Source organism: Andrographis paniculata, unplaced genomic scaffold, assembly GCF_009805555.1.
Source record: "Andrographis paniculata isolate CXL003 unplaced genomic scaffold, ASM980555v1 Contig86END, whole genome shotgun sequence".
Lineage (NCBI taxonomy): Eukaryota > Viridiplantae > Streptophyta > Magnoliopsida > Lamiales > Acanthaceae > Andrographis > Andrographis paniculata.
Window position 1 is genome coordinate 1880751 of NW_026137624.1, and position 72089 is coordinate 1952839.

A 72089-nucleotide genomic window follows, 5' to 3' on the forward strand; every position below is an offset into this window, starting at 1 on the left:
CCTTTCCCCTTACTTAATATTCTCCCTTCAGGGTATGGAGCTGAACGTCGCCCACCGTCTGCAACCAGCAGATGAGTCGATCGTTGGCCCGATGACTCGTCATGGTATCCCTATGGCGTTTCGGATTATGGCCCCTTCTGAGGCGATGACCGCTTTCAACCAGGTAAACTTCAACCCTGTATTTATCTTGACTAGTTCACTTGGTTCCTCCACACTTTAACACCTTTGTTTCAGGTTGCCCAGGAGATGAACGTTCTGGCCCGAGTGAATCTTCCGACTTCCGCTCGATCTATCGTAGCATGCTGTGCCGACCTGTCTTTTGCCGACCTGAGTCCAACCGACCTGGAGGCTCTGATTCAAGTTGCGATAGACTTGTTGGTGCAACCCTCACTGGAGTCGGAAGCTCCTTCCGTCCTCGATCGAATGATGGCAAGACTCACAGAACTTCAAGCCGAACTGCCTCTGATCCGACCTCCATCATCCGAGGCCACGTCATCTCAACCGACTACTGAGCCAGCTAGCCTCGAAGCATCTCTGAAGAAGGTCAATGAAGACCTTGATCTTGCCAAGGCTACGTTGGATGAACTCCAACAAGCGCGACAAACTCTGGCAGCTGAGATCTCCAAAAAGGCGGAAGAGCTCAGACGCCTTCAACAACAATTGGAGTCCCTAGACGACAGCATCCAGGAAGGAGGCCGTCTGGTGGAGTAACATCGCCAGAAACAAACAAACCTCTACGATCAACTCCAATCGAGCATATGATTGAGACTCATTAGAGGGCACCAGGAGGCCTACCAGCATCGTCGGGCAACCCGGTTGGAATTAAAGTGGGCCGACCTCTGAGCTGCCCTTTGGGCCCTTCTTTCTCTCTAACTTAGTTGTAACATGTATAACTTCCAGACTTAGTCTATATATATATATCCTAATTTTAAGAACATAGATCCATATTTGTTGCACCACAAAATTAAACATGACCTTCTAATTTAAATCAAGCCTCAAAGGAACATTACCACAATGAACCCACAATCCCTCAAACATATGGCTTCTCCTCGAATTCGTGTTCTTACCACCAATTGGGAAGGCTCCTTGCAACCATTCATTGTAGGCAAACACCCCATAGGTCATCATGCTGAGGACCTGATACAGGTGCTAAAACAACTTGATTTTAAATTCAAGTTCTCTGGTAGGGGGAGAAAAATCGTAGATCGCACGATTCGCCTGATGGAACGTGTGTCTACCAGCTACGAGCCCCTCACTGACATTCTCACCTGTATATCTGACCTGGATCATCATATGGATATGATAAACCATCATGTTATGGCCATTCTTCCTGACCTTAGCTGAAACAACATCTTCTGCCAGCAAAGATCAACACTTTCCAGGCTGCGTGTGCTTGCTGAACGAGAATGTCATCCTTTACAAAATATGAAAGTTCGCACCAAACAAGACCTTCAAGAAATGCAAGATCAATGTGATCGTTATCATCCGGATTTAGAAGATCTTCTGGATGAAGAACCTGAGATAGTTTCTACGAATTGGGATGAAGTTTCTGAACCAGAGGATGACCATGTTTGTGTCACCCTTTCAGATGATGAATAAAAACCCCTCCCTGTGGGTTCGAAGCCTTAAAGGGTTCTTATGTCTCTTGTAATAAGAATCAATGACCATGTTCTGAAAAGGCAGGAAAATATCTTTTCAGATACTTAGCATTAATATTCTCATGTACCAATTTTCCTTCCTGATTCACAATAATAAAAGCTCCATTTTCAGTTACTCTGTGAATGATAAAAGGACCTTCCCAATTAGGAGACCACTTCCCCAACAGGTCCACTTTCTTATATGTAGGCAAAATCGTTTTCAACACCAAATCTCCTTCTGTAAAAATTTTAAGAGATACCATTTTTCCATAATATTTAGCTCTTATCTCATTTTGTTTGACCACTCGGTCCAGAGCATTCAATCGATCAGTATCTACTTCCTCCAATTGTCGCCACATCCCTTGTACATAAGCTTCATCATTATTCATCGTTGTATGAATTACTCTAGATGAAGATACAACAAATTCGGCAGGAAGTACAACATCTTGCCCAAACGTTAATTGATAGGGGGAAAATCTAGTAGAAATGTTCCTACTATTTCGGTGGGCCCATAATGCCTGAGACAGCAAGGTATGCCATTTTCTTCGATTTCCCTCCACCATTTTCCGGATGATGCCGATGACGATTTTATTTGCCACTTCAGCCAATCCATTAGCCTGTGGGTAATAAAGCAATGAATAATGCAGTCTGATGTTGAATTCGGCCAAAAACTCGATAAATTTTTCCGCGGTAAACATCAAACCTCAATCAGTCGTAAGAGTATGAGGGATTCCAAACCGATAAATAATGTGATTAAGCACAAACTTGATCATTTCTTTTTGTGTCGAATTCTTCAGAGGGACTGCCTCTACCCATTTGATGAAATAGTCAGTTGCTACCAAGATGAATGAAAGTTGCTTCGATGAAGCCGGATGAATTTTTCCTATTACATCCTTGAATGGTCATGGTTTAATCATCGCCTGGAGTTCCATTGTTGGTAGATGATTTAACGGACCATGCCTCTGGCACTCTTGGCACCCTCTAGAAAATTTGATACAATCATCAAATATTTTTGGCCAAAAGAACCCCAATCGATGAATGGCCCATCGCATGTTCAATCCTGCTAGGTGCACTGCACAGATTCCACCATGAACTTCTTCCATCACTTTGATGGATTCTTCTGGTCCCAAACACCTTAATAATACTCATTCGAAGGTTCTCTTATATAGAACCCCTTCGATAAGTTGAAAACGTAATGCTTTCAATCGAATACCCACAGGAGTCGCAGAATTTGGCGATTCCAGATAAGCCATAATTTTTGTTCTCCAATCGATATTCGTATCAATGTTACCAAAAATTATTTGTTGACATGCGTTTTGAGCCAAATTATCAGCTTGTCGATTCTCTGCTCTCGGTACATGCTCAATAACCACCTCCGCAATTCTATATAACAGACGATATACCAAATCTCTATATTGGCGTAAATGAGGATAATTACAAGCGTACCGTCTTAACACCTGATTGATGACCAAATGAGAATCTCCGCAAATCATGACCGCTTGTGCCCCTTTAGCCACAAGTGCCTCCAAACCCAAAATCAATGCTTCATATTCTGCAGAGTCATGAGTCATCTTCTCCATTTGGAGTTGCAGACTGATCTTCCAAGCTCCAGGTCCTTCTAATACAGCTCCTGCTCCTGACCTCCCTTTTGCACGAGAACCATCAAAAAATATTTCCCAGGGACTAGTACCTATATATGGTACCATTTTGCTTTCCGTTGGTTCGTTGTTAGTAAATTCAGCTAATAAATCAGCCACTACCTGCCCTTTTACTGCCTTGATAGGTTGATGTCGCAACGCAAAGGGAGCCAGTCTGATTGCCCATTTCATTAACCTTCCCTGCATGGTTTGTCTGTGCATAATTAATCTGATCAGATCCACTTTGGAAATCATCTCGGTTTCTCTTGGCAGAATATAGTGCTCCAACTGAGTACATGCAAAGACTAAAGAATAACACATTTTTTCGGGCATGGTATAGTTCAGCTCCGGGCCTGCCAAAGTTTTGCTTAAGTAGTAAATAGCCCTTTCCTTACCGTCTTTCCATTCTTGTGCTAGCAGGCTGCTCACCACATTGAAACTGTTTGCCACATACAGTCTAAGAGGTTGGTCTCCTCTTGGGGGAACCAACACGGGTGGTTTTGTTAATGCCTGTTTAATTTCTTCTAATGACTCTTGCTGCTCCAAACCCCAAGAAAAATCGGTTGCTTTATTCTTTAGTAACTTTGTGATGGGTTTTAACTTCGCTGCGGCATTTGATATGAACCTCCTTAGGTAATTTACTTTACCTAACAAACTTTGAACCTCTTTGACCATCCGAGGGGGCCGCATCGTCAAAACAGCTTTGGTTTTGTTTGTATCAACCTCTATTCCCTTTTCATGCACTAAAAAACCCAGGAAATTTCCTGTCGAAACTCCGAAGGCACATTTCGTTGGATACATTTTCAGGTTGTACTGTTTCATCCGTAGGAAAGCATTTTTCAAGTCGACCAGATGTGTATCAAAGTCAGTGGACTTAATGATCACATCATCAATATATACCTCCATGGACTGCCCAATCAAATCGTGAAAGATAGTATTCATTGCCCGTTGATAGGTTGCTCCAGCATTCTTTAAACCAAATGCATAACCATCCATTCGTAGATCCCCAAGGCTCCTGGACACCTGAACCCAGTTTTTGGTATATCTTCTTCTGCCAGTGAAATCTGGTTATACCCCGCATAACCGTCCATTAGGCTTAAAATTCGGTGCCCTGCTACTGAATCAATCAACATATCAGCTATGGGCATTACATACTCATAGTTAGGAGTAGCTAAATTGAGATATCTGAAGTCAATGCAGATCCGAATCTTTCCATTTTTCTTGGTTACCGGGAAAATGTAGGCTAACCATTCTGCATATCGACAGGGTCGAATGAATCCTACTTTCAACAATTTCTCAATTTCTTCTTTGATCTGTGGAAGCAGTTCTGGACTAACCCTTCTTGGTGGTTGTTTATACGGCTTGAACCCCTTCTTAATAGGCAACCTATGTTCTATTAAATCCCATGCCAATCCAGACATTTCAGAATAATCCCATGCCAAACACTCCATATGGTCCCGTATCACCGTTACCATTTGCTCCTGCTGGTTTTTAGATAATAAACCACTAACCCTGACCATCTTGGGTACCTGTTCGGTTCCTAAATTGTATTCAATGAGTAGATCCTGAGTTGACAAAGAAGGTTCTGTTTTCTCCAGCAGGTCAGGCCAGCGAAAGCCTTCTTCATCAACATTATTGTTGGAACCTTCCTCGCCATTTAGTCTAACCATTAATTGGTTTAAATAGAACTGCTTAATCAACAAATCGCATTCACTTATCTCTCCATAATTAAAGGTTTAATAAATTTCACATTTTTGGCTAACAACAGAACCACAATAAAGAAACTGTTTCTAATGAAACATATACCCTTGCGCAGTGAGCCTATAGCTCTTCCAGAGATACTCATCTACCACAACTGTTTGTGAGATCGGAGGCACATACTCAGAATAAAGTACGGACTCTTCCACAACTTCTGTAGAACCGAACGGATTAGTGCTGGCGTCCATTCTGAATAGTTGATCTCCTTCCCAGAACATGATCTGTTGATGGAGAGAAGAGGGCACGCATTTGGAAGTGTGAATCCAATCTCGCCGTAACAGGACCGAGTAAGTGGTGTTGGCATCTACCACAAAGAACACCGTTGAAATTACCTTTGGTCCTACTTCGATAGGGGCTACCATCATCCCTTCTAGTTTCGTCGGTTGCCCCGTGAAGCTTGTCATCTCGATATCTACTGGAGACAGATCACCAATTCCTTTTCCCAATTTCTTCAATGTCTTGAGAGGCATAACGTTGAAGACAACTCCATTGTCAATGAAAACCTTGTTAATCGGCTTACCACATATGTGAGCGTTAACATATAATGGTTTCAAGTGTGGGATTGCTCCTTCTGGTATAGGTGGAAAAACCATAGGTGGGGGACTGCTGTGTGTATATCCGAGACTATCAGCCATTGCCGCCCATTCTGGTTCCTCTTCCTTCAGCCTTGCCTAGATAGGCTCATCTTCTTCCTCGAACCACCGCATACAAGTCATCCTGATTTTGAACCCGATTTCGTCGGTCTTCAATATCTCGCTACGTAAAGCCTTTGTCTTCTTTGGAGCAAACGACCCAAAGATTATCTCAGGCGCCTCTCCTTCGGCTGCTTCTATCTCGGGATCAATGTTGATCCGTCTGCAGAATTGACATCGGAAACACCTAGCCTTCTTGATAGGCCTTTCGATCTCCCAACTCTCATGTAGTTGGTCGCTCGAGTTTTTCTTTTTGGGTGACATTTCCTCATTCTCCTTCCCTTTGTCTGCTCGCCTCCCGTGTCGTGCTGCATACCTGTATTTAGCGTTACGGATTTGCGTATGATTCATACCTGGAAATCGAGGATCTATATCTACGGGTAAAGGCTTTCTATTCTGACTCCATTTGTCATGGACTGGTTGTGGCTTGCGCGTTGGTCAATCTCGTACCGTCACTTTGTCATTTAATTCCACTTTGTAGGATCCATCCTTCTTGTCCCATTTCTCTGCCACCCTAGTTTCGCAGATCTTCAACTTGTCCTCCTGATCAAGCTCTCGCTCATTTGGCTCACGCTCCTTCCGCTTGGCGTCTCTTTCATCATCTCTTTGTGTGTCTTGTGAAGAATGCACAGAGATTACTGCGGTAGTTACTTTCGGGAAGGGTTGTTGTTCTACTACCATCGTCACGTATTTGAACCTTCCAGCTTTGATAGCCCTCTGAATTTCCTTTTGGAAGTGCGTACACTGGTTAGTGTAATGCGTAAAGGATTTATGCCATTTGCAGTACGGCCTTCCCTTTATTTCTTCCTTTGTCGCCAACCGCTGTCCCTTAGGAATGCGAATTTGACCATCCTCTAGCAGAATATCGAAGATCTCGTCTGCTTTAGATGCATCAAACGTTGGTTGCTCCCGCTCTTCCGCCCCTGGGCGGGGTTTCAGTTTGGAACATACATACGGCTTGCCATTCACAATCTCTGCCGCCATTTCTTCAACACATTTCCCTTGTTCATCATCAGGTGTATACATCTCTGTATCAACACTGGCCATCTGCTGGACCTTGTTCCGCCGGAAGTTGTGGTCTTTCTCTCTAAAGAGAGACTCCAGTCTCCCTGCTTTGGATGCTAAACTAGCCAAATCTCTGACATCATGGGCTGTCAAAGTCTCTCGCAGCCGCGTATGCATATTTCTGACCACCAAATTGGTCATTTCGCTCTCCTCAATGACTGTTGGGCAACGCCCTTTTATTAGTCGTATCCGCTCAATGAACTCGTAGGTGGTTTCCTCCGGCATCTGCCTAATCTCCAGAAGGTCGGTAAGTGAGACAGTCGGAAGAGGATTAAAGAACCTTGCATGAAAAGCCGCTTCTAAACCTTCGCAAGTTTGCAACTGTCCTGGTGGAAGATTGGCAAACCAGGAGAAAGCTTTTCTTGTGAGAGACAATCCGAACAACTGTAATTTGTGAAAAGGATTATTGCCCACTTCCCCTAGTTGAGCCGTGAAACGTCCCACATGCTCAATGGTCGAAGCTCCATCTTCTCCCGAGAATGGGTGAAAATCAGGTGGCCTATAATTCGTCGGGAGGGGATGCTCATTGATGATTCTCTCTGGAAATGGTCTCTGATACGCAGGCCTGTTCACCATTTGAGGATTCATTCCGAAATGCACCCGCAGAACTTGAGCAATGTCTTTCGGGTCCACTCTGGGTGGAATAGGGTCAAAGACATGAATGGGATTGTGAGCCTGCACACCTATTCTTTCTTCTCTGGGGAAAGTTGGCTCGGTTCTGATACCCAGTGGAACATTGTTTGGGTATGTTAGAGGGGTCTTTCCTCTGTCGACCCTAGTAACGGCACTTGGCATGGTGTTGTCTACATATGACGGCCCCGCGAAAGTGGCTTGTAATCTGGATGGTGACATCCCTGAGGGCGATGGAGTGGGTTGAATAGTAACCCTTGATAAAGCTTGATCCAGCATGTTCTGCATAAGATTTTGTTGCTCTCGCAACATATTTTGCATAGCCAAAGTCTGTTGATGGTTCAAATGTTGAAAATAAGACACCCAGGCGGCCGGTGCTTGTGGTGCTTCACATGCATTCAGCATGGTGGGTGGTGAATTGTTTCCCCCACCGGTGTTGAAGAGACTTGGGGCTGTGAGCCTGCCATATGGATCCTTCCGATGATTCGGCCGGACCTCAGTCGTATGAAATTATCTCTTGACGTAGGATTAGTAATCTTGCATTTCTCCCACCGTGGTCGCCAAATTGTTGATGCAGATTGTCAACAATAAAAAGTAAAATCCAAAAATAGAAATTATCTTCGAATTTGATTAAAATAAATGCCTGAGATTAAGAATCCCTAGACACCGTACCATACATAAGAAAATTGAAAAGAAATCCTACATACTGTAAAAGTAAAAAGGATGATCCCTAAAAGAAATTCACTGAATTCGATGTTGATTGAAGATGCCCTTTGAGGTCGTGAAAAGACCTATTTAAAAAACCCATGTCAACCGCTCCAATGTCATTATCAGGTCGTGCCTTCATATCCGATTGCCAGTTGTAACTTCTTCCAACCGCCTCAGAACTGCTTTTCACCCGATCTGCACGTCCACTGCTTCATCTCCCTTTGCCCGTCTTCCATTTGCCCGACCTCCGCGTCGGCCGCCTTTTCTTTGCCCGACTTTTCTTTGTCCGACCTCCATGCCAACCGACCTAAATACCTATTGTCTCCCTTTCCTTCGTCCAACCTCTCCTTGTCCGATCTCTGTATCCACCGATCACTTAGTCACAGGTTCTCCCAAGAAAGCCCATTTCTTAACAACGCCTTGACCGTTGGGCCTATACCCAAACCCATAATCTAATCTATAAGCCCATTCTCAAAAAACCCTACTCATTGGTTTTCCATACTCAACAATCTGAAAGTGTACAGTTATATGATTAATCCGGTCTCCGGAATGCATCATTGGGATGAGTCATCGTTAGGGCCAGTTGATCCTTTGATCATTAAGAAAAAATGTGGTGGCCGAAGAGATCGCGGAGGCCTGATGCGAATGATGTGAAAGACAAAAGTAAAACATCACGGTGAGGACTCACACAAGCCTGTGCAATATGCCTTCAGTATGGCCACAACAAGCGGATCTGCAAGAACCCTTCACATCCGAATTCACGATTCCAGCAGGTGCTCTCTATAATGAATTACTTTGATTATATAAAACATTGCTTAGGTAGTTGCATACATTCTGAATTTTGATGCAGCTGTTGTGCGAATGAAATGTGCAACACATTTTCCTTTTTTTATGCATTGAATCCGGAAACTTATGGTTTCTAGTTTCTTTTGTGCAGAAATCAATGGCATATTCAAGTGTAGCTGAAGAATCTCAGAGCTCCCAGATCCATCTAGACACACCATCGGCCAATCAGGTATGTCTCCAATAAATATCACTTAATTTCTCCCAAATATTTTTATTTTTATTTTTCAATTTCGCTTGGTTTTTGCCCGGAAAAGAGACCTACATCAACTCGGAGATCAAATGATACAACTTCCCCTCAGGTGTGTTACACTTAAAGTTCATCGATTTTTAAGTTTTTTCCCATACAAAACTAAAAATGCTACCTTGAAATTATGTGTTGATTTCAAAATGTATATTGCTCTGATTTGGGATAGTTTGTGACATGGATTAGGATCATCTCCATGAATCAAACTCGAAGACAAGTATCTAATATGTATTCGGGAACTTACAAATGTTGAATCGAAAATTGAAATATAAATAGGATAAGTTGAATTCCAAAAGTAATCACTCCTCTCGAGCAAGCATTTTCGAGAATCCACGGACTGTCCGAGGCCGCCGATGCATCTTCCGTCTCTTACGCAATTGCATCCGAAGCTCAACAATCGAATTGCCCTCTCGGTGGATGGAATCACTCCAACCCTAAGGAGTCTCTCCAAAGATAGGTAAACCCTCTCTCAAATGTTCTCATCTAAGTTGTGTGTCCATCAAGAAAATAAACAAGGCTACATATACTAAATGACAAATTAATCTAAGCCACACATCTTAAGTGGCAAGCTAATCTAAACCACACATTTTGATTAAGATCAAAGGATCACAACCTCTAAGCAAACAAGTAGCTTCGACCGGGTTCGGGTTGCAATCGGTTTGTCTAAGTTCGGGTTCGGGTGATCCGGAGCCGTGTCATCCTTTCCCCTTTTGGCTGCCTTGTCCTTAAGGCTAGTAGCATTTTCGGCTGCCTTGTCCTCGAGGCTAGTAGCATCTTCAGCGTGATAAAAAAATGCTCAAATCGGCAACGTTTAAAGTCGCATTCACGCCCAAGTCTTCCGAATGTGCAATCCGGTATGCGTTATCGTTTATGCACTCCAACACACGAAATGGACCAGCTCCATGAGGAGAAAGTTTCTCACGCCGCAAGCTCCGGAAAGCGTTCTCTACGCAAATGTACCCATACCCAATCTCCGGGTCGAAATATCATGTGTTTTCTTCCGCGATTGGCATAGCGTGGGTATGTCGCGGCCACCTTATCAATGTTCTCCCATACTTTGGCATGTAATTCCTTGATTGATGTAGCTTGATGCCTGCCACTAAAATTCAAATGCTCGCTACTAGGTAATGGCAACATATCGGTAGGAGTTAGGGGATTAAAACCATAAACAGCCTCAAACGGGGACAATTTAGTAGTAGTAATAACATGCCTATTATAAGCAAATTCAACATGTGGTAGGCATTCATCCCATGTTCGACCACTATCATGTACCATGGCATGTAGAAGATTACCTAAGGTACGATTGACCGCCTCCGTTTGGCCATCAGTCTGGGGGTGACACGTGGTAGAGAAAAGTAAGCACGCCCCAATTTTATGCCAAAGAATTTTCCAAAAATAAGATACGAACTTTACATCCCTGTCAGATACAATAGTTTTTGGGACCCCATGCAATTTCACAACCTCTCGAAAGAAAAACTTTGCCACATGACTAGCATCTGTCATTTTCGCACAAAGTATAAAGTGAGCCATTTTGGAAAATCTATCAACCAAAACAGAAATTGAGTCTTTAGCACGCGGTGTCCGAGATAAACCAAGAACAAAATCCATAGAAATATCTAACCAAGGGCCTTCCGGAGTGGGAAGAGGAGTATACATACCATGAGGCTTCAAAGTACTATTCGCTACTCTATATGCAAGACACTTATCAACAAAAGAATCAACATGTTTACGCATATGAGGCCAGTAAAAGTGAATGCTAAGAACATCAAATGTAGCATGTCTACCAAAATGTCCAAGCATATGACTACCATGACTCTCCTCAATCAAAACATCTCTAATGCTACATCTAGGAATGCACAATTTATCACCATGAAACAAATAGCCATCATGCTTATAATAATCATCAAAACCATGCTTCTCACACTTCCTAAATATATCACCAAAATCTACATCATGCTCATACAACTCACGAATATGTGCAAATCCAACCAAATGTGTACGAGTATGATTAAGTAAAACATACCTCCGAGAGAGTGCATCAACAACTACATTCTCTTTCCCTTGTTTATACTTAATCACATATGGAAATTGCTCAATAAAGCTTACCCACCGAGCATGATGTTGATTGAGTTGCTGCTGCCCACGCAAATGCTTAAGGGTTTCATGATCCGTGTGAATTACAAACTCCTTTGGCAGCAAGTAATGTTGCCAAACTCTCAGGGCTTGCACAACCGCATATAATTCCTTGTCGTATATCGAGTAATTAAGGGCTGCTCCATTGAATTTCTCACTATAATAAGAAATCACTCGCCTTCCTTGTAATCGTACTTCACCGATACCAACTCCACTAGCATCACATTGGACTTCAAAAGCTCGTTCAAAATCGGGTAGTGCCAAAACTGGAGCATGTGTCAAACTATCCCAAAGCTTCTCAAAGGATGCTTCATGACTTGCCTCCCACTTAAATGGAACATTCTTCTTTAAAAGGGAGGTCAATGGGGCTGCTATCACACTAAAGTGTGGTACGAATCGCCTAAAGAATCCACACATTCCACGGAACCTCCGAACATCGGCTACACTTGTACATTTTCTCCATTCCCGAATTGCAGCAACCTTAGATTCATCAACCTTAAGACCATCTGCACCTACAACAAAGCCAAGGAAAATAATTTCATTAGTGCAGAATATGCATTTCTTTAACGTACCATACAATTTAGCATTTCTTAATGCATGAAAAACTTGCCTAACATGTCCTAGATGGTCCTCCAAACAAGTACTATAGACAAGTATGTCATCAAAGTATACCACCACAAACTTGCTAATAAATTCTCTCAACACATGGTTCATCAACCGCATGAAAGTGTTGGGCGCATTTGTCAACCCGAATGGCATGACTAGCCACTTGTAGAACCCAAACTCAGTTTTAAAAGTTGTTTTCCACTCATCTCTGGGTTGCATACGAATTTGATGGTACTCACTCTTTAAGTCAATTTTTGTAAACAACCGTGCTCCATGCAACTCGTCAAGCATATCATCCAATCGAGGGATTGAATGTCGGTATTTCACAGTAATTGCATTGATGGCCCTGCAATCAACACATATACGCCATGAGTTATCCTTTTTAGGGACAAGTAAAACAGGTACAACACAAGGAGATAAAGATTCTCGAACCCATCCCTTATCAAGAAGCTCTTGGACTGGTCTCCGAATTTCCTCACTTTCTTTTGGATTACACCTATAAGCTAGCCTATTGGGGATTGATGAACCTGGTGCAAAATCAACACGATGCTCGATGCCTCGCAATGGTGGTAATCCAGGTGGTATATCATCCAGAAAAACATCCTCAAACTCTTTAAGCAAGTCTACAAAAGGAGGAGACGAATGAGAAAAAGAATTATCATCAATAACAAGTACTTCTTTGAGTAATAAAATATAAAAGTAGCTTCCCTCATCTTGGTTACTGTTTTGGCGAACTTCTTTGTTGAACTCTTTAAGACTAAGCAACAGCTTGCTATCGTCTCCCTCGGAAGGTTTCGCCGAAACGGTAACAACAGCCCCTTTTGATTTTACCACATCTCGCATAGTCCTATGTAAATGTTCAGCATCATGAAGGACGGTCTCGAGTGGAAGGGCGGAAATGCTCAGCTTCTTGCGACCTTTAGTGAATGATATTTGATTCTTATATCCATCGTACAAAACACGTCTATCAAATTGCCATGGTCGTCCCAAAAGGAGGTGGCATGCAGTCATGGGAAACACATCACAAAGGACATCATCGCTGAAACCACAAATCGAAAAGGTAACAATCGCTCGTCTATCGACACGGACAGCTCCTTCATCGCTCATCCAATGTAGGTTATATGGTTTCGGGTGTGGGGTGGTATTCAAACTCAGCTTCTCGACCACATAGGAACTAATAACATTGGTACAACTACCCGAATCCACTATCATTGATATAGTATGTCCCGCTACCTTGCATGACAATGGAATAGATTTTCTCGTTGTCCCGCATCCTTATCTTCGCGCGGTAAAGAGGTCAAGGCACGCATGACTACTAAACTTAGTGGATCTTCATCGCACACTTCTTCAACATCATCATCACTTCCAGCCTCTGCTTCAGCCTCTACTACCTCATCGCCCTCACCATCATCGACATATCCCCATTCGCCATTCTCCAAAATCATAACGGTTCGTTTATTGGGGCATTGACCTGCATAGTGCCCTTGTCCATGAAACTTATAGCACGTTAAAATCTTTTCTTTTTGCTGTCCAAAATCCTTTCCTTTGAACTTCGCAGCCTCATCCTTCTTATCAATTATTTTATATTTGCGTTTATCTATAGTTTTATCGAAGGGCTTAGCGAAAACAATTCCCTTAGATCCGGTAGAAGATACAACCGGAGCTACAGAACTGGTTGGGAACTTCCTTTGAGATGAGAATCCAGTTGAGGTTGGTCTCTTGTGCTGCTCCCTCGCGTTTGATAGCCAAATCCACAGCTTTCCGAAAAGAACGAAAACGGTGCAGCTCAACCGTATCAGCTATCTCACGCCTCAAACCCTTAATGAACCGAGCTTCTTTCAATGACTCGCTCTCATCAATATCCAGTCGCATCATCAAAATCTCCAATTTCTTAAAATATTCCTCCACCAATTTCGATCCTTGCACCAAGGACTGCAACTTGATATTCATAATTCATTCATAACTTTGTGGGCACAAAACGCCTCCTCATGATTTCCTTCAACCGGGGCCAAGTATCAATTTGATTTCATTGATGCTGTTCTCTATAACGTCTCTCCTTCTCCCACCAAGTCAATGCATAATCCTTGAATTCACAAATCACCATTCGGAATTTCTTGCCATCCGAGTAATTATGGCAGTCAAATGCCATATCGCACTTCGTCGTCCAATCCAAAAATTCCTCTGCCCCTCTTAATCCTCCAAAGGTGGGAAGGGTAATCCTAATGGTAGAAAGATCGTCATCCACTTCACCACGTCGATGATAAGTTCGGTCTCGTTCATAGAATGAGTGCTCTGAGTTACGACTATTGTGTGCGTCTGACCTTATTGAAGGACTCACATCACGATGACAAGAAGCCTCAACTGCATCATATCTACCCCGAATATCAGCTACTTCAGAAGGAACCTCAGCCCGTGCCGTCTCTAAAGATGTCAACCTGTGATTGAGGTCCTCTATTTTCTTATTCACGGCGTACTCTACATGATCCCAAGTTGCCCTTTGTTGCATGGATTAAGTTTTTTACATTTTGGCCTCCAATTGTTGCATACTCAATTCCAACAGCTCCTTCAATTGTTCAAAAGTTGACATCCTACAAACAAAGACAAACTATATATATGTATATCGAAAGGTAAGTGCTCTCACTCTCTCTCACAACTCTCAGAAAGGAAAATCAGAAGCAACCACAATCAAAATAGAAGAAGCGTTTTGCAAATACCTCAAACAGTACGTCGGAATTCCTTCAAATGCAATACTCAAGGAAAAGTAATGTCGACCAAAAACAAGACGCATCAACTAGGAAACAAACTAGAGGATTCAACGCCAAACTATAATCGCATAATGTAAAGAAAGTTTGACACAAGTTCTTATTCCACAATTAAGCAACAAGCTAGAATCGAAATCCCTAGCACATCATTTGATCATGACAATCTCTCCTAACTCAAAAGAACCCCCACAGAAGGAAGGAGAGAACTACTTCCTCAAAACTGGTTTAGTGACTCTCAAGTATGATTATCCAAATGATCGATAATGCACTATAACAAGAAGAGAAAGTGTGCTGTTCAATTTGTTTGTTTGTTTTTTGTTTTTTTTTTTTTTTTTGCTCTAGCCTTTTACTTAATGTTTAGAGTGCACCTTTTTCTAATTTATATTACCATCTTGGCTCTTTTATTGCACTTTCGCCACACTCCTCAAAAACAGGACGTAGTCCACTATAATCAAATCCAATCGCTATTTTAGAGAGCTATTCAAAACCAAATCTCACGATTCCAAAAATTAAAATCAACTTTAAGGATTTATATAACAGGAAAAAAAAAGAATCACTCAATAATTCTCAGCCAATTGAGAGCAGTAAATCAAAAAATTTGACAGCTCAAAACAGAAAACAGAATGTTGGACCCAAGATTTTCAGACTGACCAAAAACTGTCTTCCAGGTGTTTTTTTGAAGATTTTGAGATCACAGCACGGGCAAGCTGTGCTCACTTTATAGAGGACTCGATGCCGATTCCGAAACCTCCTCACAATAGTAAATCAGAGTTCGTATGCAAAAGTTACGGTCAAAATACTATTTACCGACAAAACTCACAAAAACACACTTCTAAGCCCTCAATTCACTCAATTCCATGATCATTTGATGTGTTTAGGCTCAAAACCAACCATATTACTCAATCAAGGTCTAAGAACACTTACAAAACTACGAACAAAGCTTGTTAGTGCCGGCCAAAAATCACTACTACTTGTGTTTCTTGAGAGACAAATTCAACAACACAACTCATGTTTGACAACTAACAATGGATTGGAACTAGTTATCATTTCCACTAGAGAGGGAATTTTTGCAACAACAAAATGGCTATTTCTAAAAACTATGAACTATCTCCAAATAACATGAACTAAACCAATGTTCTAACACAAATTTGATCAAACATGACATAGAGACATATATCAAACATGTTGTGAACAAGATTGCTACGAAATCTTATGATCAAATCAACAACCGCTCTGATACCAATTTATGACATGGATTAGGATCATCTCCATGAATCAAACTCGAAAACAAGTATCTAATATGTATTCGGGAACTTACAAATGCTGAATCGAAAATCAAAATAGAAATAAGATAAGTTGAATTCCAAAAGCAATCAGTCCTCTCGAGCAAGCACTTTCGAGAATCCACGGACTGTCCGAGGCCGCCGATGCATCTTCCGTCTCTCACGCAATTGCATCCGAAGCTCAACAATCGAATTGCCCTCTCGGCGGATGGAATCACTCCAACCCTAAGGAGTCTCTCCAAAGATAGGTAAACCCTCTCTCAAATGTTCTCATCTAAGTTGTGTGTCCATCAAGAAAATAAACAAGGCTATATGTACTAAATGAAAAATTAATCTAAGCCACACATCTTAAGTGGCAAGCTAATCTAAACCACACATTTTGATTAAGATCAAAGGATCACAACCTCCAAGCAAACAAGTAGCTTCGTCCGGGTTCGGGTTGCAATCGGTCCGTCTAAGTTCGGGTTCGGGTGATCCGGAGCTGCTTCATTTTGCTATAATTCTTAGTGTGTTAGAATATTACCTGTATTTCTTAATATTCATTTATAGACACAGCGTAGCATAACTCGAAGAAAGGGAAATGTGCCCATTGAGCAAAAAAATAGTTAATCAAAGGTACTCCACTTGTTTACATTATAATTATATGTCAAGTGAAATGGTTCTAAAATTATAAACTGTGAAAAACAACAACATGACCAGACTTCGAGTGTAAATGATCTTGAAAGCGAAATAAATATACAATCGTAGGATAAGACCAATACTACATCAGTTCCAGCCACTGCCCAGGTATTTTGTTATTTTTATTCAATAGTAGCGAACCAAAATATATCAATAAATAAAGGAAACCTGATGATCACATCTTCTCTAGCATGCTCATTTCAAACCACCACGGAAGCGAAAAAATATGCAATCACAAAATAAAGGTAAAACTTTTGAACAATGGAAGAGCTGCTTGATATGAATTGGTGGGACCTCATCGACTGTAAGAGCATCCTCATTCACTACTCAACTCCGTAATGTAAGATTCTCATACAAACCGAGAACCACGACACGTTGGTCAAACCAAAAGGGCAACACAGGTTCGGCGCAAAGTAGTTGAAAGGCTTCTCTTCTGTAACTATGCAGTATTTTGGTCCACTTTTCATGTTGTCTATGATGTTTACGGAACCATTGTCTACTTTTTGGGTATGCTTGTGCTGCCTTTTATGGGTTATTATGCCATCCTTTTTGTCTAATGTTGGATTCAACCAATGAATTTCTTATGATCATCTTACTTTTCAACTTTTTAGAATTTATTATATGTTACTTGCTAATTTTTTGGATTTTGATTTTATTAGAGGGATGAATGTCATTGTTGCTGCAAGTATTGCTTTCATTATTGTCATTCTTGTTTGTTGTTAATGCACAAGCATAAACATCAGCACCTAGCAGGCATACAAACAATTTGTTGCGGTTGGGTATTATATTACTATGATAAGACTAATACATCCTAACAATTAAAGAAATAAACCTTGGTAACCAAATTTAAGTAGACATGGATTAAAAATTACTTATCAATCATCTAGGCAAGCAAATGATTGGCAATGCAATTTGGCTCACTGGCCGACAGAAACATAGTCAACAAAACAAATTTATTGCAAATGACTAGACTAGGAAAATACATAATTTCATTTCCAACATAGCCAAAATGTTCATAAAATCAACCAACTAAGGTCATGGACAACTCCGATAACACTACAATAACAAACAACATACAACTTCTAATACAACATATAACATACGACTACATGCCTTTCATTACTTCAAACAACTAATATGAAATAAAACGTACGGTCATATGTCCTAGGATAATGTAAAAACTTGATCATATCATCCGCATAACGGTTCAACTTACTTAATCAATACAACACATCCGATGATTACAATAACAACCAGGATAGACATCCATTTCTTTTTCAAAGCAACGCAACTTTGTATTTGTTTCTTTACATAGTTTGATCAACCGCGCAATGTATTCAGCTTTAGGTACTTCCAAGTCGGGGATATTCAGCCCCAAAACCACTTCATCTTCATCAAACTCATCGACTTTGTGTGATCTTCCCGAATTCCTTAATGGTGGATTCAAAGGTTCCAACCAACAAAAAAAAAACACATCGTCCAAGTTTACAGTTACAAAACAATTTACCTTCAGTGTATTTCATGGACCTAACGACTTTTATAGAAGCATACCGAAAAAACAGATTCTTATATCTCAAATCCAACTTCCCATTGGTGCTTCTATACTTCACCTTCGATGAACTATTAGACATAGCTACTTTAATTGAAGTCTGCGACAGTTTTGAAAATCATTTAGCAAATCACAAGTAGGTCATTTACTATTTTTATCTAAGGCAACTACATTATTGCTTCGATAAAATTTTCTTAAAATGCAAATTAGAAAATTATCTTTAGCTTACATACCTTCATTTTTATATAATATTTTAATTGCAAATAAAAATTTATTCATAAAAGAAATTACTACAACATGTTTCCAAAATCCACAAAACCTTACATTTTCATAATCAAATACAAATCAATCAACACAAGAAGCAATTGGAACTCTAATACCGAATTGACTCATTTCAAGCAAATATAACATGAAAATCACACAAAATTCACCAATATTTGCATTCCCGCATAAAAATTATCAAATCGATTTTCTCAATTCGACGCGATCACAAACAAAAACGTAGATTCAACTAGTACTCGAAATTTGGATTTAAGAACGAAAATTTTCCCTTTACTTTGTATTGTCCACCGTCGCTGATTTTGGAGGAGTCGCCCGTCGTCGCTGTGGACAGTCGAGGTGAAGCGCAACCCTAATCTCGATCTCAACCTTAGATATTTTAAGAGTACAAGGCGAGGGCATATTAGTCATTTCATAAAGCACACTCCTAACTTTATCAACTTTATGCGTCATTTCTAATCGCTGTGTTAGTTAACAAAAATTGGGTGTTTTGCGCTAAATTATAAAAAACACAGATATGTTTAGTACTATTTTGAAAACATAGGGGGTTTCGCGCTTTTAAAGAAAACACGGGGGTGGATAATGACTTTACCCTATATTTTTTCAAAATATTTGATAATAATTTGCTAATAATTTTAGTTTTAAATTATTATTTATATTAAAAAATATAATAATATTAATAAATATTATCATACTCCATCCGCATTTAAGAGTCACATTTACCTTTTGTGTCATTATACTTAATATTAAAAATATCCTTATATTTGTATAATTTTTTGTATAAATGTTCTGTTAGTTTTATAAGACACTACTGAAAGTATTTTTGAAATTTTTTCTTAATTTGTACTATATTTTGATATAATAATTAATATGTATAGATCAACACGCACAAAGTAAATGAGACCCTTAGAGTCGGACATAAGTAGTATTATTTATCACTTATAGAACAACAACAACAACAATAATATAATAACAATGATGATGATGATGATGATGATGATGATGATGATGATGATGATGATAATAATAATAATAATAATAATAATAATAATAATAATAACACCAATAATAATAATTTTAAGAATCGTCAAAATCTCTTTTTATAAGGAGAGATTTTATACTATACAAATTTTACATAATTATCTATTAAAATCCACAAAATTTATACACATTTAAAGTTTATAGATTGTTGAATACCTTTTTGAAAGATTTTTAAAAGTTTGAAATGAATACCTCGATATTTTAAAAGATTTTTAAAAGTTTAAACTGAATACAGGGCGGCTATTAGCAGGAGCACAGTGAGCGATCGCGCAGGGCCCAATTTTAAGAAATAGCCTATATTTTTAAAATATTAATATATTATTATTAGATATAGTAAATTTTAAAATTAACTTATAAATTTTAAATTATATTTTTCTTCTCCATAATTATCTAACTTAATTATAATTCTAAAATTATTTTTTAAACCCTAATCCCACATTCAATGGTCACCATCACAATCTCACGGTCTCTTCTCACTTTTTCCCTTCCAACCAGCCAACATTCACAATCCCCTCATTCTTCTTCTTTTCTCCCTTGGTTCAGCGACATAGACAAACTGACAGACAATCTTCATATCTCTTCTTCTTCTTTTCTCCCTCGGTTGAGCGACATAGACGTACAGACAATCCCCTCCCTCTTTTACTTCTTTTCTCCCTTGATTTAGCGACATAGATAGACAGACAATCTCCCTCCATCTTTTTCTTTTCTCATTCGGTTCAACGACATAGACAGACAGACAGGCGACACACCGTGCCTTTTTTTTTTGTACGAATTAATTTAATAATTTTAATTCTCTCATCTATTAATTCTAATGTAGTAATTTTATTATTTTTTCAATTCAATTTTCTTGATAAATTGTTGGATTATGATTTTTGGATTGCATGAAAGGCGACACATTCGGCTGCCTGCGCCCAGCTGCACTCTGTCCAACGCCGATGCAGAGGATTTCAATCCAGGTTTTATTGCTCCTTATTTTTTACAATTTACAAATAATAGAATAAATTATGCCTTCAAAAAAAGTAAGAGTCGGGATATGAAAAACACAAAAAGAAAAAAGGAATTGATGAACTAATTCAATCTTAGAGTGGAGCAATTAATAAATTTATTATAAGAGAACCACAGTTGAATGTCGAAAATAATTTGAATATTGAAAATAATTTGAATATTGAAAATAACGAAAATTTTATTGATGATTATGTTGGTGATGATTTTGAGGTTGAAAATGTTGATATTGCTGATAATGTTAATAATAATGAAATTGAAAATATTGACATTGATGATTGTATTGTTGATTTTGATAATGATTCTGATGTTATATTTAATATTTTTTATCCAAGAAATTGAGATTCTTTAAATTCTGAAATGACTAATATGTTAGCAATAAAATTGTCGATAATATTATTTTAAAAATTCATTTAATTACATGCTTATAGGGCCTACATATTGATTTTGCTCAGGGCCCTCAAAAGGTCTGAGACGGCCCAGACTGAATACACGAAGATATTAAAAATCCAACAAAATTCTGAAAAGTCATGATTGAATACGCCTCCTTAACGTAGATAACAAGATATTAAAGTAGTAGATGAATGTGATCCTAAAACACCACAAGCAAGACCTAAGAAAATAACCCATATACTTCTGAAAGATCATAAAGCTTTTAAGTATCAATGGTTGCTAGCAAAGAAAGAACATTTTGCACTAATTAGTGGCAAAAATTCTCAGTATTATACGAGAAATGCAAGTTTCCTGAAACTGTGTATATCAATTGCATTTCACTTATGAAGGAATTGAATCATAGTGCAATTTAATTCTCAAAATTCAAATGCACACACGTAATTACATAAATTCATGTTATAATTTAAATATATTTGTTACCTCAATTTCAAAACGGTAAACGCAGTGGCCGCGCTAAAGCTAGGTCTAAGCTCACCAAATCAAATCAATTCAGATACTTAGAAGTGCAGAATTTTTTCAAAGACCTTTTTCTTCCTCAACCCATAATGTTTATGGGGCAACCATTGGCCACTACTCGGGGTAGTAAGCCGTTAATCCAACACTATAGCCAAACATTGAACAACCGGATGAACCAACTCCTGCAGCTTTGTCCGTCATCACTCGTGTCACTGCCCTGAGCCGCCTGGTCTTGGTTCCGTCTCTGTTTTCTGCTGCTAGAAAACCACAACGCACTGCTACCGCCACGACTATTTCGTAAAAGAGAACTCAAATCAACTAATGACTAAACTTTTACAATATATTAATTACTATTCAAATCAAAATGCCTTACCTAAGGCTCTGGCAATTAGGAACTGGACAACAAAAAAAATTTCAAAAAAAAAAAAAAAACAATTATTTCAATTTTAAAATAAAAGCTATTCGTTGAACACCATCGAAATGATGCCATAATATTTATTACAAAATGATCACCTTAGAGCGCGTACAACGGATTTTTACAATTTCTCCATCGAGTGAGTTACGTGTCATGGCTACTAATGACGTGGCATGTCCGGTATGCAATACTGGATGGACGGAGGTGAGAGAAAACCCACAGTAGTCTTTTTCGATACATTGCACAAGTTTATTTTTCGATAAAATAAAATAAAAATTTATTTCAGTCCTACCTTTCTTCTCACCAAAAATTCGCTCGCAGGTTCCTAGGGTTCCAACTCATCACCATCGGAGACGGCGCCCCAGGTTCCACGCAAGTGATTCCTCTATTTTATTGTGATATTTCCATTTTCTGGACATAATCCTCACTTCAAATACTTAAAAAATTAGTTCATCACTATGGCCAACCATTTCTTGTTCTTCCTTTGGTGTCTGTTCGTAATAACAATTTCATGGAAAGATTCCAGGGAATATATTTGCACACGTACCTTAGTTTGAAATAATTTCGGTTTTTTCATAAAATAGATTCTTCATGAGTTAGAACACCACATTCATTCGAGATTGGGAAGTTTCGGAGCTTGATTGTTTATGTTTTTATTGTTAATTAATAGATTTCAGTGTATATAGGTGCACATATAATTTAACTAATCTCTTCTTCTTCTTAGAGTAGTTTCGCTTCAGCACGGGTACTATGCAAGCTGTGAGAATAACGTTGCCCACATTTCTGCTTGAACATATTCTTACCTTTTTCCTTCGACTGTGTTAGTTATTACCAATACCTGTTAATAGAAAATTTCTGTGAAATTCGATATTCTACAAATTATTTTGTTTGGATACATCAGGTGGATAAACATCTACTACAAAAATGAGACCCCGGTGTGTGTGTGGAAGGGAAGCTTCTTTAAATCGTTCGAAGAGTGAAAAAAAACCCGGGCAGATGGTACTACCATTGTCATCCGTGTGGCAATTGGCTATGATGGGAGGATGTTGACAAAGAACATCCGGACTGTGAGTTTGATCACAAGAGGGAAACGTCCTTTTATTTTGGGGAGTCTAGTGCCACATCGAGGTATGGTGGGAGGCCTAGTGATTGTTGTTTCTACCCGTCCGGGCCGGAGAAATGGCAGATAACAACTCTCAGGAGGCATGAATACCTTTTGATCGCGAATATTGTAATTTCTGTAGTGATCCTTGTTTGTGTGTTCTTATTTTGACTGCAACGTCTATCTACTCTAATGGTGTGGCATTGGTTTGTTGGCACAACCATTAAGCCAATGTTGTTTGTATTGTACGGAAGGTGTTTGCGACTATTTAGTGACTATCGATGTACACTCATAATGTTTTCTATGAACGTATTTTCTGGTTTAATGTCTAACGTTGTTACCACTATTGTAGTTATCTTCAAACTTGTAGTGTAAATGGTTGCTCGGAGTAGCTCCCAATTATTATTTTTGTCCAAGGGGTGAGCGAAGGGATAAAACAAAGAGCAAACAAGAGGATCGTTACGAACATGCAGATGGTAAGATTGGATTTTACAGTTACGCGCTCGGCTCAAAGCGTCGTTAGATAGTGATTTTGTTTTTGTGTACTATAATTTGGTTGACGTGGTTCTTATAGATGGTAGGAAAGCATGCTTACGACGATGATCAAACAAGAAACACATTATCCCTGCTGTCAATGTTTTAAAAGATGTTTTCACCCCCACTCAGCATCCATTGGTAATTAATTAGATCCTCTTGTAGCTTCGCATTTGTGCTTGTGTTACGGAGTCTGCCCATTCGTACTCGGCATAGCATGCAGACTTCTTCCACAGACTGTGAACTGTACACAGCGCTTTGGTCCTCGTCGTTTAGCTGGCACCCACTTCGGCAGGTTTTGTCCACGCTCGTCTTCTACCACCATATTATGCAGGATGATACACGTTGTCATAACCAGAAGAAGATCTTTCGGTTGTTCTAGTCTCGCCGGCATGCGCAGTACTCTCCACTTTTGCTGGAGTACGTCGAATGCCCTCTCAATGTCCTTTTGACAGGCCTCTTGTAGTATTGTAAATGCCCGATCTTTTGCTGTAACAGGATTCCTAATGGCTTGCATGAAGATAGCATGTTTGGGATAAATCCCGTATGTCGAGTAGTAGGGAATGTTGTATACTGAACCATTAACCTCGTAGTCAACCAGCGGTGCTGTCCCGTTCATGTATTTGTCAAACAATGGCGAGTGTCCAAAACAGTGATGTCGTTGTTGGTTCCGGGCAGCAGCCTCCAAAATTAACGTAGGGTAGCCGTAACGTCCATTATATTGACCTCGTCAGGCAATCGGGCATGCATCCCACCTCCAATGCATACAATCAAGTGAGCTTATCATCCCGGGAAACCCCCAAGCTTTATTTTCAGACAGAAGGCGGGATATATCATCAGGCGTTGGATCACATAAATATTGTTCTTTGTAAACTCGAACGATTGTTTCACAAAACTCCATTGTTGCCCGTCGAAGCTACCTCCAATCTTTATGACTTCGTCTACACTATCAAAACAACACCCATACCCAAGCACCCGTATAGCGGCCATCACTTTTTGGAGCGGGGAATGTCGCAGGTAGTTCGTACAATCGGCCTTATGCGTGAAATATCGATTGTTACTACACACATCTGATAATATCCAAGTGAAAAGCTCACGCCGCATCCGAAACCTCGGTCGAAAAAATGATGCAAGAAAATGAGAAGTCTCAGATAGATAGTCCGCCCACAACTCTTCATGCCTCCCCTCTCGATCACAGTAAATATAGGTCCTTCGTGTTTGTGCAGTAGCATCGATCACATTTGTAAGCAAAGGTAATGCGGCATGAAAACGTTCGAGTTGTTCTCGCTTGAGTAGCCGCAATCGCATCCGTCTCCGTTGTCTTGCGTCAGCTCTTTGGCGTTCCGCCGTCCAAAACGATGGCGCCTCATTTTCGTGTTCAAATTCTTCTTCTCCGCTATCCATCCATTTGCGCTATAAAACTGAAAGTCTAGGAGGTTGTGGCTCTGAGTTTGACACTCATAATGGTTGAGGTGCTAGATTTGTATATATAGAGAGTTGAAGGGGTCAACTCATTTATTTCCTTTCTTCTGCCCCTCTGTGTATTTGGTGGTTCTTGCGTGTAATGGAAATTCCTGAAACAAGACAACTTATTTATTATTTGGGCAGGTATGAAACATTGAATTGTCCACTCAAGTCGACACATCACTGAATTGGTACAACAACATGTCTTGTACCCACGTAAAATGAACAATAATCAACAAAGAAAGTAATGATCAATAACACTGCAAACCAACATGAAAAGTACATTCAGCTGCCTGGATATTCAACCGAAACACGCCAAACTTCTCAGGGAAATAGGATACAATAAAAGACATTAGGGTCCTTTGCGCGTGCCGTAGTGAACGATTAAATAAATATCCTAAAAATACACTAGGAAAAAACACAGTTACACGTCACCACGCTCGTTGGCCCAAGAGACAATTCTATGTCAAAACTTACAGCACCGGTCGATCAACGACACTCTGACTAGAAGCTACTTATATAAGGGGTTTCGCACCTACCACGTTTTTTCCCTCCACTTGGGGAAACACTCGATTCACCTACGTATTGTTGTTGGCCCTCATGCCTCTTGATGGTCGCGATGGCCGCCTTGACGCCTGAACGACAGCTGACTGGTTTCACTACATTTTCATTATGTTAAATTAATATGAAACAATGGAACCAATCTTGATGAATACCATTGTGTGAATCCGTGTAGTACTCAAGTTGTTCCCGCCTGATGGCGTACTCTTTCCATGATGATTCGGTTTCCAGCTTCGCCGGATCCAACTCCTCAAACTTACGGAAGACAACAATCATTTCCTCACCGATTTTTGCCAAATCCCTAGTTAGTTGCACAATTTCTCGGGCCATCCTTGCCGAGTGCTGAACTCCATTAGTCCGTACGTTAATGAATCGACTGTTAATTGAGTTCCTGCGATGTAGTGATAATGAATTATGGTGTATTTCATGAAATGACAGTGCCTAATTACCTGCTCGCTCGATTGTTCTTCTATCAGCTTTTCGCGCCTTGTTTCGTTCTCCTCCATCCTAGACCACCTTTCTGCTTGCGACGAATCGAGTGCCGTGAGACTAGCAGTGATACTGCACGTTGCTGACGCTTGAGACTCTTCATGCTGTCTAATTTTGCGTTGACGTTGGTTATTAACTTTGCCGTTGGCCTTCGCCTTCTTAGCCCCCAGTGGCCGCTCCATGACACGCGCAGCCGGACCAGTCAACACAGTATGTCTAGACCCCTTATCCGAGCCTTCAATGTCAACGTGTACACCATTATCAGAGATGTCAACTAGTGTTACGGGTGACTGCTCGTGAGATTCCCTTTGCCTGGAGCATCACTCACAACCTCTTTCGTTCTCCCCTGTAGTTTTTTGCTCGCTCGGCTGCGTCTTCCTCCCGGAGACAGACTCCATCCACTTCGCTTCATCCTTCAAAATACGCCAAGAAACTGCGTATTTGAAAGTCATCCCATGCTTCTCGTAATATATCTCCTCGTAGTATTGTTCCTGACAAAGTAAATGTTTACCAAAGTTACGGGAGGCTGCCAACTATAATTCAATGCACACTACGTAGCTTTATCTCAACTTACAAAATTGGCGGAACTCCAACCACCCCTTATTGCCCTTCTGCGTGCACCCGTACTGCACACCATTTCGAGCATTGTGATTTGATCTCCGTCATTCGATTCTCACAAGCACCCGGGGATCTTTTATTTTCAGTTGTTGGTACCCCGTGATTCTCTTCCATCAACAAGGAAAAACTCTCACAAACACGCTCCCATAGTTTTTGTCTCTTCGGGCCTACACCTACCTGGGCATTTGTTGTAATATTACACCACGCCGTAGCCAGTTCCACGTCCTCCTCTGTGGTCCAGTTCTTGTTTACGCGTTGATTACTTCCCGTTGGTCTACTTGCACTATTGCGATGACTAGGTGTTTCTGTTGAGAAAAGTCGCTTGCTTGTAGTGGAGGGAGCAGTCTTCGGCTGCGAGGACTGGGTCTCCGAGTGAGGAAGTGACGACGTGCCTCCCGGAGCCGGGAAATTCCACATGTTCGGGTAGAACAGAGGTTCACTCCGCTGTAGCATGTACTGCACCTGGGGAAAAGGCTGACTGAAACTCATAGTATAATGGCTAGGGAATGTTGTTTGTTGTGTCGCCATGATTCTCGGCCCATGGACATGCTGGAATGGATTGTGAGATTCAGATTGAACCCTGTTCCATGTCTCAGTCAGCTCTCCAAGGCCTTCGACTCTATCGCCATCAACCATACAATCATCTCCGTCATGGGACATTATTGAACACACTACAATAAGCCGTTCGTGTTCACTGCAAAATGGAGGGTAATAGTTACTCTAGGGCCATGCATCTTTAACATGATGTAATGGGATGCATAAATTCCAACCAAGTGAATATAAAGAAGCCCACGGAAGACCCCAGCTCCGTCAATTACATATAATCATATACAAATGCTAATGGTTCTACATGTGTGTAGCTACAACAAAATCAAATGCATTTTCGTGCAAACCACAACGTATATGAAACCCAACCATTCGAATAAAAATACTTATTTAATAACATATACGTCAATAATGTATTATAGTTGCAAGTCCGCTATAAAGCAGCCGATATCTTTGCAACGCCATCTAACAGTGTACAATACAACCACAAATTTGTGTTGACCTGAATTTACTCTGCTGTTTTTACAAAATTGAGTCCTTTAAACAAAAACTTCGGCCACTTTGAATGTGAAAATAAAGTGACGACAAACTTTGAGAGTTAAAACATGTACTATACGTTACTAAAATACAACCAGAAATCCGAACTTCATTTCTAACAAAATCGAAACTGCAAGATTGCAATATTGGATGTAATGGAACTTGGATGCGGGAAAGATACAACAGTAATTCACCATTTTTTTTTACTATAAATGTGGTAATTACGAATCTTGTTCTTGTCTAGATTTTAGATGATATAATTGAGCCCTACAATACATTAGATAACAGAGGAATTGGCTAAATTCATTGTATGGCAAAACATTAGTTAATTTTAAACCTAGAACACCAAACGAAAAAAAACTCACTGAATAAACTTCCGCAACCCTAAAAGAATCTTCTTGATTCGCCACTACCACTCCATAAATGGATAATCGAAATGCTCACAAAAAAAACCGTAATGCATCTATTAACATATTGGCGCCACTCCCACGCTAAAATACAAATTACTTCCCAATTTTTCCACTTTTCAATGAAATCGGTTGTACCACATCAAGAAATTATTATTGGAACTATTGAATTGCAACTTCTAAGATAAATTGGTTACCTTTATTTAGCCTTCTTCTGCAATAACTCTTCGATGGTAGGGATTTGATGATGAACCGCTTCCGAGAGCTAGTCTAGGTTATTTCCTAGACAGTGCGAACAAAGGTAATTTCTTCATTTACTGGAATGAGAGGAGAGGAAGAAAAGAGGTAGGAAAGGGAAAATATATAAATTAGATTTTACAGAGAGAAGAAAAAGCAAAAGCAAAAGAAAGAGAATGAAAGGTCACTCTTCTTCCCCCCTCGACGTGGCTTCACCTGCACCATATCTCTGTCGATGCGAGATCGAGAATTTAATGTCGAGAACACGGCCATTGCAGTTGATAAAAATAGACTCTCTGACAGGCCCACATTGAGAAAGCCCATTGACCAAGTCCAGAACTGAGCCGTTGTACGCGCTCTTAGAGAATTGGTATCCATTTGAAAAAGGAAATCCTAACTTTTCGAAAACAACAACGTAGGTCTTTGTTAGAGATGAGGGCTCGCTGGGTGACGGACGTGCCAAATGGGAAGAAATAAGTCTTCATGTTCTCCGGACTTTAAGCAACAAGACTACAAGACGATTTCATGTTTTCAAGGGTGATATATTTGTAATTCGAGAAAAAAAATCAATTTTGGTCTCAATATAACCAAAATGTAGCAATTTTAGTTTCAATATAAAAACTCTTAAATTTAATCATATTAGAAATAATTTCAACAATTTTGGTCTCACCGTTAAAAATTTAGTGGAAATTGCTGACGTATACGTAATGAGGTTGACGTGACAGCTAACCTAGAAATAACACGTTTTGTACACGGTCATATTGTCACACGACCATGTACAATTATACATGGTTGTGTATCTTTCAATTTTTGTCTAAAATTTGATTTTTTTGTTTTATTTAAAAAAAATATTTTGAATTTAGAATAGTTGATCAAATAGAAAAGTTCAATAGTAATCCCAATATAATTAAAATGTATCAATTTTGATTTCAATATAAAAAATTCACCTAGTATGTTCTTTTGAAAAATTTTGTCTAAAATTTTATTATTTACCAAATTTTTTCCTCCCACAAACATCTAAAAACACGGGCTTTTTAAAAAAATGGTCTAAGTCAAACCACGTTTTAAAATTCTAGCCCTCAAAAGAGTTTTGAAAACTACTATATTTATATATTGTAGTAGTTTTCAAAACTCCTAAACTTTTAAGTTTAGAACTTTTTAAAACTTCTAAATTATTAAATATAGTAGTTTTCAAAACTACTACAAATATTTTTATTACAAATAACCTCATTCTCCTTCAATGTTTTCTTCTGCGCGATGCTGTAGAGTTTTCTGCGATTTTCTTTTGCCAATATCTGCCATTGCCGTTGGTGCCGCTCTTCTATGGTAATTGATTTTCAAACTTTTGTTCTCTTTCGTTCTATTTTGTTTTGATTGTTGGTTTGGAAAATATTGGTTGGCGGAGATTGTAATTTTTGTGTTTTGTTTGTTTTCATATAAATTTGTCTGAGTCTCACTTCTCTTTTCTTTAAAATCAACACCTCTTTTTATATCTCTGATTTCCTATCGATTTGTTGAAAAAGTTTGAAAGTTGCTTCAATACAGATTCATAAGGTATTATCTTATTATTTTTTTATTTTTTATTTTTTACTATTTCTTATTGTATAATCATATAATTTTCAGAATTTTTATTTATCATATTTAAATTTTTTATGGTATATATATTTTTTCTAATTTTTGTAATATTGCATATTCTATTCACTACAAAAAAAATAATATATTTGTAACGGAATTCCGTCCCTAAAGTTCACGTAGCTAACGTAATTTCGTTCCTAATTCCGTCTCTAATGTCATTAGTAACGGAAAAAGTAGATTTAGAGACAAAAATGTTTTGTTACAAAAATGATTTTTTCTTGTAGTGATTGCCATATTTATGTTTATACCATCTTATGTGAATGAATTTGCTCGAGTTTATGACAATTCTTTTCTTCATGATTTATAATTAGTTTTTTGTAATTATTTTTTTATGATCTACAAATACTCAATAGTGGACATCTATTGGCATCTACTGGGCATCTACAGATATCCAAAGGTTAGTGCATCAGTTGGTACAGGGACACATAAGCCTTTGATTTTATTAGTTCTTGGTATGAATAGGATGTGTGTGAAAAACTCCTGTAGTTGCTTGCTTATGAATGAGCATTATACAAGTAGGGGAAAACAGATTTTGATTTGAAAGAAAGATCAAAACAGACGACAGAGGAGGAAAATTTCAAGTTCACTGTAGTAGTTCAAAAGCATTTAAAAAAGAGAATCATAGGCTTTAAGCTAAACAACACAACTAGAAAATAAGATTCAAGTGTTATATTTTGAATGTAGTTTGGAAGTGTTATGTTTGAATGTAGTTTGGAAGTGCTTTGGTTGAGTTAATATAAGTTGTAGGAATTTATATTTGTGTTCAAGGGCTTTATTTGTTTTAACATAATAGGCTATGGATTTCAATATAAACATTATTTATATTTATATCTATACTAAATTAAAACCACATATATTTTTAACATATATGTTTAATTTGGAATGTCGACAGTGTTTTGTGATGTTTCCATATCGGGAGGGATTGCCTGGCCCCAATAACTATTGTCTACTTTATCTTCAATCTACACACCATTCTGAGCATATTTGGAATGGTGAATTAACCGATCATAAGTTTAGTCTTGTTTGTCCGGAAAGATATTGGACTAGTATATCTACATTATGTCATCCTAGGGTCCTCGAGATATTAAATCGTATTGGATTTTATGGAGTATATAGAGTTGGACATGTTAGACATGATTCTAGTCTTTTGACAGCATTAGTTGAGCGATGGCGTCCTGAAACACATACATTTCATTTCACATTTGGCTAGGCAACAATTACATTAGAAGATGTTGCTATGATATGTCAGTTACCCCTCGATGGTAAACCTGTTGTCAGTGATGCCACATCTCTTTCAAAGATTTGTATGGATTTGTTACAATTGTCTCTTGACCCAGAATATTTCAAGCATGGACCATGGATTTTGCACTCTACTTTAGAAGATCATTTGAAGAGTGTTGAGTTTCAAATCGATAATGATAGTCCCGAAGAAAAAGTAGAGTGTTGGGCACATTGATTTATGCTATTGATGATTATGGGTAGTATACTTCAGAATTCAGATGGTAGTAGGGTCCGGTTGATTTACTTGTCATATCTGCAGAAACTTGACCTTTCTGATAAGTATAGTTGGGTAAGTGCTTGTCTTACATGTCTATATCATAATCTCTGTTTAGCAATTATTGAAGTAAAAAGAAAAAAACTTAGTGGCCCCCTCACATTGTTGCAGGTATATTTATATAAATTGACATTTTAAATTTATTTAAGAACACTATTTTTGTTGTTTGAGTATTTTATTTTTTTTCTAGATTTGGGCATAGTCTCGATTAAATATGTTGGCTCCTCGAATTAAATCAATAAACTCTATTGTTGTCGATCCTCAAATGCTTGCTAATGGTGTAATGGTTTCTACTGCGCCTTACGGAGCTAGGTATTGTGATTTATACAAGTAGTTCTTAATTGAAATATTTTGTATTTTTAATCCTCAAACTGTATTTTGTATTATAGATGGGCTCGGGGTAAACATGATTTTACTCCCACTGTTCATGGTTGTGTGGCTGCTATACATGACATTCTTGATCATGAAGGAAATGGACAGGTATTTTAATAACATTTCAATAATTATATAACTCTTATGTTATAATTTTTTAATATAAATATATTATATTTTTGGTGCAGTTTAATTGGCGGCCTTACGAGCCCAATTATACGATAGTTTACCACATTCTTGTCCTTCAACTTTATTCCGTTACCAAGGACCTTTGTTATATGAGCAATGTATTGAACATCATTTCATAGATAGAGTGCTTCCGCAACTGGGCTTAGTTCAACATATTCCAAATAACCCACCAGTGGTAGAGGATAGGAATACTCATAGTTCTTCTCAGGGATCCGACACAAAGAATTGGTTGAAAACTTATAAGATATATATTCAACAATGGAATCAACCTAATTTAGTGAATGGGCAGTCGGCCTTGCATGATATACCTCATATTCCAAAATATTTGCAATGGTTTAGAATACATTCGAGACGGTTTATCAACAATCCAGAGTTGCGTACACGGGCTGGTTATCTGACTGGACTACCATCTTACAATCATTTTGCAGAATTTTAGTTCTCTTATTCCTTATACATTTAAATACATCCTAATTATTTATTCATTGTGCATATGATATTTGGTGTAGGTGAACAATTAAGGCGTTGTACACAGGTAGGAGACCTCAATCTTGTACAAAATGTCATTGATATTGCAGATGATTGAGCTAATTGGATAGTTGAGTCGTACGAAACTACTTTCGTACATGGTGATGAGCCTCAACTAAGTCCTGAGTTGTATATTCTTGTTGATTCTATTGATGTACATGAGACTAGTGGTATACGTGAAAGTTCACCGTCATTGGCTTTAGGAGCGGATAATATGCAATCACAGGAAGATGAGGTCTTTCATAACTCTCCCACTGGTACGAATACTGGTGAAGTTTTCCATTCTGTATGTCAATCATCCAAGCCTAAAACTCAACGAATTTTCCGTAGAAGTACTCGCCAAAGTCATCCTCCAGATTGTGGCACTGGTGGTCACAAAGGACATCGATGATGTAAGTATAATTTCATTTGTTCTTTTCTTTAATTTGTTATAATAAAGCGTATTCCATTTGAACTTTCTGGTAGTTCGATTGCTGCCGATGACTGCAACACCATCTGTTTGGTTGAAGCTTTTTATATCGAATGTGGCATTGGTTTTTAGTGCTTACATGTTGATATTACTGTTGGAAACTAGGGTATAGTTGCAACTGATGCATGGTTGATATGTTTGATTGAAAATTTAGGTATGTGAGTTGCTGCCGTCAGATGTTGTGTATTTGTATTTTGGGAAGAATTGGTTAGTGTGGCTGTTGGTGTTATTTAATTGCTAAGTTTCTCACATCAGGTTAATTGTGGTAGTTTGGCATTCCCTTTTTGTATTTTTATTCAATTACAACCTATGATATTGATTTCTATTATGGATTATTATGCAGTATGTCATCAAGCAGCATGTATACCTCAAACCTTAACTATGAAATGAAATATAACAGAAACAAAAAAAAAAAAAAAATAGAACATGCAGGTCAGTAATGTTCTGTGGTATAAACAAAACATGCAGGTCAGTAAGCAATGGAAACTTCAATGTACCAACATTATATGTAAGCTAATAAAATGACTGGCTACAAATCAAAAACTCTTCTATGCGGTCGAAGCAGCTTATGTAGCCTTTTGCATCTGATCATTTGGGCATGCCTTCGAAAGACAACCGAGCTTCAAGGAACCAAGCATTACATTATTATTTACAGTTAACTATGCAAATTATAACCAATGAGACTTTGTAATATAAAGTTCTCGAATACCTCCATGTTTGTTTTTGCTTCAATAAAATTCGGCCTTGAATCCTTATGTTGCAATAAAATCACTTGCATCCTACCTGTTTCTTTATGAACGTATTAAACAAATACAAAATATTCTAACTATCTTAGATAAAACTTTTTTCAGATGAGAAAAAATTCATTAAAAATAAATAAATAATAATAATTGTATTTATTGTAAATCAATACATTCATTTAGATAAAATAATAATAATAATAATAATTTTAATAACTTAAATATAATTTATACAATAAAAATATAATAAAAAAATTATATAAACAATACATAAAATTTTTCGAATTTGGTTGTTGTTAGAGATAGTTCGTTATGACATACCAAATTTAAGACCACATCGCATACGTACGGTACAAAATTTTTTGTATGATATTTTACCGTACCGTACAAATATTTTGGTATACCGAATTTGCAAATAAAAAATACTGAATAACGAAAATAACATGCATACTCGTAAAAAAAAAATACCGAAAAAATTTTAAAATTTCGATACAATATGACTTTTTTCTATTCTTTATTTTTTTGAACAAAAAAAAATCAATATCAAATTTCATTTTTAATTAATTTTTCAGCCATAAATTTTCAAATCAAACATCAAATTTTATTATATATTACATTAAAATTTAATTTTAAAATTAAATGAATATTTATTTATATAATATTAAATATTTATTATTTTTATTATTCAAAATTTTAGCCCAACTTCTAAATTTACAATTAAAAAATAATAAAACTAAAGATATTAGTAAGTTAATAAAATATAGTTAAGTTTTCTTTAATTAGAAGTATTAGTTATTAATTATTACTAAAATAGGAAAATGGACTAATTTCATGGGACGGCTAAAAAAGAAAAAGTGGACTAATTTTGTGGGACGGATGGAGTATTACTTATGATTTAAAAAAAAAAAAACATAATATATTTTTACCTTAATTTGCATGTGCTTGTCGCCTTGCTTGTTTCTGGCCACGATCCATTTCATTCCGAATACGTGTGGTGAGATCACGTCCTCTTCTCTTAATTTTACGTCACAAAGGATTATGCACCAACTTAAATGAGGCTGATTCCCAAAGTGACTTATCCGGATATGCATGGAAAGGGACGATGTATGTGTTTATCCATGAATCAATCGAATAATAGTCACGCACATATCGCTTTCCATTCAAATGGAACATACGACATGTATCTAAAACGTGTGAACATGGCACCCCATCTAACGCCCATCTACAACATGAGCAAAAATCTCTTTTGATTGAAACAATATGTTCCTTTGATCTCTGGCCAATACTGTCTAGTGTAAACACACTTTTGCCTCATATTCATCCTCATTTATCACCACACCCATATTTTTTCGGCTCTTCCACTCCGAGTCTATATATCTTGTTCTTGCCCAAGGTGACCATTCATAGCCGGATTCTTGTTTATCTCGAGCATCATGCAACCGCTTAACAAAAAATGAAACCATACGATCGTATGTCAACTGTACTAGAGCAGTGATCGGTAGTCGCCGTGCCCCTTTTAATACACCATTAATGCATTCCAGCAAATTGGTTGTTATTATACCATGTCGCCACCCTTCGTCATATGCAATGGCCCATTTGCTCTTGTCAATTATGTTAAGCCAATCATAAGCTGCTTGATTTAGAAGTTGAATGGCCGCCATTGTTTCATTAAACTCCAATTGATCAATGGATGCCCTTGCCTTCTAACACATATCCTTCAGTCTTACATCTTTAACGTATTGGTTGAAGTTGGAACATACATGTCTAAGGCAAAATCGATGTCGGCCACGAGAAGGGTGGAAAGCATGAATACGCTTAACTACACTTGTTATCCCAACATGTCTATCAGATATGAGACACGTGTGATACCGATCCTGCACAATATATCTACATATAAAATACAAAAATTTATGTTATTGACAAATATTTCAAAAATTATGAATTACAAACTTATTAGAATGTCATACCTGCTTACTAACTGAAGAAACCATAACCAAGATTCAGTATTTTCTGTATCAACAATGGCAAATGCTAATGGCAGCACATGGTGGTTAGCATCTATAGTAGCGGAAATCAATATCACATGCTTGTATTTTTCATATAAATAAGTTCCATCCACACTAATCACATTACGACAATGGCGATAAGCTTCAATGCAAGGTCCAAATGCTCAAAACACATTGTCAAGTGTGCACTCTTCTTGATGTGCCGTTTCTACATGTGACTACTCAACAATAGTATTTGATACATACTTTTGAAGAGTTTCCATATAAGTTGGGAGTTCTTGCACTGAACTCTCCCATGTCCTATAAACATCTGCAATAGCCCTTTTCAAGCCATGCCAGGCCTTTGAATAAGAAATATCAAACCCAAATTCTATCTTCACCGTTCTCTCCACATTTTCTAACTCATATGCCGGGTTTCTTCTTACAAAATCTTTTAGTAAATTTGTTATCATGTTAACATCCAAGTTTCGGTGTCCCAACGATACATCATCTGGGATACACATGTGGTCGGGCATCACTGTAATTAACTGCCAACATTCTAAATGTGGTTTATATGATGCAGTCACACCCGACCCGCAACCATTTTTTCCATAGTGCTTACACTTTACTCTGAAGACCGTACGATTGCTCTTTGTCACAGTATATTTCCTCCCAACCACACGAATTGAATAATCCTTAACGGCCATTTGCATATGTTTTTTATCTTTGAATACCATCCCAAAAATAAGAGCACCGCTACTTTTTGTGTAAACATCCTATCTACGATTGAGAATGCCATATGTATCTTGTTCAAACTCCTCCTCTCGCAACTTCTGAAAATATTCAATCGATTGAGATTCATTCTGACTGCCTGAATGTAGAATTGTACCTGATTTAGGAGATCCCGATGGCCCTGACTCTTTCCATAATGCAGTAGCATCCACAATCCCTTTTTCACAATTTTCATATATCTCCATTTCATCATCTGAGTATGAAATTGATTCTGATTCACTAGATTTATCTTCTCCAACTCCTTGACAATCTGCATCTAATATGTGTATATCATCGTCTGTTTGCTCAAGCCTTGTGTTGGGATTCACATATGTTATCTTTACAACCGCACTTGTTTCATTAAGTTGAAATTCAACAAACAACTCCAAACATCGATAACTATTTTCTGGATTTAAAAAGTGCTGCAGATTGAAGCCATTAATAGTAATAAGCCTCATTCTCTTATTATCTTGTTCATTCGTCCAACTATAAGGCATTTTCAAAATCAGAGAGTATTGCATCCGGTTTTTTCCAGTCAAATTGTAAATCAAACTTTCTAAATCTTCAAATGTACTATCTCGCCGAACAGCTGTCATACACTGTGGATCACAATCATATTCTATTGTATCTGACTTTTGTATAATGTTACCATCCCAATATAGAGAATATCAATATTGCTCTGGCCACTACTCGTCATCTGTTTCTGTAAAAAAAAAAATATTAAATAAATACTAATAAGAATAAAATTAATATATTATAAAAATAAGCTATATATAAAAATATTAAAATAAGAAATAGACATAAATACATTATGCATTTAAATAATATATCAATATAAACCTTACAAATAATACCAAAAAACACCTAAGATGTTATAAAATTACAAAAAAAAAAAAAACACAACAATCACTAAACAATAAATACCTGAAAATACAACGCAAAACAGAATATTGCCTACCAACAATATAAAACAAAATATTATATGAAAACTATAAAATAATTTAGTCAAACAAATAATACTTGAAAATGTCTCTCTTCAGCAAAAGTTTTGTTTCAGGAATGAACAAGAACGAAGCATAGCATAGAAAGATTGGAATGCAACAAAATCGTGGACTAAATTAAGATTACAAATATAAAAGTTCTCAAAACTCCTATAATAAAAAATATAAGAGTTTTTATAACTACTTTTCATAAAAAAAGTTTTTAAAACTCTTACATTATCAATTATAGTAGTTTTGAGAACTTCTATAATTTTCCTACTATTTTTTATATTTTAGGTGTTTTGAAAAGGTATATAATTTTAGATCCAAAGAGTTTTGAAAACTACTAGTACAATATATAAATATAGTAGTTTTGAAAACTCGTTTGAAGACTAGAATTTTAAATGGGAATTGACTTACGCCATTTTTTTTTAAAGCCCTAAAAACACCCTATGTTTTTTATTTTTTATACTCCCTCCGTCCCGCATACCATGTCCACGTTGCCGTTTCTGTCCGTTCCACATACCATGTCACTTTCCTTTTTTGGAAAATGTTTATACACTTTAATTTCATTTTAAACTTTTTAATTTTTTTTAAAATTTTAATTAAACTAATTAGTTATCTTAATCTTAATTTATAATTATTTATATTATAAGATAATTATTTTCACAAATATATTTTTAATTATCTACTAATTACACTCTTCATTAAATATTGTGTAGTGTAGCAGACACGATGTATGAAACGGAGATAATGTTATATTAAAAAATTAATTTTACATCCCAATACAATTTAAAATTTTTTTAACATAGACGTGTATCCATAGTATGTGTTATTGTCGGTAGCCATATTAACTCGGTTAAGTCCAACAATTTAAGTTAGTATTTTTACGAGTGTCACTCAAATTATTTGATAGTATTATTTATAATTAAACTAAGATTAATAAATTTTTCATATTAAAATCAAAATTGATTTTTTTTTTAATTATTATTTACTGATTATATTTATTTTACCTTTCCGGAATACGGGCACTATATTTTCAATACGTTGTACCGAGCGAGTTAATTATAATTACATACAATTCACTTCTCTTTTTCTTCTTCTCCGGCGAAGTCCGCTGCCGGCAGCCGCTGAATTCCCGGTGAGTTTTTCTTTTCCCTATCTTAACTTCTCTGTAGTCGGTCGACGACACGGATCTGTGGCGTTCTCACGAAGACGAACGAATATCCTCAAGGAAAGCAGTTGAAGGACGCCGGAGTCGGGAAATCGCCTTCGTCCCATTGCGTGAGCTTCGAACGTCCAAAACCTACCGATCCAAATCCTCGATTCGAAGTTCAACTGGAGTGGGAGATGAGTGATCGGTAGGTGGAGAATTATTTTTGTGTAAACGTGGAGTATTACTGTTTTTTAAAGCTTATATTGGGTTTTGGGTACAAAAATAAACTACAAAAACAAACTTACAAGTTATAACTACTTATATCCCTTCGTCGCCTTCAAAATCCACCAACCCTACTTCGCGCTTCATCTACCACCATTTTCTGGTAAGCTTTCTCACTTCCAATCCACCATTTGTTTTGAATTTCTGCTTTTTTTTTTGAATTGTTCCTACCCTCGTTTGCAATTAATCTGATTTAATGATCTGTTGGACGGATTGGTTTGAGGTGTTGCAATTTGATATCTGTTTGCTTTTTTTTTTAGTTAATTTTCTTGGCTTTATTTTTGCTAGTTATTCGGCGTTTGTTCTTTTTAAATTTGACTGTACCATTTAGATCACGGCGTTTTCATTGAAGATTTAGAGAATAATTGATTTATCCAAGTTTGAGTATTGCTATTATATGAAGAAATGATGGAATTCCTACTAGGGTTTATCATTTTGAAGGGAATAGAACTTTAAATGCTCATTCAATGGTGTTTTTGATTCAGATCTTAGTATCAGTTCACTGAATATGTTTGCCTGAGCATTGTTCTGGATGGTTTTCCGTAGAATTTCGGTTCCCGAGGTTCCTTTTCTTTAGATCTGGTTTGCTATGCAACGATTTTCGAATTGAATTTGTTATTTGCGTGAATTGATTTAGGGTTGGCAACTGCAAGAATGACATTGAGAAGGTTCTGTCATTCGTGGAGATTTAGTTTATTGGTTGATGGGACTTGAGGAAGCCCCTAGCTGAATATAGTTCAGATTTTCTTAAAGATTCTTATTGGTGGCTGCATTTTGATTTTTGTTCCTGAAGAATGAGAAAAATGTTTTGGAGGGAGAGGGAAAGGGAGAGCAAAGAACAAAATGGTGGACCTCCTGTTGGGCAGGTCAGAGTGCTTCTTGTTGGGGACTCAGGTAACTTCTGATCGAGATATCTTATGGTTCTTCATGATCGTTTTGTCATTTGTTTTTTCTTGTCTGAGTTGTTTTTAGATAATGATTTGAATATTTTCATTTCTTGAAGATGCTTAAGGATATTATTTTAGTGTAGAATTGTCACTTTGAGATTCAAACAACTAACAGCTATGTTTCTGTAATGAAGTGTGTGGATCATCTAGATAAGGTCAGATTTTTGGTTGACTCTGTGATTGAGACAATGACACTAATATGCCCTTGTTATTCTTCAAGAGAAAGAATGTCGGATGAGGATTGGGATCATTATATTGATTTTCATTGGCATGAGTTATGACTTATGGGGACAAACAACGGTCATGGTCTTATTGGATCTGATTAAAACCTAGTCATAACATTGCGTGAGGACAGTCAACAATAATGGCTTTCATGAGTTTATATGAATAAATACAAATGGAAGGAGATTAATCACTGTAGTCTATGTAGACAAAGAATGCAAGAGATAACAGTTGAGTAACTGTATAATAGATGGTTTAGAGTAATATAAGTAGTTTATAGTTTCCAATGGAGTGTTGTATGCCTTCTCAGAGCTATGATGTGTAAAGTCTTTTATGTATTAATTTAGTTTTGTGGCATGGCACACACATTGCACCGTTTGGCATAGTGTGAGAGTAACATGGATGTTGAGTTAACATATCCCATGTTCCATCATCCATGGTGTTTGCCGTAGTGAGCTATGATTTGGTATTGGTCTAGTCTATGAATGATATGGTCCATCCTTGCTGTTTAACCTATGGGTTAATTATATATATTTCCAGCAGGGTTCGTGGTTTTAAAAAGAAAAAAACTGAGAAAAGTAAATATGCAAATAACCCTTCATATTTACTAAATGTGCAAGAAATTGTGTTAGGAGGTAAATTGGATAATGTTTTGAGAAATATAACAGGATTATTTGCATATGTACATATATTTCATCAAGTTTTTATTTTTTGAGAAATGTGAATTTCGTAGGAGGAAATTTATGTTTAACCCTTTAACAAGCATACAGCTTATTATGTTTGTGCATAACAATGCTGACTGAATTCCCCAAATTTCCATCTTAATAATTTGGATTACGATCAACCAACTCCTTGCTAAATAGATTGGGGTCAATGAGCACCTTTATCAAACGGGTTCTGTTTAATTTTTGCTTAAAATCAACTATCACTATGTGAAGTTGTATTGTATAAGCGAGTTTACCAGATTGAAATGAGCCATGTGTCATCTGCAATAATATTTTTGTGATTAACTAGCAAACTGCTGTTTTAGTCTTCTACTTCAATCATGTAGCTACATTGCACGCCCTTTGGGTTGATTTCTATTTTGATATTGTTATTGCAAGGCTTCAAAATATCTGATGAGTGAACTTCTAAGTTTTTTTCCCCCTTCATATTAATATATATATATATATATTTAAAATATTATTTTGTGTGCTGTTGTGGCTTCTTATAACCTAAGCCTCTCTACTGGCTTTTTGTGGTAGTAAGTTATATGTTCTCTCATATGTCTAATAGTTTAGTACTTTAGTTAACAACAGTTTTAAATGATATTATAAGGTTACATATTTATTCGAATCCTTGGCCAGGTGTGGGGAAAACTTCTATTGTTCATCTGATAATGAAAGGCTCTTCCATTGCTCGACCTCCTCAAACAGTTGGTTGTACTGTTAGTGTCAAGGTAGGTTTCTATTGATTTTTCATAAGAATAAGTCAGAGCTACTCTTATAAATTCGGCATGACCACTTGTGTTGATTTGCAGCATATAACTTATGGAAGTTCTGGTAGCTCATCAAGCAACATCAATGGCGATAATGAGAGAGATTTTTTTGTTGAACTCTGGGACATATCTGGACATGAGCGCTATAAAGATTGTCGGTCTCTGTTCTATTCTCAAATCAATGGTCAGTAATCATTGGGTTTTTCATCTTCTAGATTTTTACTTTTTATTTTTTTAACATAGCATGGATAATGAGCAAAACATTTTGGTAATTATGTAGATCTCATTTCATGGTGCATATCTTTTGGCATTAAGTATGTCGTGACTGTTCTTAACTGATATGCACCTGAGTTACTCATCCACTGATATAAAACAGCTGAGTCTTCTCTTACTGAATAACTATATTTCAACTAGAGCTAGTTAAATTGTTTCATATATTTCAAGTTTAATATTGTTGAAATTTGTTTTTGTTATTCTTGAGATTCATGGTTGTGAGTCGAAATCTTTCGCATCTGGCTTTAGGGGTTATGTTTGTTCATGATCTTTCTCAAAGAAGGACAAAAACCAGCTTACAGAAGTGGGCTGCTGAAATCGCAGCAAATGGGACATTCTCAGCTCCTTTAGCATCTGGAGGCCCAGGGGGGCTTCCAGTTCCCTATATTGTTATTGGTAACAAAGCAGATATTGCTTCAAAAGACGGGACACGAGGAAGCAGTGGTAATCTTGTTGATGTCGCTCGTCAATGGGTTGAGAAACAGGGTTTACTTCCATCAAGTGAGGAACTTCCGCTAACTGAGAGTTTCCCTACTGGTGGAGGCCTTCTGGCAGTAAGTTTAGTTTTTGAACATGTTTAACTAGTTCTTAACTTATGTTGTACATACGAATGAACTGCTTAGCTTTGCAATACCACATTATTTGAAACTTTTGGACTTGCCTTGCATCATTTATACATAACATACATATTTTGATTTTATGAGAAATAATGATACTGTAGGTGCTTAACTGAGGATCTTATTGCCGTATTGTAATCTGGGTTTGGAGCCTTACTCGAGTTTGATGAGTCGGTTTGCATACTTATGTACCTTAATGTACATGTTCTTTGGCTTGTATAATTTATTTATTTCTATATTGGAATTTTCCAGTATATAGAGAAAAATAAGCACTTTTGAGATTCAAACCTTGAAGATTATAAGTAGATCAATCCAATCATGGCTTAGGAATGAATTAAGGAAGATCAATATAGGTATGAAGCACCTAGTTTATTGAATCACTATAAGTTATGAAAATTTGGTAAAGAAGCAAGGTTGCTTCTCTTGGTGCTTGGTTCAGGTTCATAGCTGAAAGTGAAATGGTATTATGCTAATTGTATTTTATTTGATGAATAAATTTTATTTTATTTTTCAGGCTGCAAAAGATGCCAGATATGACAAGGAAGCAGTTTTGAAATTTTTTAGAATGGTCTGTGTATGACTTCAAGGTCATGCTTTAAATTATCTTGGGAGCACAGTTCTAATGAGTTTGATGTTGTTTTTAGTTGATCAGGAGGAGATACTTTTCAGATGAATTGCCTGGTGCCAGCCCTTGGTCTTCCCAAGTTAATCGCCCATTGTTTCAATCGAGTGAAATTATAAGTGATGATGAGCAGTCGTATAAAAGTTCAAGGTATGATATGCGACATACAAATAGCTTATTAACTTCTGGCCATTATCTGTTTTGGATTTTCTGAAATAGATGTTGCATTTTATTATTAGCAACAAAGACAGTGCCTAGCAAATGACCTTGCCGGTGATACCCATAATTACTGAATAAGTCTTTCGAAGTTTTCGAACTAAACTTCTTTGATTGCATGCACTTTACTTGAGCTAGAGTAAGGATTTGTTTGGTTTTGATTTGAAATCATATTTAAATAGTATTTTGATGTGATATTTTGTGAAAAGAAATAATGTATTTTTATTAAAAACCCTGCAAGCAAGCTGAATAGTGGTGATTTTGGTTTGGAATTTAAACCAATACACCCTAACATTTTCACAAAACTACTTTCATTTATCAATTGATAGTTTGCTAATCACTCCCTCTAAAATGTAAGATATTTAAAAACCCATTTTATGAAAAGATTGTAAAGTATATGCCTATAGTTTTGTAGAAACACCAAAAAATCTTTTATCTATTTATTCAAAAAAAAAAAACTATCAAAAAACATATCTGAGTTAATGTGTACTTATTTTGATTTAGTGGGGATTCTTCCTTACCTTTGTGGTTCATGCTAAAGTTTTTCGTCTTCGTAGATCCGTGTAAAGATTAAAACAAAGCCCTTGTTGGTTCAGCAAACTTAATCGAGTTATTTTGATATATGGGATGTAGAGGTGCAAATACGGATTTGCATTTGGACTCTTCCGAAAAGCCTTATTTTGTGAGGAGTTAGTCATTAGAACAAATGATTTTTTCTTTTATTTTTCTGATGTTGGACTTGAGTTTATTCTTCTTCCAACAAGAGTGTTGCCAACAAATACGAAGGCCCGGTCTATCTTTATGATTGTGAAATGTGAGAGGACCAAATCAAATTAACATGGAACTTTATTTAAAGCATGAAATATAGAATGATACAAATTGAATAATTCCTGCAATTTTATCACTTAATTACTATGTCTAATTTTTGTCTTGTGTTACAGTTTAAGCGGTGACGGATACAAGCACAACGTGCTTCCTCCCCTTCCGGCACAGCGGAACTTGACGCCGCCCCCAACACTGTACCCGCAGCAACCCATGTCAACCCCCAGCAACAATTACAACGTCCCGAGATTCAGCTACAACAGCTCCCAGGATGTGGCTGGTGCGAGATCGAAACGTCTGGATATCAACGTGTAGGTGTAATCCGAATATTATGCATTGCTTGGTTGCATACATGTTGAGAGTGACCGACCGATCAATGATGAACGGATTTAATACCGAAACGAGGTAGCATTTACTCTCATTCTATTTTGATTGCCTGGGCTGGGGCGTGCTTTAGCTTGGTTAACAAAGTAGCGCCCATGCAACTCTATAATCATTAAAAAAAGTTGTGGTGATTAGTTTGTATGATTCACAGCTTCCATTTCCATGTGTTTAGCTAGGCTGGAAAAAAAATACTGAAATGTCGTAAATATTTTATCCATATCAAAATTTTGGTATTATGTAAAATTTGGTATAAGGCAATTATATGTAATTTTGGCATTTTTCGGTAATATACGATGCTCCATTCCTTTCAATTCAAAGTATTTTAGAAAAAATAATTTTATATTAATATCAAAATATTACTACAAAATTCCAAAGAGCTCATTTTGATCAAAAGGGATTGAGGAGTATTGATTATCGTATATCATTCCAATATTTTTTCAATATTTTAGTATTCAGTACATTGACTTTTATAAATAATTTGATGTATTAACATCAAAATTAGTACTTTTTTTTTTTTTCTCTAATCTTGTAAAATTACTTTTTAGAGGTTGTTTAGTACAGATAAATAAAGTCAGAAAAATAGAAATTGCTGCATTTCTCTTTTGTTGGGTTAAACAAGATAATTGAAAGTTGAGAAATAAATTATTTTTTAATTTTATAAAACATCACATTTAGCTTATTATTCAAATATTTTATTTTTTAAAAAAATTACACTAAAATCTGAAATTTTCGATATAAACGGTGTATACCGGTATCGTACCAAAAGTTTATTTTTGTCATACAGAAAAATTCGGTATGATATCGGCATTATCAGTATTTTCTGTATGATACGGTGTGTCATCCGTAGAGACACTTTGATATTGGTATATATTATTTGACATATTGAATTTTGATATATTAACTTTTTAGTATGATAACGGGTTGTGCTATTGGAGGGTCAAGATTGAATAAGGTTATTGTTGAAAATAGATTTATTTGTTTTTGGGATTTGGTTAATGTTGTATGTAGATAGGCTAATTAATGAGGATATTGATGAACAGAGGCCGTCCAATTTGTCTTTAGTCCAATCAAATAAGAAGATACTCAAAATTAATCAATTCAATTAAGACACAGGAAAAAGTGATCGAGATTGATAGAGTTGCTGGTCCCCATGTAATGGAATAACAAAATTTGATTGTAACAAACTTAGTGGAGGTGAAGAGAAATAGAGGAGCAAAAAGATTTCATTATTGATTGAATTTGTTAGATGATTATATATGTAAGTAAGAAAATATAATAAGGGTGTGGAACATTCCGGTTGCGTCGAAAGAGAAAAAGAGAGAGATTATTGAACATTGAGAGAGTGAATACAGGAGATAGCTTTTGAGTTGGGGAAAACAATCAAGAAATGAATGTGTTGATTTTTTGAGGTGTGTAAGTCGATTGTATCCATATATTCTTGTGCTTCAATGGTTTCGATAGTAAATTTCGTCTGGGTTGGAACCCCCACTAGTTAGAGCCGAACTGAGTTATCAATTGTTTTGTATTTTTCGTTCTTGTCGTCACCAGTACGTGCCTTCGTAGTTCAATCATCCAGCAAACAAGCCGCATGTGTTGATTGAATTTGCATATTTGATTTTGAAAGTAAGTTGTTCTTGCTGCTGTGTGACTTAAACGAAATTTGGGGCCAATAGTTATTATAGTTATAATGACACCGAAACAATTTAATTATGTATTTTTATAAGAGCTGCAAAAAACTGACACGACACGATAATTCAATATGAATTCGACACGAAATAATTGGGTTTGAGCCAAGGATTTCAATCCGATTATGTATACGGGTTGACACGAATCCGACATAATAATAAACAAGTCAAGTTAGGGTTGAGGCTCTTAATTCAAATCGGACACAACCCGATTATAATATATTAATATTAATTAATATATTTATTATATATGTAAAATAATTACTCCCTCCTAATTAACAAGTAATTAGAAAGTGTATCAGTAAAAAATACTTACTCCATAATATACTAAAAATATTTATAAATTAAGATTAAGATGACTAAATAGTTTAACTAAAATAAAAAATATAAATTATGAATTTTAAAATGTGATTAAAGTGTATAATTATATTTTCAATAAAAAAGAACGATTTAGGTGGGACGGACGGATATGGAAAGAGTAACAAATTAAGTGGGACGAAAAGAGTATAATTTAATAATTAGCTAAAGTATAAATTTAAACTAAGTTCAATTTTAAATAATTTAGCATAATTCTTTGTCACATTACATTAGAAGCAACAAACACTAATATAACAAGACAACATGACAAAAAATAATTGAATTTGAATTAAGTATTTTGACTTAATTATGTATACGAGTCAACACAGGTTAACACGAACCCGACACTATAATAAACGGGTTGAGTTAGGATTGAATTATTTAACCCGTTTAAAGTATTCACTCGGACAGGAACTCAATTCGAATCGACTCATTCCCGGCTCTAATTTTTTTCATGCTTTATATAGTGTGTTTTTATTACTTCTTTTGTCATTATAATTTATTTTCACTTTTCTTTTTTATTGCATCTTTTTTTTTATATTAAAAAGATTTTTTTTTAATTTTTACCTATTTTCAGGGATCGATGGACACATTTCAATCTTGATAATGACAGAAATAGATGAGATAGTGAAGACCATTTTTGCTTGGGATTGAAAAAGGTGAATGAGAAGAAGTTAAACTTCATTTATTTTCTGAAGAGAATCAATGGAACTATATATATACATAGAGAATGTATAGATAGAATTCTCTAGAAGGGAATCCGTTGCAACTAAATAACCAATTTTACATGGGTCTATATACAAAAGAGAATGAACTGAGAAAAAGAGAAAAAACAGGCCCAAATGAATAAATAAAAAAGGAAGCCCAATTTTTTCATCTTCATCTTCTATCATCTTCTCTTCTCTTCTTCTGTAACAGAGATCTTCTTGCTTATACAATCTTGACAAGGATACTACAAAACATTTTTACTTGATACTGATCCGTATTAAACTATGTTGATTGTCAAATAACAATTTTGTCCTTAATGTTATACTAACTGTTGTCTTATTTATAATCAAATGATTTATATTATAACTAATTAATATCAACCAAACTCTTCTCATGATCTAAATATGATAAAATATTATGTTAAAAATTTTGATAGGTGTATATTTCTTTGATATATATATATATATATATTTTTTTTATAGTAAAAAAAATTCCTTTGTCCACTTCGAAATACTTTTTTAGAGTTTTGTAATAAATTTAAAAATAATACTAGTATTTTATTGATTAGTAGAAATATGTAAAATATGTTGATATTTTTGCCTTTTGATTTTATGTATAAATTAAATATATGTATAATGATATATTTATAATTTTAGTAAAAACTTTGAGTATTTTGGTATTGCTATATAATTACTTTTATTAAAATAGAAAAAAATATTTTTAAATGAGACAAACAAAAATTATAAAAAAAAAACTTTGAGTTAGGATAAAACGAATATTATTATTTTTTAATAAAAAACAATAATATCTTTTTTTTATGAAATTTCAAAAATAAAAAATAAAAATAAATTTGATTAACAAAAATAATACTCCCTCTATTCGTCTTTAAGGGTCACATTTACCTTTTGCGTCATTATACTTAACATTAAAAAATCCTTATATTTATATAATATTTTGTACAAATGTCATTCTATTAGTATTATAAGACACTAATGGAAGTATTTTTATAATTTGTTTTTTAAATTTGTACTACATATTGATATGATAATTAATATTCAAAAATCAACACGCAAAAAGTAAATGAGACCTTTAGAACCGCGTTGAGGTAGTATAATAAATAATACCCTTGTCCTGCCACATATGACTCATTTTTTTTGTCTGTCTCACAAAAGATCACTCATTTCTATTTTTTAATAAACACAAATTTTGTAAAAAATATATATAATTTGGATTTAAAATGGGTCATATTCTCTAAATGAGTTATTTGATTTTCTTTTCAGGCCGATTTGTTTTTCAACTTGAATTTGGATGACTTCTTTAATCCGAAGGGATTTAGTCTTCGGTTTGGCTTTGCCAAACATTGGAGGGATTCGGTCTCTGTGCGGGCAAATTTGATCATCGAATTTGGATATGAAGACTTCTTTTGATAGATTTAGAGCCTTGATCTTTTTGGAGGTGAAATTGGTACTCCAGTTTGGCTTTGCCGGACTTTGGAGGGCTTTGGTCTCTATGTAGGCGATTTTGATCCTCATCTTTGACTTTAGATGAATTTGGGACTTTGATCATTTTCGAGGTGGATTTGATGTTCCATAAAACTTTTTGCGGCATGTCCCTTTGACTTTTGGATCGAAAATGGTTGATGAATGCGCCGAACACCTTTAAGCTTTAGGATGACTTTTGGAGGCTCTTCCTTGGCTTTGACGGATTGTTTAATAGATTTTAGAGCTTTGATCATTCCTCTAACTTGCGCATGCGACGAAAAATATTAACTTCATCGATTTGTCAACTAAAATTGGATCATTTGTTCATATTGGTGACTTTTCGACTAAGGACACGAAGAATAATACAGAGAATTTAGATAAACTTACCCTTGCACGAGTTTTCTAATGAATTCCGATGTCTCAATTGAATTGACCAAGACTCTTATTTATAGGGGAAGGATGGCCTCGGCTTCCTTTTCGGATGATGCCACGTGGCGCATCCTAATTGGCCAACGGGAAGATTTTGTAATCCTTTATTTCTCGTTGGATGCCATTTTCCAGTTTTGAAGAATTTGATTGTGCACCTTCCTTTCTTGTCAAAATTTTTATATTTCTTTCTTTGGAAGATATTAATTTAAATATTTCATTTATTGATGAGATTAATTTACGTTGCCAAATTTATTATAGCTCTATTTATACACGTAATATTTGTACAATATCTTCCATAAGCAGATTTTTGCATTAATGGTTGATTTATTGTACAAATATTAACATATGTGCATAATTAAATATCTCATATTTATTTTATCGGAATTTTATTTTTTCCAATATATATGATATTTAATTTAATTTAGTGATTTAATTTTTAATAGCTACAAAATACCCTTTCGAGACTTGTCTAAGCTGACGCAAAGCGTTAAGTCTTGAATAAGTTTCGAAATATCAAGTCAGTCTATTTTTTTTGACCGAAATTCAATTATGGCTATCATTTTTTTTGTATTTTTTTAGTGAATATATTTTTTTTCAAAAAGCTTTTTTTTTTCAGATAAGGTGTTTTTTTTGTCGAAATAATTTTTTTTAAAGCCCGATTTATTGTTGTTTGAAATAAATTGAATTTGTTTGTTTTTATTAAACATTTATTCTCGTGTTTAAGGACTCTTTTAGAAAATTCATCCTCACTTTTAGGAGATTGTAGAAAGTTTATCCTCGTTTTTTGGAGATTGCAGAAAGTTTATCCCCATTTCCAGAAGATTACAGAAAGTTTATCTTCGTTTCTAACATATTGTAGAAAGTTTATCCTCGTTTCCAGGAGATTGTAGAAAGTTTATTCTCATTTCCAGGAGATTGGAGAAAGTATCCTCATTTCTAGGAGATTGGAGAAAGTTTATCCTCATTTCTAGGAGTGTTGATTTGATTCGAAAACCTTTTTTTTTTTTTTTTTTTCGGTGAAGGTTCAAAACATGAGTTCTTGACAATATTCGAGCATTTGATTGTAGTCTTTTTTGTAAAGAGTTTAATTCTTTAAACTTTTAGTAGAAACTGGGGCTTTTTAAAAAAATGGCCTAAGTCAAACTGCCATTTAAAATTCTAGCTTTCAAACAAGTTTTCAAAACTACTATATTGATATATTGTAGTAGTTTTCAAAACTCCTAAATTTTTAAGTTTAGAAGTTTTTAAAACTTTTAAATTATTAAATATAGTATTTTTAAAAACTAATACAAATATTTTTATTAAAAATAAGAATAAATATCATTCAAACCCTAAATCTCCTTCTCCTTCCTTCGACGTTTTCTTCTGCGCGATGCTTTCGGGGTGTTCTGCTATTTTCTTTTGTCAATCTCTACTATTGCCGCTGGTGCCGCTCTTCTATGGTAATTGATTTTCAAAATTTTGTTCTCTTTCGTTCTATTTTGTTTGATTGTTGGTTTAGAAAATATTGGGTGGCAGAGATTGTAATTTTTATGGTTTGTTTGTTTACATATAAATTTATCGAGTCTCACTTCTTTTTTCTTTAAAATCAGCACCTTTTTTTATATCCCTAATTTCCTATCGGATTTTTGGAAAAGTTTGAAAGTTGCTTCAATCCAGATTCATAAGGTATTATCTTATTATTTTTATTTATTATTTTTTTTACTATTTCTTATTGTATAATCATATAATTTTCAGAATTTTTATTTATCATATTTAATTTTTTTATGGTATATATATTTTTTCTAATTTTTGTAATATTGCATATTCCATTGCCATATTTATGTTTATACCATCTTATGTGAATGAATTTGCTCGAGTTCATGACAATTTTTTTCTTCATGATTTATAATTAGTTTTTTGTAATTATTTTTTGATGATTTACAGATATTCAAGAGTGGACATCTATTGGCATCTACTGGGCATCTACAGATATCCAAAGGTTAGTGCATCAGTTGGTACAGGGATACATAAGCCTTTGATTTCATTAGTTTTTGGTATGAATAGGATGTGTGTGAAAAACTCTTGTAGTTGCTTGCTTATGAATGAGCATTATACAAGTGGGGGAAAATAGATTTCGATTTGAAAGAAAGATCAAAACAGATGACAGTGGAGGAAAATTTTAAGTTCACTGCAATAGTTCAGAAGCATTTAAAAAAGAGAATCATAGGCTTTAAGCTAAACAACACAACTAGAAAATAAGATTCAAGTGTTATGTTTGAATGTAGTTTGGAAGTGTTTTGATTGAGTTAATATAAGTTGTAGGAATTTACATTTGTGTTCAAGGGCTTTAATTGTTTTAACATAATAGGCTATGGATTTCAATATAAGCATTATTTATATTTATATATATACTAAATTAAAACCACACATATTTTTAACATATATGTTTAATTTGGAATGTCGACAGTGTTTTGTGATGTTTTCATACCGGGAGGGATTGCCTGGCCCCAGTGACGATTGTCTACTTCATCTTCAAATCTACACACCGTTCTGAGCATATTTGGAATGGTGAATTAACCGATCATAAGTTTAGTCTTGTTTGTCCGGAAAGATATTGGACTAGTATATCTAAATTATGTCATCCTAGGGTCCTCGAGATATTAACTCGTATTGAATTTTATGGAGTATATAGAGTTGGACATGTTAGACATGATCCTGGTCTTTTGACAGCATTAGTTGAGCGATGGCGTCCTGAAACACACACATTTCATTTCACATTTTGCGAGGCAACAATTACATTAGAAGATGTTGCTATGATATATCAATTACTCCTCGATGGTAAACCTGTTGTCAGTGATGCCACATCTCGACAGACTATAGAGCACTCTTCAAAGATTTGTATGAATTTGTTACAATTGTCTCTTGACCCAGAATATTTCAAGTATGGACCATGGATTTTGCACTCTACTTTAGAAGATCATTTGAAAAGTGCTGAGTTTCAAATCGATAATGATAGTCCCAAAGAAAAATTAGAGTGTTGGGCACGTGGATTTATGCTATTGCTTCAATAAAATTCATACTTGAATCCTTGCAATAAAATTAATATATTATAAAAATAAGCCATATATAAAAATATTAAAATAAGAAATAGACAAATACATTATGCATTTAAATAATATATCAATATAAACCTTACAAATAATACCAAAAAATACCTAAGATGTTATAAAATTACAAACAAAAACACAACAATCACTAAACACTAAATACCTGAAAATACAATGCAAAACAGAATATTGTCTACCAACAATATAAAACAAAATATTTTATGAAAACTATAAAATAATAGTCAAACAAACAATACTTGAAAATGTCTCTCTTCAACAAAAGTTTTGCTTCAGGAATGAACTTAGCATAGAAAGTTGGGAATGCAACTAAATCGTGGGCCAAATTAAAATTAAAAATATAGAAGTTCTCAAAACTCCTATGATAAAAAATATAAGAGTTTTTATAACTAATTTTCATAAAAAAAGTTTTTAAAACTCTTACATTACCAATTATAGTAGTTTTGAGAACTATTATAATTTTCTTATAGGTAGTTGAGAGAGAAAATAAGAGTTCTTGAAACTACTATTTTTTATGTTTTAGGTGTTATGAAAAGCTATATCATTTTAGATCCAAAGAGTTTTGAAAACTACTACAATATATAATTATAGTAGTTTTGGAAACTCGTTTGAGGGCTAGAATTTTAAACGACAGTTTGACTTAGGCTATTTTTTTAAAAAGCCCTAGAAACTGTTTTTAGTAACAAACCTTTTTTAGAAGAACGATCCTCACTGTAGGGATTTGTTTTGCATTATTCGACAGATTTATCTTTGTTTATTTTCTTGGTGTTTGAAACCATAACTTGCAAGTCAATGAGGCTTTGTGCTTGAGTTGAGAATCTTGATATGTGTTTCGAGGATCCAAATATGATCGAAGTGACGTTGGCTGTAGAGTTGTCAACTTCTAAGGTGGTTTTTTCTTCATGGACTACTGCATAGTTTTTTCTTTAAAGATTAAGCAATCATTGATGGGATGACTTACTAGGCGATGATACTTACAGTATTTTGGATCATCAACTCTTGTAGCATCCTTTGATCTTTTGGATTTTGGAAGTTGAATGAGATTGGCTTCAAAGAAACCACAAAAAATGCATGAGACATCATAATCCAAGATAGGATATGTCTTTGACTGCTTTTCTTTGAGTATTGGATTTAGTGACCGTTCTTTCTTAGTCATTTGTTTTTTCTCCATTGTTCTCTTGTCTTTATTTTGAACTTTGGTTGAAGATTTGTTTAATGCTCTCATAATTTTTTCTTCTTTGCTAGGATAGTTGAAGGTATGATTGCCCCCACTGTTTGAAGTGTTGTATTTCTTTTCTTATAAGAAATCTTCAGTAAGTGGTCCATAAATTCCACTAGACATCATGCTCAACTCTATATCATGAGCACGAGTAACGAATTCTTCAAACGTATGGGGTTGGATCCATTATAGGATGTATTTCAAGCCCCACTGCATTCATTGAATGCATATTTCTATGGCAGAAACATCGGATAAATGGTCTTTGCAGTTGCGGCTTAGGCCTCTTCAGCAGTTGATATAGTCAATTACCGGTTGATCTTTCCATTGACGGCTGTTGGTGAGTTTGATCATACTGACGATTATTTTATGCTATAGAATCGTTTTAAGCATTCATACTCTAGTTGTTCCCAATTGTCTATGGAACCAACCTCTAAGTCAATGTACCAGTCGAAGGCGTTGCCCTTTAGTACCGCACAAATTATTTGACTAGGAGGTCTTCATATGGTCCAACATCATTGCATGTTTTGAAAAAGTGCGTTATATGTTGCTTTGGGTTACCTTTGCCGTTAAATTGCTGAAACTTTGATGGTTGATAGTCCGTTGGTATTTTGAGAGCATTAATCCTAGCAGTGTAAGGCTTGGCGTAAATGTGTGTCGGCCTTGAATTCTCTTTTGAGTGCCCTCTTGATGTATTCGTCAAGTTGAGATATATGGATGAAGGATTCGGATGATCCTTGAAATGAATTTTTTTTTGTCATCTTTTCTTTAATGTTGATTCGCAGATGTTGCCGTTTCATTTTGGGCCACCGGGAAAGATGATTGCTTTTCGATGGCGTGATCAACTTCTTCGGGCTTGTCCAGCTTAATGAAAAGTTTTTTTTGATGAGGGTGTCTTATTTCTGCATATGTTGAGACATTCCTTCAACAATTTTGACCAATGTGACAAGTTGGTGCTTTATATTTGACGCGTTGATAGTCATTACCGGAACAAAGTTTGATGGTTGAATGACTTGCAGTTTGTTAAAGAGTAAACGGTACGACAATAATCTTGAAGGTGTCGTATTCTTTATAAAGTGGACTTTGTTCTGTGATTTTTGAAGAAGTTTCCTCGGAGAACGACAATGCTCTTTCGGCCATGCTTTTTGTTGTCATTCCAGCATTCGTTGAACCGCCTGAGGTTCTTGATGCGGTGGATGCAGCGACTCCTTTGGCAGCGAGGGCTTGAGCAACAGCTTTCGGCGCAACGTTGGATGTCTTGATCTTGTATGAAGTCATTGGTCGTTGATAATTCAACAAAAAAAGAGATGAAAAATAGAGTGTTCCACTGGACGTGGCAAAAATCTGTAGACAAAAAAGTATATTATCTTTTCATAAACACAAAATTTGTATAAAATATATTTAATTTGGATTTAAAGCGGGTCCTATTATCTAAATGAGTCATTTGATTCTCTTTTCGGGTTCATGTTTCTGACTTGGATTTGGATGACTTCTTTGATCCGAAGGATTTGGTCTTTGTTTTGGCTTTGCCGGAATTTGTAGTGATTCGGTCACCGTGAGGGAAAATTTTATCGTCAATGATAACAGAAAAATATTTGTATTGTTGTAGGTTGTATATCAATTCGCAGGGAATTTTATTCGAAAATCAATGAGTAGAGTTTTTATAGAAGAATGGTCAGATATAGCAATTATGTGGTTGTAGACCCTGGATAGTTATCACAATTATTTATACTCTTTTTACTGGTGAGTTTCCAGGTCGAACACAGGGATTTAAAGTCATGAATTTCAATGGTAAAAATCTTGGAGAAGCGACGAAGAAACAAAAAGGGGAGTCCGCTTCGAGCGGAGAATCTTCTAGTACTGAAAGCGGTAAATAAAGCAGTAAAACATGAACGGGGGCGAGCGAAGCGAAGGCGAGAGGATTGGGATGTGAGTGAGCGGCATATTATATGTATATGTATATGAACGAATTAGAGTGAAAAAGAGGTGTTGTGTCTGAACTGTGCGTTACGAAATGGGTAGATTTCCCTGGATGCAGCGAGCGAATGATGTAATTGTGTTATCGGAAGCATATATGTATATTACGAAAATGATGATAGAAAGGTGTTGTAATTATATAAACTCGATTATAACGAACTCGTCACACTGGTATTTTGGCCTGGGGGGGATTTACAACAAGACTTCAATGACACCCAGAATTAAGACATTATAAGAAAGAAACCCTACTGTCACTAGGAATTTCTGCGACCTAATAGACCCCCGTCTATGTCCCGTTAATTTTCCCAATTTCTACCTCATTAGTGGCTTTACCCCCTGATGTTAGTATCATTTTATCAGAATCAAATTTAGCGCAGTAGTTAAGTAGGTCGACAAGGCTCCCACGTACTTAACTACGTTGAACTACCTTGAGACCGCTTTTGGCGCATCACAAGGCTTAATTAATCAATTCGTCTCTCGCTCTATACCAGTGATATGAAATTCTCTAAAATTGATTTATATAAGTATGGAAAATTGTGGAAGAATTTAATTTGAAGAAGTGAATGATATTTCTTTAATACTACGAAAAACGCGAAAAGGATTAGACTACAAAGCTGTAAATGAAAGCAGTAATCTAGTCTAAGAAAGCATTAAAAACGTGGCCAAGGGAGAGGGAAGACGCCCACTCCCTTGGCCTTTCCTGTGGAGAACTCCCTTACAGGGTTGGAGCTCTCGGAAACAGGAAGACGACGAACGCTGTGTGTATTCTGAATTTGTCCAAGAATTCGATTCTTTTTACATACAGATATCTGGCCCTATTTATAGCAGGTGTAACGAGACGGTTGCAAGAAGCTGTTGGGCAGTTCCAACGCTGGGCAGTTAGGCGGTTGCAGGTGGTTATTCTGTTGAAGCAGTTGGTGGCCATAACTCCCAGGGTGTCCGCTTCGCTTGCGTTGATGGCACAGATCTTCCTCGCTTGCTGGAGAACAGGAGGGCATCAGCGTAGCACGGCTCGCTTGAGCTAGCTGGAATTGGAATGGCTGTACCGCTGCATTTGAAGTACTTAGTTGAAATCTGGTGATAGTCTGCAGCGGTGGGTATCTGGACTGTAGCTTGCAAGCGGGAGAGGCTATCGCTTGCGGCTATGAAGGTGGCCGCTTGCCTCTCATGCCTTAGTGTTTTCAAGGTGTGTCTTGGGCGCTTGCGAGCGAAGGCGGCTGTCGCTTGCGGCGTCTGCCTTAGCTTTTCAGGCTCCAGAATACCGCTTAAGAGGGCAAAAATCGTTAATAGTCTCAACAACGAATTCTGGATCATGCCTGGTGATATAAATCAATATTGTATGCCGATTACGAATTATTTTGATGGTTCTTATGCAGAAATTCAAGTAATACACATTTTTGTCAAGCTAAGAATATGCTCATATTTGGAGTCATCAGTCAATTTTAGACTTGAAGACTATTTTTGATGGATTTGGGGCTTCGATTTTTGTAGATGTAGATTTGGTACTCAAGTTTGGCTTTTCCAGACTTTGGAGGTTTTGGTCTCCATGCGGGCAATTTTGATCCTTAGCTTTGATTTTGGCTAAATTTGAGGCTTTGATTGTTGACGAGGTAGATTTGATGCTCCATATCACTTTTTGCAGCGTGTCCCTTTGACTTTTGGATCGAAGATGGTTGAATTTGGTGAAAAACGCGATGAACGCCTTGAAGCTTTAGGATGAACTTTGGAGGCTCTTCCTTGGCTTTGACGGATTCTCCAACGACTTTTGGAGTTTTGATCCTTCCTCCTATTTGAGCATATAACGAAATTGGGTACTTTTCGATGAAGAACGTTTCGAAGGATACAAATAAAATATAAAGAGTTTAGAGATAATTACCCTTGTGCGAGTTTTCGAATGAACTACGGTATCTCAATTGAATTGGCCAAGACTCCTATTTAAAGGGAAAGATGGTCTCGGCTTCCTTTTCGGATGATGTCACGTGGCGTGTCCTGATTGACCAACGGAAAGATTTTATAATCCTTCATTTCTCGTCGGATGCCGTTTTCTCTTTTTGAAGGATTTGATTGTGCACTTTCTTTTTTGTCAAGATTTTTTTATTATTTCTTTTTTTTTCGGAAGATATAATTTAAATACTTTCTTTATTGACGAGATTAATTTATTTTGTTGCCAAATTTATTATAGCTCTATTTATATACGTAATATTTGTACAATATCTTCTATTTTAAACAGATTTTTACATTAAATGGTTGATTTATGGTACAAATATTAACATATTGCATATATCACATATTTATTTTATCGAAATTTTATTATTTTTTTAATTTATATGTTATTTAATTTAAGTTAGAAATTTAATTTTTAATGCCTACAATCCACATTATATATATTTTATTAAAATATAATTTTAAAAATATTTAACACATATTTTAAATTTCACTTAATCGTATACTCTTCCGTCCCAATTCAATGGGGCATTTTGGGATTTTTTAATAGGTTAAAAAATAATAATATTTATTTTATTATGATGTGGTAACCCGCAGCCGCTACTCGAAAGTGCGCACTGGGTAGACCCTCGGCTGAATTTAATACCCTGCATACTAGGCCCGACAGGTAAGTCACATTAGGCGAACCATGTGTGACAAGTGACCCGAGGCATCGGGGGTTTGAACCCATGACATCACGGTCACACGTCCAACCTCTACACCACCAGTCCATCCCTTACGAGACAATAATAATATTTTATTAGTTAGTGGAAGTGTGTAAGTATTTTTAACATTTTTTACATTTGAATATAAAATAATTGTATATGTAATGGTATATTTTTAATTAAAATAAAAATTAAAAGTATTTTGGTATTAGCGTATGATTATTTTTTCTAATATAGGAAAGAAATAATTTGAAATGAGACATACGAAAATTGTAAAAATGATATTTTAAATTGGGATGAACGAAGTCTAATATACTTTTATAACAAAAAATCATTTAATTACTAATTTCCACTATCAAAACTATTAATCTATATTGTTTAAATTCACGTGTCCAAATAAAAAACATCATAAATGAGACGGGGAGGGAGTATAAATTTTGGTATACAACTACCAACCTCAAGTTTAGTTCACCCAGCTTTTTTGAATGAAATGATTTTTAGTTTGTGATATTGGGAATTGAGTCAAAAATATTAAATATATTATTTTAGGTTGAATATTAGACTTTGTGACTTTTTTAATGATTTTTTGACTTTTGTTGTTTCCTTCGTCCCATGACTAACTATCTATTTTACTATTTTAATTCGTCCCAAAATAAAATATTTATTTCCTTTTTAAGTAACCTTAACACCTACCTATTATTAAAGATACCCCTAAATTTATACTATATTACCAAAATGCCATTACAAATTTAAAACCAAATCACAAAATAAAATAATATTATTACTACTAAAACAAATACTAATCAAAACAATTCATTTAATTTATCCTACCATTATTTAAAACGTCCCCAACAATTTTCCACCACGCGATTTAGGGTTTTCCCATTCAATCTCTTCTACCATTGAATCGCGACTTGCTCATTCTTCCTCTTATTCGTCGTCTCTGGCCACCTCACCGACAATGTCTGTCGCCCCTTGATAGTTAGAAATCGCATGCGTTTTATATTCATATCATATCACTACAAAAAAATAATATATTTGTAACGAAATTTCGTCCCTAAAGTTCACGTAGCTAACGTAATTTCATTACTAATTCCGTCTCTAATGTCATTAGTAACGGAAAAAGTAGATTTAGAGACAACAAAATTTTGTTACAAAAATTATTTTTTCTTGTAGTGTATGCGATAATTGGGTGATTTTGATTGGATTCTATCTAATTTATATGCGAATTGTTTATTTGCTGTGTGCAGAGGGCAAATATTAAATTTGGCATAATTGGCAGAAAAAAGAAATAAAATTAATTAAAGGCCCAAAAGCCCATCTACAAAATAATTAGGGCAAACATCAAATAAAAGGAGGGATCACACGTTTCAAAAGTGGGGAGAACGGCTAGGGCAGATACGCACAAGAGCAGGAGACTGACAGATCCATAGATCGCGCAGGAGCAAATCGACAGAGAAGATTTCCCCTCCCACTATGACTTCATCTTTATCTCTTGTTCTTTGTTATTTAATTATGGAGTAGATACTTTTCTGGTTTGAGGGGTGATAATGTTTTGGTTCTTTTGTTTTGAAGATTCTTGATTTTCTTTATAAAAGTTCTTTTTGATTATCAATATTTGTCTAATTCTGAGAATAACGTTTATGATTGTTAGATTGATTGAATATTTTGGTACCGATATTTAAATTAGTTTGATAATTTAAAGTCAATTCAAGTAGGATATCCGTAATTGTATTCGCACTTGAATAGGTGACAACCGGGTTGAATAGTTCCTTCCCGGGGGTTAGACAATCAAATCTAAGTGCTCCTCTTAGGTAGTAATTGTTTTGAATTGGGTTTTTCTAGATTGGAATGCGGTTAGGCAATATTCTTATGGGCACACCTAGGTTTATTTGCTTAATTAGGGGTAGTTAACGATCATACTTTAATTACCTACGCTGTAAGGAAAAATTGGTTGTCAGAGCTTGTTGATAACTATAACCAATTTATTGATACTTTAATAAGAATTAATTTAATTGAATTAATGATAGAACACAAGTGTCATAACTGCATCATCCCTTGAGCCAGGCATCCCCTTATAGTCAATTCCCCTTTAATTTAATTGCTTTGTTATTTTATTTTAATTAGATAATAAAAGAAAAATCTCCCTCTATTTACTGCATTAGAACACGAAAGAGTGAATCACACAATCCCTGTGGAGACGATCCCTTCCCCTATATTACATTAAATTGTGATCACGGAGTAGGTGAAATATTTGATTGACCGCGCGACAGGTCACCCCTCAGTCTCCGGCGCCCGTCAAAAGATGTTCCCCTCTAGAGAGGGTTTTATCTCTCTCCAATCGTGGTTTGAGCTTGTCAGAGAGCGAATCGGAAGTTTTTTCCGATTCGGTGGTCGACGGTGTAAAATCGGTGGAGGAGGCGTCTGGATCTACACTGTCGGCCGTCGTTTATGCCGTTCCCTCTTGTTTCGCTCCCATTCCGAGGAGGAGCAGGAACCGGAGAACGAGCTCCGTTCCACGGCTCTTCGTGCTCGCCGATTTTTGTTTCGACGTCCCTGCACTATCCATCGCGGAATGGAAGCGGCTCGTCGGAGCCGCTCTTCCACTCGTGAAATTGTGTTGGATCATCTGAAAATATACCGTCCTCTCGCCGTCGACGAACTGACAACCCGTGACAGAGGTCAAATTTTGGATTCCTAAATTTTTTTCTTCAAAATTTATTTTGTTGCATAAGTGAGAAACTTTTTGAAAAGTTATGATTTTGCAGCTTATCTCAATTTTGAACACATTACTAATGTTGGGATTCTATTATGTACTTTGTAGGTACCCACACTAATTGTTTCGATTAGTGATTGAGAGTTCATCAACACGGGATCTTGGACTTGACGGTTGAGGTATATTTACTATTGATGAGTGTCTTATTTGGGTTGACAGTGAGTTTCTGCCATGGGGGCTGTGCGTGTGGCAACTCCCTATTGTTAGTTGGAATAAACTTTTGAGATGATGATATGTTTCCTCTTTAATAGATCTAAATCATTCACATAAATGCGAGATTTGGAGACTTTTACTAAGTATAATGTCATCATTCACATTATGTGGGCATTGTCCCTTGCTGAATTCACTAAATTGTATAGAAATTTATTGAATTCTAACACTCGATGATCTTTGTAATATAAGAGTGTTTGCTCCTATCTCATGCCTTATGCTCAATGATGATAATATAATATGAGAGGCAAGTGTTCCGATTCTAACGAAACTTGATCCTCAATAAATGTCTCACAATGTAGAACTGCCCCACACTCGATGACGATAATATAATCTGAAAGTGATTGTCCCTAAGTTGTTAATTGAAATATTATATGCATTGTGAAATCATAAAATTTTAGTAATTGATGAGTCTGTATTCAACTACACATAGGTTGTTTCACAAGAGTCTATGTTTAGTTGTTACCAAACTCTTTTACAAAAGGATGCTACTTACATACATTTCATGAAGTTTTACTATTAAAAACAAAATGTGAAACTTGTACAAAATAAACATCTTGTTTCGCCATTTAGATAATTTCTTCAACATAGGTAATAAGATCTTCCAAACCTCGAGCCTCATTTGCTTCAACCAGGGTGTCAATAGTTGACTTGATCAACTCTCTGTCAATCTCCAAGCTTGTAGGCAAGCTATTAGTTCTTGCCATGACAGTTTTACCAATATGTGGAAGTTTGTAGTTATTTTAACCATTACATGCCATGATGCCTGCAAACTTAAGAAAACATTATTCAATGTTGTTTCAGTCAATTCCTTAAAGGAATTTGTAACGGCAACTAGCAATTCATCCATAGTAGTCGTTGTTGTCGAAATTTGTAAGGATTATATTCCCTTAAACCAATCCAATTCGTTTATATTTGTATCGGGGCTGTTTGAGGGCTGGAAAATAAGATGGATATCAAAGTCATCCGTACCTGCAGCCCTTCTAAAGTCCGGATCATTGTCATTAATGTGTGATTTAGCATTGTCTTGTTGTATAAAGATCCTTTTACTTGTTGTTTTTGTCACTTGGCTTTTAAACTTGGAAGTACCTGCAAATTTGCAATGTAATTTGCCTAACTAAATGGTAAATACAATTACCATATAAATATGTCTACTTGATTGATAATGACAGCCTTTGTGACATCCTTGGTGATTGATTCCAAAGACTTTGTCTCCAATGTGTCTGCTGGTCGATTTTTTGAGTTTTCTTTTGCTGGAACTTGATGGGTAAAAGGAAAATTCCTATTTTCCCATTAAATTAACATTGTCATCTCCATAAATGGGTCTACTCACAACATATAGGAACATTACTTTTGTAATGAACCTTTTGCTTTGACATGTTCTATAAGGTTCTGTTTCATCTTGTATGAGGTAGGACCTTTCAACATGACGTGTCATGTAAAACCAATTTTCATCAATGTGCACAAAATCTGTCATGCTCTTAAATCGAATAACGTTCCTATATGGCACTATCTCAATAGAAGTAAGGCTGTATTTCAACCTACTAATTCGGTTTAATTCGGTCAGTGCTGGTTTGATTGCATTTGTATGAGGCTTGATCAGACCTTGTTTGGCCCAATCTTTTAACCGTTGATTTGCTCACACACAACTCTTTTGCCACATTACGGTAAGAACTGCGTTTTCTGAATGATATTTTTTGCAAATTGGAACTTTAAAAAATTCTGCTTGTTGGGCGTCCTTTTCCAATCTTTTGGCTTTGTAGAGAAATTGGCATACCTGATTCTTGTTGTTGCACCACACGTTGCCATATTCTTCTTACTGAGATACCTGACACTTCATATATTTTTGCTGCTTCATTTATTTTACCTTTGTGTTGTTTGACAACAAAATCTGTGCTAGGTTGTTGAGTTGGTTGGTGGTGGTAAGGTTTTTTTTTTTTTTTTTGTCATGTTGAATGAAAAAGTTTAGAAACTCCAAATGTAGGACAATGTATGCTTTTATAGCTAATGAGACATGTATAATCTGATTTTTAATTGGGGGAGATTAATCTGATTTTTATTTGGGGGAGATTAAGCCAATTTAAGGAGGGAAATGAAAAAAATTTACCTCCTAAATATTTCAGTCTTGATTGGACTGATTTTGTTTAAAAGTGACATTTATTTACACAATTAAAATAACTACAAATTGATTTTTTATTAGTAATTTTATGTTTAAAAGTAATCATGGTAAATGCAATTACTTGTTTATTTATTATAGCTCACTTTTTTTTTTCTTTTTTTTTTTCAAGTATTGGAGCAAAACTAATCAAATTGATCGCATAAAATTTTATCATCATCTTTTATGATGTCTGCATTTTAATTTTTATTTTGTAATTATAGATGATATTATGAAATTTGTTATGTTTTAATTAATATACATAATTTGGGGGTATTTTGATTGTTTACACTTTATTCATACTACATAATACTAATATACTTAAAATTATGTGCAAAAAATAATTGACTAGTTACTTATGGGACGGAAGAAATAATAATTATTTGAAGTTTTTTTTTTTGTATAATATATGTTATATTTACTATTATTATATTTGAAAAATCATAATTGAAAAATGATACTGAAATTAAAAAAAAAAAAAAAAGGAAAATGTCCCCAAAGAGACTAATCTTAATTATACGGTGGCCGTACTAGGCGAAGATCCACTTTGGATGGGGAATTAATAGGCCTTTACAAATATGATTAAAAATACTGCATTCATTATACTTTATTTGAATGTGTTTTTAAATTAATTTAAAATAAAATATTAACTTGAATATTTGCGTAATATTTTATATAAAAAAGTAATAATATATTTTTATTAAAAACTTTACAAAATGAATAATTGTTGAAATCGCTATAAACACACCTTAAATTTATGCTTTTTATATATATATATATATATATAATTAAAGTATGTAGTTTTTATTTATAGTAAAAGTACTTAGATTGTTTAACGACCTGAATCAGGTACTTAATTTCTGCTAAATTCAGCACTATGCCTTAATTATTAATTAATTTAAATTATATTAATTATAAAATTAATTATAAAAATTAAGATATTATATCCTAAGCATTCAGTAAACTTCAGTAGCAAGTCTTTCAACATTTAATCCATGCTCATTGTTTAATACTATATTTATTTACATGTATGCTATAGTTATTCATATTCAATCTATTAAAAAATATTTTATTAATTCACTTATGTACTTTTCAATTTTGTTTGATTATAATTTGAGTTTCAAATTATTCATGGTTTTTAAAGAAAATATATTATTTACGAAATACTTTATTTAAATATAATATTTAAATAAAATTTAAATTACCATCTCATGTCAAATCAATTTCAAATTACAACTAAATAATTTTTTTATATTTTGATTTTATATCATAGTAAATTAATATAATATTACAATTTATCTGTCCCAAGATAATTGATCAATTTTATTAATGACACAATATTTAAGAAAATGAGGTTAATTTGTTAGTAATAGTGTGTCATCATATTATTTTATTATTTTTTATGTAATTAATAATATTGATAGTTTTAAAATATATTTGATTAAAAAAATTAGATTATATATTTAAATATTTTTAAAATTATATCGCAATAAAAAATATATGCAATATAGATAACGACAATAAATTTTTTATAATACAAGTAAAAATATATTTTTATTTATTTATAATTAGCACAAATTAATTTTATAAAAAAACGGAGTTTTAAACGTAGATAAAAATATTTATCTTTTTTAAGAGAGACAGAGATAAAAGAGTTTTGAGTTGGTCATATATGATTTATGATGTTATATAGTTAATTAAGTTGATTTATATTTGTTAAGTGCGTTCTAATTTAATAAATTTTATGCAAAACTAAAAAAATATCAATTGTTATAGAACCAACATTGTATTTATTAAAATATATGTATACTTCGTACGATCACGAGTAAGTATTATGGTAAAATATTACTATATATTTAGGAAAGGAGTTTATATATATTAGCAAAAGAACTCTGTGCTATGCACACCATAAGTTTGTATACAATTATACTAGCGAAAAGCCCGTGCTACGCACGGTGTAATCAACGAAAAAAAATTGCAATGTATATGAACTTTTGTCATTTATTTCAAAATACACAATTCAAAACTTTTATGAATTTTATATTTTATATCAAAATATTTTAATAGTTTCATAATTTTAAAAATAAAACTTTTTAATAAAAAAATGATAATTAATAAATAACAATTACTAAAATTTTTAATGAACACAAATAAAATAATCTTTTCAAATTTATAAGAAATATTATGTAATTTAAATAATAAGAAATTATACGTTATTTTATTAAATACAATCATAAAAATTGTTCAATTTAAATACATATATATTAAGAAATTATATTATTATGTAAATATAAGATATATACTCCATATATTATTTTATGATTACAATTAGTATTTATATTTATTTATTTATTTATTTTTTATTTGTATATATTCAAAGATACTATAATTTTTTTGTAGCGTAATTAAACAATAGTAATAATTATTACTGAAGTGTAAGTATATTTATTTATAAATATATAAAATTTGTATTTTATTTTTTATACATATATTTCTGTATTTAAAAGTAATAATTAAAGTAATTGTGACTGTTGTAACTTTTCAAACGTCTCTTTGTGTTTCACCCAACTTTTACTTTTACAACGCAATATTTATCTTTCTCTTCTTTTTTACATGTACATGTATGCAATTAAAAAAATTACATTCATTTTTTAAACTTCCATCTCTCTTTAGCTTTAATGTTTGTATTGTAGTAGTTAAAAGTCGTCGTCATTGTCGAATTTCTGCAGGCGGCAGTTAGAATTCTCACTGAATGTAAAGCTTAAATTTTAAATATTTTTGTGTATATATATATATATTTATTTTGATTGATTTTGATATTTGATTGAGTTATTACAATTCTAAGTTATTTATAATAATTATTGCATATATATTTTTAAAATTGTTTGTTTCATACCTATACAATATATTTATTTTACCATATATAAAAAGTTTGTATGTAATGTAATTGTAACTTTAATCTTTTTATTTTTTGTATGTAATGTGATTGTATTCTAAATTTTTTTATTTTGTACTTATATATATTGTAAAAAAAAATCACAATAAAATTTAATAAGTTATTATTAATTTTTATTTATAGATCTATCATCATAAAATTAAATATTGTTTGTTATTTAATAAGTAAAAGTATTATATATGTGTAAGTAGTATAATAGTATATCCCATCAAGTCTCTTTTTTCTTTCTTTCTTTTTTTTCTTTTTATTTTTATTTTGAATTCCATTCAACAAAATAATATTAGGATTTATAAAAATATGTATTGTGTATATGTTTTTAATTATTATTAATATTTCAGGTATATCTATTAATGTTTTAGAAACAACTTATTTATTTAATTTGATGTATATTAATGTTTTTAGATATTTATTTTAATTTTATAAAAAAAAGTTTGTGTTATATATTTGAAAATATATGATTGAAGATGTTACTATTTCATATTTTATTTAATTCATGTTTGTTTAATTTTATGATAAAGTAGCTTTAACATTATTCTTATAAATTTGAATAGATTATTTTATTTGTATTCATTAAAAATTTTACTCATTGTTATTTATTAATGATCATTTTTTTTAATAAGAAAATTTTATTCTTAAATTATAAAACTATTAAAATATTTGAAAATAAAACATAAAATTCATAAAAATTTTGAATAGTGTATTTTGAAATAAATGACAAAAGTTCATATACATTGCAAATTTTTTTTGTTGATTACACCGTGCGTATTGCACTGGCTTTCTGCTAGTAATGAATAAATACAAAATATATTGGCATACATATGTTTATATCTATAATAACCAATCAAATATTTCACCAAATCAAAAAAAATAAAAATAAAAATATTCAAAATACCTTATAATTCAAATCTTATATTATAATTTAGAATGAACTCAAATGATATAAAATAAAAAAAGGATAAATAAATAAAAGATTATATTGTTAAATTAAATATCACATTGTTAAGCACAAAAAATAATAATAATAGTAAGTGGCAGTAGGATTCTGGGTAGGGTCTGAATGAAAGCCAAAAGGTCTGGAGGTCGGGCAGAATAAAGGTCGGGAAAAGGAAGAAAGGTAAGATCTCAAGAATTGATCCAAATCCAGACTCAGGTACTACCAAGAGATGGTTGTCCGTGATCAGCAGTTCGGGCTGTATTCAGGTCGGGCGGAGTCTAAAAAAAAGGTGTACCCAAGTCAGGTAAACCGTAGTCGGATGGAAGGCGAAGTCGGGCAGACGCGGAGGTCTGTCAAGAGGAAGGTCGGGCAAGGAAGAGGTACGGACAGACGCGGAGGTCTTCGGTCAAAGACGGAGGGCGGCTGATGCGGAGGTCGGCCCAAGTGAGGTCGGGCGAAGAAGCAGGTCGGGCGAAGGACGAAGTCGGGCAAAAGAAATTTGGCAGTGGACAGGCAGGTCGGGTAAGAGGCAGGTCTGAGTTCTGTGACTGGTGGGAACGGTTGAAGGAAGTTGTAATACGTGTCAATAGAGGAGAAATTGGTGGTCGGTTGACAGCGGTTGCTGTAACCGACCAGACGGCGGTTCAAACCGTTTTCTCTGAAAGGCTATTTAAAGGATTCAAATCCGTCAGAAAAGGCATCTTCAATCAACTTCAACAAAGCAAAGTCAGATTTGGGGATCACCACTTTAAATTTCAGTCTTTTATTTTCCAGTTTATTTTCTGTACCATACAGTGTTTAGAGATTCCTAATCTCAGGCACTAAATAATCAAGTTTAAGGATATTTTCTATATCTTTGAATTTTACTTTATTTTTGTTGAAAAAATACATCAACAAATTGGCGACCACAGTGGGAGAAAGGCAAGATTGCTGATCCTACATCAATACAAAATGTCATACAACTGAGGTCTGGCCGAATCAGCAGAAAAATCAATATGGCAGGCACACAACCTCAATCATCATCAGCACCGGTGGGAGAGAATGTTTCACCACCAGTCATGCCAAATCCAGGGGAGATTCCCCCACCACCTACCGATTGGTTGTCTTATGTTCAACAAATGAACAACCAGCAAACTTTGGTTATGCAGAACATGTTGCGTGAGCAACAAACGAACATGTTGCGTGAACAACAAAATCTAATGCAAAACATGTTGGATCAGGCATTCTCCAGATTCACCCTGTATCCAAACATGCTTCCAGCCGTGTCACCTTCTCGTTTTCAGGCGACTTTCTTAGGATCAACGTTTGCAGAACCATCATACATTGACAGTACGTTTCCAAGCGTTACAACTTTCAACCGAACAGATATGGGGAAGATTCCTCTAACTTTCCCAGATAATGTTCCTTTGGGACCGAGGGTTGATAATACCCAGCCGAATGAGAGATTAGAGGGACAGACTCATAATCCCATCCCAGCCGAACCAGCCTTCTCCAGAGAAGAAAGATTGGGAGGTCAGACTTACGATCACATTCCAGTGTTCGACCATATTCCACCCAGAGTAGATCCGGAGGATATTGCTCAAGTTCTGCGGGTGCATTTCGGAATGAATCCGCAAACGGTGAACAGGCCGGTTTACCAGAGGCCATTTCCAGAAAGGATCATTAACGATCATCCTCTCCCGAGAAATTATAGGCCACCAGACTTCTATTCTTTTTCGGGAGAAGACGGAGCCTCTACCATTGAGCATGTGGGTCGCTTCACGTCTCAATTGGGAGAAGTAGGCAACAATCCGTTTCACAAGTTACAATTGTTTGGGTTGTCGCTCACAAGAACAGCTTTTTCTTGGTATGCCAGTCTGCCGCCTGGACAGTTGCAAACTTGGGAAGATTTAGAGGCAGATTTTCATGCAAGGTTCTTTAATCCTCTGCCGACAATCTCACTGATAGACCTTCTGGAGATCACGCAGATGCCGGAAGAGACCGGCTACCAATTCATAGAGAGGATGCGATTGATGAAGGGACGATGTCCTACGATGATCAATGAAAGCGAAATGACCAATTTGGTGGTCAGGAACATGCATACCAGACTTCGCGAGGCCCTGACAGCCCACGACTTTCAAGATCTGGCCAGTTTAGCATCCACGGCAAGAAGGTTAGAATTTTTTTTTACAGAAAATAATCATGACTTCCGTCAGGGGGGAGATGCTGAAGAGATGGTAGTGCAAAATCAATCAATGTGCAGACCACCACCAGTCCGCGATAAATGGAGGTCGGGTCCAACGTAGCCTCAGAAGATGGAGGTCGGATCTGAGGCTGACGTAGCCTCGGATGCTGACCTGCAAACTCCTAAAACATCACTGAAAGTGATGTTTAGGAGTCTTGAGGAGGAGGCTTATTGTTAAGCACAAAAAATAATAATAATAGTAAGTGGCAGTAGGATTCTGGGTAGGGTCTGAATGAAAGCCAAAAGGTCTGGAGGTCGGGCAGAATAAAGGTCGGGAAAAGGAAGAAAGGTAAGATCTCAAGAATTGATCCAAATCCAGACTCAGGTACTACCAAGAGATGGTTGTCCGTGATCAGCAGTTCGGGCTGTATTCAGGTCGGGCGGAGTCTAAAAAAAAGGTGTACCCAAGTCGGGTAAACCGTAGTCGGATGGAAGGCGAAGTCGGGCAGACGCGGAGGTCTGTCAAGAGGAAGGTCGGGCAAGGAAGAGGTACGGACAGACGCGGAGGTCTTCGGTCAAAGACGGAGGGCGGCTGATGCGGAGGTCGGCCCAAGTGAGGTCGGGCGAAGGACGAAGTCGGGCAAAAGAAATTTGGCAGTGGACAGGCAGGTCGGGTAAGAGGCAGGTCTGAGTTCTGTGACTGGTGGGAACGGTTGAAGGAAGTTGTAATACGTGTCAATAGAGGAGAAATTGGTGGTCGGTTGACAGCGGTTGCTGTAACCGACCAGACGGCGGTTCAAACAGTTTTCTCTGAAAGGCTATTTAAAGGATTCAAATCCGTCAGAAAAGGCATCTTCAATCAACTTCAACAAAGCAAAGTCAGATTTGGGGATCACCACTTTAAATTTCAGTCTTTTATTTTCCAGTTTATTTTCTGTACCATACAGTGTTTAGAGATTCCTAATCTCAGGCACTAAATAATCAAGTTTAAGGATATTTTCTATATCTTTGAATTTTACTTTATTTTTGTTGAAAAAATACATCAACACACATAAAAAATTTTAAAGTAAATATATGAATATTTTTACAATAAAAAAATTTAATCTATAAAAGTAAATACAATTAAATAACATATTACTGCAAAAATAAGTAAACAAACCCTATTCGGCAGCAGTCACCCCTACTACACTATCTTCCTTCTTCTCTCTTTCTCTTTCTTCTTATTCATTCATTATTTTTAGTTGTTTCTTTCTTCTCTTTTTGAATTCTTCTTCTCATTTCCCTTTTATTTCACCTTTCTTAGTCAGCTGTGGTGCCATCTTTCATCCAAAGATGAGGTCTACTCCCGCAAGACGATGGAATGTCCATTTGGTTTTTATTTTTCTTTTACTTTTTTATTTTTAATTTTTTTTCCAATGAACAGCATCTTCTGGAAGAAAAACTCGTAAATGGAAATTTTCTGGAATCGCCTTGTGGATGGATTCATTTTAAAGTATCTGCCAAACTAAAACTGTGTAAGAAGAAGTTTATTTATTCCTAAAGTATAACTGCAGAATTTTTATAATTATAATTTTCAAAACCTGCATAAAAAATTTCGTGAAAACCTTACCAATAATCACGGTTCGTTTCTAATTTTCATAGTTGCTATGGATTGTATAGCAATAACTTGTTAGTATTTTTTTTTCTCCTTACCCAGCCACCGTCCTCTTCCATCTTCAATTTCTTTCTTCTCCATCTCTGTCCTGGGCGATGTTGTAGAGCATTGCAACTGTTGCAAAAAAGTTAAATAATTAGAAAATAAATACGTATGAAGAAGTTAGTAGAAAATGCTACCTTCTTTCTGAATAAATTGAAGACAAATTTTAATTAAGGGACTAATTATTCTCTTAAATAGAAGATGAGGACATCGTTTGAAGAAATGTGTATAAGAAAAATAAACAGTCTCATTGGGTAGATGAAAAATCGTTCATATAGTGAAAGAAAGATAAGTGATATAAATTACAACACTTACAAAATTTAAATAGCAACTAATAAAATTATTGAATTTAATGTCATATTTGAACAAAATGAATTTATTAAATAAATTAATTAGATAATAAAATAAATTTAATGCATCTGTATATATATAGTATGAATTTAATACTAATTAAAACAATAATTGCATATTATGAGAAATATTAATAATATGTCTTAAAATATTTTAATGATCAATTAATAACAAAAATAAATTTTTAAAAATTTAAAAAATTTCAAAATAAATAATAAATTTAATTTTAAAATTATTTAAGTTTATTAATAAAAAATGATTCTATAATTAAAAAATAATTTTTATATTTAAATTGCACCTTATTAATATATATACGTATAAAAATTTATTAAAAATTAATATTATATTCTTATTATAAATTTTTCATATATATATATTAAAATAAAAATATAAAACATATATGACTTAAAAATTCAACAAATAATGAAAATTTAATAAAAAAAATAATTCAAAATTGTTTAAAATTCCTAACTAATCAAATATTTCACATATTACATATAAAAAATCATTAGAAATTAATATTATACTCTTATTATTAAAATAAATATATATAAATTATATACATATATTATATGACATAAAATAAAAAAAAATATTGGCCCATATTCATGTAATAGCCAATCAAATTCAA

At 35.2% G+C, this 72089-nt stretch overlaps 3 protein-coding genes and 1 long non-coding RNA gene across 10 annotated transcripts; 1 reads left to right on the plus strand and 3 right to left on the minus strand.

Annotated features, from left to right (window-relative positions):
• Positions 1-17631: 17631 nt before the first annotated feature.
• On the minus strand, positions 17632-18858 carry LOC127242482 (uncharacterized). The gene is made up of 3 exons (XR_007836809.1): positions 18785-18858; positions 18231-18328; positions 17632-18109 (listed from the first exon to the last, which is right to left on the minus strand). It is a non-coding gene; the product is annotated as an uncharacterized LOC127242482 (long non-coding RNA).
• Positions 18859-25189: 6331 nt separating this feature from the next.
• LOC127242481 (uncharacterized) lies at positions 25190-26344 on the minus strand. Its single transcript, XM_051262039.1, has 3 exons — positions 25985-26344; positions 25691-25877; positions 25190-25609 (listed from the first exon to the last, which is right to left on the minus strand). Exons 1-3 carry the CDS (start codon positions 26204-26206, stop codon positions 25479-25481), a joined length of 540 nt encoding a protein of 179 aa, XP_051117996.1. The 5' UTR covers positions 26207-26344; the 3' UTR covers positions 25190-25478.
• An 8648-nt stretch (positions 26345-34992) lies between these two features.
• LOC127242014 (uncharacterized) lies at positions 34993-36546 on the minus strand. Its single transcript, XM_051261348.1, has 6 exons — positions 36469-36546; positions 36107-36387; positions 35822-35974; positions 35615-35741; positions 35159-35557; positions 34993-35076 (listed from the first exon to the last, which is right to left on the minus strand). Exons 1-6 carry the CDS (start codon positions 36544-36546, stop codon positions 34993-34995), a joined length of 1122 nt encoding a protein of 373 aa, XP_051117305.1.
• A 2096-nt stretch (positions 36547-38642) lies between these two features.
• Positions 38643-44911, plus strand: LOC127242200 (small GTPase LIP1-like). Of its 7 annotated transcripts, none has more exons than XM_051261646.1 (9): positions 38652-38731; positions 38825-38951; positions 39822-39922; positions 41544-41635; positions 41717-41858; positions 42197-42501; positions 43079-43132; positions 43209-43336; positions 44344-44911. In XM_051261646.1, the coding sequence occupies exons 2-9, from the start codon at positions 38941-38943 to the stop codon at positions 44537-44539; spliced, it is 1029 nt and encodes a 342-aa protein (XP_051117603.1). In that variant the 5' UTR covers positions 38652-38731; positions 38825-38940; the 3' UTR covers positions 44540-44911. The 7 variants fall into 7 exon arrangements, with proteins under 7 accessions (XP_051117605.1, XP_051117608.1, XP_051117606.1 ...); XM_051261650.1 differs by having other exon boundaries at positions 38653-38731; positions 38825-39131; positions 39666-39922; XM_051261647.1 differs by having other exon boundaries at positions 38662-38731; positions 38833-38951.
• Positions 44912-72089: the final 27178 nt, after the last annotated feature.

Excerpts from the sequence above, each read along its gene's own strand:
- LOC127242481 (XM_051262039.1), bottom strand. The coding sequence starts at position 26,206 with ATGGAGCGGCCACTGGGGGCTAAGAAGGCGAAGGCCAACGGCAAAGTT. Across the intron at positions 25,878-25,984 it reads AAGAACAATCGAGCGAGCAG|CACTCGGCAAGGATGGCCCG; the intron begins GTAATTAGGCAC and ends AATGGAGTTCAG. Across the intron at positions 25,610-25,690 it reads CTACACGGATTCACACAATG|GCGTCAAGGCGGCCATCGCG; the intron begins GTATTCATCAAG and ends GCTGTCGTTCAG.
- LOC127242014 (XM_051261348.1), bottom strand. The coding sequence starts at position 36,546 with ATGGCCGTTAAGGATTATTCAATTCGTGTGGTTGGGAGGAAATATACT. Across the intron at positions 35,742-35,821 it reads TTTCTTCAGTTAGTAAGCAG|ATATATTGTGCAGGATCGGT; the intron begins GTATGACATTCT and ends TTTTATATGTAG. Across the intron at positions 35,077-35,158 it reads AGGATGAATATGAGGCAAAA|ATGGGCGTTAGATGGGGTGC; the intron begins GTGTGTTTACAC and ends CTCATGTTGTAG.
- LOC127242200 (XM_051261646.1), top strand. Across the intron at positions 43,133-43,208 it reads TTTTGAAATTTTTTAGAATG|TTGATCAGGAGGAGATACTT; the intron begins GTCTGTGTATGA and ends TGTTGTTTTTAG. Across the intron at positions 43,337-44,343 it reads CAGTCGTATAAAAGTTCAAG|TTTAAGCGGTGACGGATACA; the intron begins GTATGATATGCG and ends CTTGTGTTACAG.